Source organism: Quercus lobata, chromosome 8 (genome assembly GCF_001633185.2).
Source record: "Quercus lobata isolate SW786 chromosome 8, ValleyOak3.0 Primary Assembly, whole genome shotgun sequence".
In the NCBI taxonomy this organism is placed as follows: domain Eukaryota; kingdom Viridiplantae; phylum Streptophyta; class Magnoliopsida; order Fagales; family Fagaceae; genus Quercus; species Quercus lobata.
This window is the reverse complement of record NC_044911.1, coordinates 28608655-28680743: the sequence shown is the minus strand read 5'-3', so window position 1 is coordinate 28680743 and position 72089 is coordinate 28608655. Positions and strand designations below refer to the sequence as shown.

General features: G+C 34.4%; 3 protein-coding genes across 3 annotated transcripts; all 3 read right to left on the bottom strand.

Annotated features, from left to right (window-relative positions):
• Positions 1-19062: 19062 nt before the first annotated feature.
• On the bottom strand, positions 19063-23415 carry LOC115955710 (OBERON-like protein). Its single transcript, XM_031073971.1, has 3 exons — positions 23156-23415; positions 20936-22091; positions 19063-20084 (listed from the first exon to the last, which is right to left on the bottom strand). Exons 2-3 carry the CDS (start codon positions 22071-22073, stop codon positions 19468-19470), a joined length of 1755 nt encoding a protein of 584 aa, XP_030929831.1. The 5' UTR covers positions 22074-22091; positions 23156-23415; the 3' UTR covers positions 19063-19467.
• Positions 23416-35323: 11908 nt separating this feature from the next.
• Positions 35324-35788, bottom strand: LOC115956696. Its single transcript, XM_031075004.1, has one exon. The coding sequence runs from the start codon at positions 35786-35788 to the stop codon at positions 35324-35326; it is 465 nt and encodes a 154-aa protein (XP_030930864.1).
• Positions 35789-57571: 21783 nt separating this feature from the next.
• On the bottom strand, positions 57572-64070 carry LOC115956048 (heat shock protein 90-6, mitochondrial). Its single transcript, XM_031074505.1, is given in 19 exon segments — positions 57572-57939; positions 58165-58254; positions 58363-58468; positions 58554-58728; positions 59088-59190; positions 59282-59536; positions 59757-59794; positions 59797-59833; positions 59925-60017; positions 60116-60382; positions 60570-60629; positions 60772-60885; positions 60977-61120; positions 61212-61295; positions 61394-61487; positions 61575-61700; positions 62744-62817; positions 62899-63081; positions 63718-64070. Coding segments are annotated over 19 exon segments (2325 nt in total). The 5' UTR covers positions 63829-64070; the 3' UTR covers positions 57572-57768.
• Between the last annotated feature and the right edge of the window lie 8019 nt (positions 64071-72089).

Here is a 72089-nt window from a genome sequence, read left to right as displayed (position 1 = left end):
AATTTCTCAATATGAAAAGTTTTCAAGGTCACTTGAAAATTGAAATGGAACTTAATTAACCTTACGCATAATTTGTGGCCTTTTCCCCTTCCTTTTTTTAAAAAAAAAAAAAAAATTATTTAAAATTTTCTTTTGGGGGTACGTAGGGATTAAAGGTTGCTAAAAGGCTATATATGAATAAATTTTTGGCTGCACTCTAGTCTAGTGCACTATATATACGAGTGCAACATGATTTTTTTGCTGCATGAGGATTTGATGGTGAGGCTACACTCATCTAGGAGAGGCCACTAATTATGTGATCATAGATATATCATTGCATTCTATTCTCTTGAATTATTGATTGCTTTGTGAAAAGTAAACTTGTTATATAATATTGAGATGGCATGGGAAGATTTTAATGTGATTGACCCTCCTCTCTTGAACTTGAAGACAAAAGAAAAAAAAAAATTAGAACTTCAATTAGATCAATAGCCACAATTCAAACATTTTTTAATTTAAACAACATATTGGTTGCTCCAAACATATTAATCTATCTCAGCGTTGGTTTACCCAAAAAAAAAAAAATATATATATATATATATATATATATATATATATATTCTCTATGTTTCTGTGGCCACCTTTTCTTGTCAACTTCTTGTTGCTCCAATTAATTGTTTTATGGGGATTCGATCAGTAGTTGTTACTTTGCTGTCTTTGACAGTTGACTAGGTAAAGAATGTTGACAATAAAACCAAAGTAGAACATAATTTAACCAATATTTGAACTTATTTAATTTCTGAAATCATATGCTAATTGGTTTATTTGAATTATGATGATGATGCACGTTTAATAATTTAGTTACCTACATGCATAATGAATATTATTACTGAGAATTGAAACCAACCAAATCCTTGCCTCATAACTTAATGATCAATTACCCAAGTCTTTTTCAGTGAACAAATAATTAACATATATACATACATCAAGTTGCTTAATGAAATTTAAAATATATATATATTCCAGCTGGCCGGGTAATTAACCAAGGCTGCGCGCGTAATTGATGATTTCCCAACAATACATATATATACTGTATTAACGAATGGTCCTCAACTCTCGAATTATTCCTAAAATAATGATACTCCCATTATTACCGGCCAATCCTACACATCCTGACAAATATTCCGAGCATAATCAGCAATCATTCATTATGAAATCCTGATTCTTACTACAAGTCCTTTTCTATGCACCAATACTCACATTCATCTTATACATCTTAACATGCAATGCTTTTCTTCCCCTAAATCTCCCTCTCACTCTCTCAAATATTTTTGTTGATTTTCCAAGGTTAACACCCAGATCTTACTTTAGTTCAGAAATAGGGTCTTCAAGATCGAATTGTAAAATTTTATGGAATATGAAAAATAGTTTTAAGTTGTGTGTGTGTGTATATATATATATATATATATATATATTTAAGCAATCCTATCCAAAACTTAAGAATTACATTTCAGTACAAATTATTGCCATATAATAATAAATGGGGATGTAACTCAAAAGTGAGAGCCTTCATTTTGGACCTAGAAGCTAGGATAATTAAAACTAAAAGCATGAATCAATATTAAATTATTCTACAAATTAAAAGTAGAAAAAAAATTGATATTTTAAATTCTTCTTATTATTATTTTTTTGGTAAAGAAAAAACTTATCAATCTCAACAAATCGCAAATAAAAATTTCAGATTCTTGTTCAATTGAAATCTAATTAGATTTTAATTGGATTCTCAATTTTGTGCCATGTGTTCAATTCAATTTTAATTCTGTGCCAAGTAGGTTATATATATATATATAGGGGTGTCAATGTTCGCCCAACCCGCAAACACGACACAAACCCAACACGAGTTTTTTCGGGTTAAGGTTGGACCTTAATGGGTTTGGGTCATAAACGGGTTGACCCGAAAGCGACACGATAAGAAAAGTGTCATAAGCAAGTCAACCCGCGTAACTCGCAATAGACACGTTTGACACGCCAATTTATTTGTGTCAACCCAAAATGACCCATTTAACACAACTCGTTTAACTCATATAGCAAATAAATATTTATTTTATTTTAGATTTGTCAAATACCTTTTATATCCAATATATATTTTAAATTTAAAAAGAAAAGTGAGTAATTATAAAAATTTACAAGGGATATAATTGGAAATTGAAACTTTACAGACCCTAGAACTACTAATACTTTTTTTTTTTTTTTTGGGCATAGAACTTGCACAAATGAAATTGGATGAGCTTGTGGAAGATGTTATGAATTTGGACATTAACAAAGAATCTATGGATGGTAATTGTGGTCATTGTCAGGATTAGTCTACTGTTTGCTCAAATTCTTTCAATATTGATACTTAGCATTTGGCGAGTTCCAAGGATATTATATTTTTGTTGAGCTATGTTATTTTATTTTTGTTAAACTTTGTTATTTTGAATTTGGGTTGAAGTGTATGCACTTCTTTTGGAGTGTAAAAAACCTATTTCTAGATGAATGTTATATTTTTGTTGAATTATATTATTTTGAATGTGAGTTGAAGACTTGAAGTGTATGCACTGCTTTTTGGGATGTAAAAAAAATTTATTTCTAGATGGATGTTATATTTAATATTATGCAGGTTGAAATAAGTTATGTTACATTCGTGTCAACCCAACACGACTTGTTTATTAAGTGTGTCAAATGGGTTGGGTCAGGTCAACCCGCTTTATTAACAGGTCGGGTTAGGGTTGAAAGATCATGACACGATTATTAAATGGGTCGGGTTAGGGTTGAGCCATTTAGTTGAATACCCCTACCTCGACACGACATGAACCCAACACGCTAACCTAAATTGACACCCCTATATATATATATATATATATATAAGTAAAGTTGAGAGAAATTCTAATTAGAATTCAATTAGAGTCTAATTTTATACTATGTGTCCCATCTAATAATCTAAGTTGTACCAAGTGAATTAATTCAGTATAAAAAATTGTATTTCAATTAGAGTTTAATTTTGTGCCACGTGTCCTATGTAATCTAAGTTTTTTTTTTGTTTTTGTTTTTTTTTTTTAAATTTTTGTGCCCAATGAGTTAATTTAGTGTAGAAAACGAGGAATCTAATATATATATATATATATATATAAAGGGATAATTACAGTAAACCCACATTTGGTATGACTCGTTTTCACTTTGCCTACTCGTGGTTCAAAACTTTACACTTTGCCCACCTGAACTTTAGTCCGTTACCCATCTGTTACCCACCTCACCCTCAGAAAAACATATTTTTAGGGAAAAACAAACATAACCAAAAAAAAAAAAAAGTTAAGGTTTTTGATTGCTTAAGAACTTCTATGAGAACATATGCCCAGAAAAATCAAACCTGACCACAGGTGAAGTGTTAAGTTTAAACAAATATTTAGTTAATGGCAAAGGGGTTGAATGATACAAGTCAAGTGTTAACTAATATGCCCAAAAAAATCAAACCTAACCACAGGTAAAGTGTTAACTAAAATTTACCTGTGGTTCAAAACAAACATATGCCCATAATTTCCATATTAGTCTCTCTCTCTCTGATGATGGAGTTAAGGAGGACATCAGCCACCACAGCGATGGGTTTCACTTTCCTTCGTTCTTGCTTCATGGGTTTCATTTTTTTGTGGTTTTGGTTGTGGGTTCATTTGATTTTTGTGGTTTTGGTTGTGGGTTCATCTGATTTCCTTCATTCTCACATCCGTCTCGGTCTCAGCCTCCATCTCGGCGGTTTGGAGCAGATCTAGGAAGAGGGCCGGCAGTGGTTTAGAGAGAATGGAGCTCGATCTCGGTCTCCGTCTCGGCCAAAATGGAGCTCGATCTCGGATTGACCACTATCTTTGCTTCATGGGTTTTCTTTTTTTCTTTTCTTTTTTTGCTTTTGGGTTGTGGGTTTGATAATGATCTAATTATGGTGGGGTTATGGGTTGTGGCTTGTGGTGGTTGTGGATTTTGGGCAAGGTGGTGGTGGTGCTGAGTTGTGGATTCTGATAGTGGTGGTGGTGGAGTGGGTGGCAACACTTCGTGGGTTTCAATTTTTATTTTTTTATTTTTTGCTTTTTGGTTGTGGGTTTTATTTGATTTTGGCTTGGTGGTTTGAAAAATGAGAGGGATTTTTGGTTTGGATTTAGAGGATTTAATTGGTTTTGGATGTGTAACTGAAAATTTTGAACTATATTTACAAATGTTGTGTTCTTGTGTTCGTGAGGAAAAGATTCAATGGTTCGTGTTTTTGATCCGTGTTATGTCTAATTTTTAATAAAAGGGTGTTTTTCTAACATCTGAGGGTGAGGTGGGATGGATAATGGATTGAAGTTCAGGTAGGCAAAGTATAAAATTTTGAATCACGGGTAGGCAAAGTGAAAACAGGTCATACCACAGGTGGATTTACTATAATTATCCAAAAAAAAAAAAAAAACATAATCACATATCTAACTCTATATATAAAATTAAAGGAAGAGAGGGATCAAATAATTTTATATTTATGAGCCTTTTTTTCTATATAACTAAAAACAATTCAAATTTAAAAGTAGTTTATGTAATATATATACCATGACTATGTACGGTCTATTACTAACTAGGTTATATATATATATGCTTTTTAAAACCAAATTTTAGAGAAAATTCAATTAGAATAGAAATTGGATTTTGTTTTTTGTAGCTTTCCATACAAATTAAATTGTTTAGATTTTTTCTATTATGTTTTCTCTGAATTAATGAGCATATTTTTTATATTGTTTTTATTCAAATATTTTGTATGCGAAGATATTAATCATAACAAACTGTAATTGAGCTGAACAATCTTATGCACCTATCTCCATTCAATTTAGGAGATACTATTTGACCATTTTGTGTGTGTGTGTGTGTGTGTGTGTGTGTGTGTGTGTTATATTTAGTAGAATTTCACAGACAATAATTGTGAATTGATATTGTATATGTAGTATCCAATAGTAATTTTCAAAATTATATATGTAATAGCAATGTAATGAGAAACTTGCGTAACCAATATCATGAAAATGGCAAGGAAAAATTATTTTAGTACTTTCAAATGTCATGGTCAAACTATATCCTATATGTTTAATAGCCAATAACACCACTACAATTCATCATTCTCGTGCGTATGCACGAGTTACATACTAGTTGAGTGTAAAAATCGAAGAGTCTAAATCTAATTAAATTCTAACTTGGATTTCAATTGGAGTCTAATTTTCCGCCACATGTCCATCTAAGTTTTTAATTTTTGTTGAAAGTGAATTATTAGGTGTGAAAACTATAGAGTCTAAAACCAATTAAATCCTAATATTTTAGAAACCATTATATATTTTAGAAATGTATAGTTTAAAAAAAGTGTAAGTTAATATCATGTATAATTTGAATCTCTTCTAGAAAAAAGTAAATTTCAACCATATAATTGTAATTGTTTTTAATTGTACCCATGCATATGCATGAGCTACACATTAGTAATAACAATAGGTTTATTGGGAATTCTAATCCTATCACCTTTTTACTTGAATCCAAATAGATAAATACTAATATAACATTATAATATTATGAAGGTAGAAGGGTATTTTGTACCAATGTTATCAATCCTGTTTCAGTATCCACTTATGTTTGTTTATTGAAACCAAATATTTTGGTATCAATGAATTCTCCCCTACTGTTTTTAGATTATCGCACACACCCATATATATATATATATATATATATATATAACAAAAATACATATTTAACACTCATCATTAATAAAAAAATCAAAATCAAATCAAAACAACATAGTTTTTTTTTTTGTTTTTTTATTATTTTATTATTTTTATTTTTTTTTAAGATGAGCAAACTTGAATTTGATTGGAATGACAAATTGTAATTGACTGGAATGATATAAAATGGATTAGAATTTAGCCCAAGGTAGAATGAGAGGAGCAAACTTGAATTTGATTGGAATGACAAATTGTAATTGACTGGAATGATATAAAATGGATTAGAATTTAGCCCAAGGTAGAATGAGAGGATTTCTTGTTTTGGTTTGCTTACTAGTACGATATTTTTTGGCCGTTTTGGTTGGAAGAGAATAGAATCCACTACAATGTTTCATACAATTTAAAATGTTAGTCAATTACCTACGTGTTGAAAACCAAAACTGTTGGGGATATTACGCAAAGTAATAATAGAAGAATAAGGTTAACACAAAAGAGAAAAAGAAAATAGATAACTTGGAAGCACTATATCGTTTTCCTTAGACAATATTTTCCCCTCACACTTTTGTTACTAAAGGGTTATTGCAAATTTGTTCCCAGAATACAACCAAGATGTTGTTGGGGATATTACACAAAGTAATAATAGAAGAATAAGGTTAACACAAAAGAGAAAAAGAAAATAGATAACTTGGAGGTTCTTTAGACAATATTTGCCCCACACACTTTTGTTACTAAAAGGTTATTGCAAATTTGTCCCCAGGATACAACCAAGATGTTGGGTTCTACAGATAGCAATTCTGGAGAATAATCACAAGATTTTTTGTGTTTTTTATGTTTCTTTCCAACTTTTGATTTTGTGAAATTAGTTTTCAAGAGAACATAAGTCTCTATTTATACTCATAGGATTATGTTTCATGAAAAGGCATATATGGAAATTTAATTATTTATTTAAGTGAACATAAGCCTATTTTATGAAAAAGCACATATGGAGAGTTAGTTATTTTTTCATAATACAGTTATCAAATATTAACCTTTTTGAATAGTCACTAGAAAATTCTAGAAAATTCCAGAAAATTCAGATTTCAAATTTTCACTTAGAAAATTCCAGAACTTGAATTTTCACTTTATGAAACCATATTTTCCAAACTCAACCATCATTATTACAATCTATCATTGTATATAATATATACAACAATCCCCCACTAGGTTGTAATAATATATGTCTTACTTGATAGATATCCTATCATGCATAATGGAAGGTGTCTTTCAACTTAAACCTCCATTTAGGGTAATTGCTCAAGAAATCAACAGAGTTAATGGTGGCTTGGTGCTTAAACCAAAACTCTTATGTGTTGAAATCAAAAACAACACACACATGAGAACATCTACAACACATTTAGAAATCCATTGTTGTTAGCACTATTATGGCCTTGTGCTCTTCCCGGTTTAGTAAATATGTACAAGAGAAAACCCTTTTACTCTTGCTAGAAGCGGCACCACTCCTATGTCCACAAAGGTGAAGTTCCTTCTTATGTCCCTGTTACACAGACATTTGTGATTTATGAACTTCATTAAGAATTTAAAACTCATCCTCAATTTTATCGTAACAGTTTGCACCAATCCATCCTGAATGAGACACAAATTTAGTGCTTTTACTAACCACGTATCGATAGCTTTTTGTTATCCTTTAAACCTCTTAGATATAATTAGTTTGAGGTTGGGTTCTCACTATTGGTGATTCTCTTAAAAGAAGGGTTTTAGTCTCATTCCAATGGATGTTATCCTTACCAAGTCTCGAGACACACTTCGGTAAAGGACCAATTTTATATATAGAATTACGTAGACAATAGACTAGTCTAACCACACTTGACTTGCCTTACATATTCTTGTCTTAGACTTTTAAATCTAAGTTCATATTGTATACAACTCATGTATACTATACGCATTATGGTTTCATAATTACAGTACAAGGAATGACTTACTGTGGTTGTAGCCACGACACTTTATTAAAACTTTAGCCATTTGTTTCCTTGTCCGTTACCATTGTAATCAATGCTCTTAATTTAATTCTATAGTAGAGTAAGAAATACACCTTATTTCTTTAATGCTTACACACAGCACCCTCACATGTTGTGATTATCTAACTAGACATAGATATTATCACTCACATCAATAATATGATAAACCTTGAATATTCTATATAATAGATATTCATCACAATTAAGTACTTTCTAGTGATCAACCTCAAGTTTTAGAAACTTTGAAAATCTACATACTGTGAAGGCAATGTCTAGTTTAGTTCCATACATGATACGCAATATGTACTTAATACACTTGCAAACTTGAGTTATGCATTCGGCCTTCCAGTAATCTCTTTATTTAATATTGGAATCAAAGTGTCTTTGCCTCTTTAAAGATGTTAAAGTCTAAGAAGCAAGTTCTCAACACTAATCTCAACACAATGAGATAACACAATTCCTAAAAGAATGAAAAATCACTAATCTCAACACAATGAGATTACTCAAATCTCAACAAAATAATATAACATAAATCTCAAAATGAGATTAATATAGTGCACATCTCCACTATATTTCTTTACTCGATTCTCATTCATAAAAAACTTTCATTTAATTAAGTAAGGAAATAGAAACCCACAAGTCTTTCAAGCAAACTTCCTTACCAAGATCACTTTTTAAGAAAGTCACTCTACATTTATATGATACATACTCAAATTATATGTGAAGACACAATCCAATATTTCATTATTGACCCTTGAATGTTCAATTAATAAACTCACTTGTATTCTCTTTATTTCACAAAGAGGTACTTTCAAAAGAGGATCACAAAATGTATTTGTTTAAACTCGAGACATCTACCACACATGGTAGAATTTAATCCCAATGAATTTAGCATCCCTCGATTTTAATTCTCAATATCTTTATCAAGCATATCTTTGATGCATATTAGTATTCTTATGAGTCCATGACTCGTTTAAGGTTTATACCCCCACACTTTCTTGGATATCATAATTCCACAATTTGAGTTTCTAAACCCCACAATTTGGGTTCTCAACCATTCCAAAATTCACATATATACACACACACACTATAATTACATATATCAAAATGTAATAATAGAATATAGAGAATTTCTTTAAAATTATATGAATGATTTTAAAGATATCAAACTAATAACACAAATAGTTGCTAGTGTATAGATATCAAAATTCTATCTTTTCCCATTTGTTTCAAACCTTTTACTATTAACCTTAGACCAAAAGATTTTATATATTATTTTAATACCCACTCACAACCAATTGGTTTTAAAGCTAGATGTAGATCCATTAAGACCCAATTATTATTAAATAATATCGAGTCTATCTCATTATTAATAGCTTTTACAATAGAAAGCTACATCTTTTTAAAAGCACAAAACTTTCTCAAACTTTAGGATCAGTTCCCTCAAAGAATAGCATGGGTATTTAATTAGGACTACATTTTTATTACCTTTAACAAAGTAAACAAGGGCTTCACATGAAATAAAATTTGGATTAAAATCTTTTTTATTTCTTACACTTTGACTCCACCTTTGTTCACTTGGTGAACCACGTTTGAATCTTTAATATCACTTAATGTGATATTTAAGATTGGAGTCATTTACTCATGTTTAAGTAGGTATCAGGGTATCCTTGAAATTGTCTTTGAATTTAAACTCAATAAATTCAATATCCTTTGATTTTACTCTTATATTAGACATTAAGTCTAATAAACTACATACTCTTGAATTTACTCAAAACTTACATATACACTTTATATAGCTCTTTGACTAATTAGTCCTCTTTGGTCTATCATTTACAAAAGTTTAAACACCTCACAGTTTAAAATGATAAGCATATAGTCACTTTCTCATTTCATAACACATATGAAATATTTTTGAGATGAAACTCTATTATGCACATAGCATACACTAAGCAAAACTTCTTCCCATTGATCAAATAGGAACTTAGCTGATTGTACTCAAGTTTATGGTATTCACCATATCAAATAGAGTTCTCTCTTTTGACCAGACAATTTTATTAGGGTGTATAAGGAACTGCACTTTGGTGTATTATGACATGTTCCTCATAGAAAATAATATACATTTAGAAATATTCATAATTTCTTGTTAATACACAATTCAATTCAAATCATCATGCTTATATAAATTATATCATGCTTTGACATAAATTTCAAGAATTTGAAATTTAAGAGTCTCAATTTAGCATGCCACAAATAAAGAATCAACAATATAAGCATAACCCAAACATATTGATAAATAACACTCAGATAGTAGCATATCCATTGGTTACTAATATCTCATTCTTGGACAAGACCATTCTTAAATAACAAATTGGCTTTTCTTGATATTAGATACATGAAAATATAGCATTGGTCAAGAGAATTTCTTGTCTAAACTCAATTTCACTTCAACAATGCACTTTCCATGAACTTTTGCCTTACTGTGGACGTCCACAAGCTATTCTAGTTCTATGGAAGACTCCTCATAAGTCTTGAATTGTGCCTTGTAGTTGCACATATGCAACATTGCACCTGAATTAAAACACCAATCAGAAGAATTTGTAATTATAGTCATATGAAATATAGTGATCTTTATTACATACATCACTCATCATAGCAATAATGTCCTTAATGATAATTGCTTCATTGGTATTTCCATCTCCATCCTTCTTATTCTTTAAAAACTTACATTCTCAAATGTAATGGTCTTTCTTTCCACAAAAGAAACATGACATTCTACTTGTCATTGTTGGGATCCTTATAGTTGTTATTCTAAAACAATTCACACTCTTATTCACATTCAAGTGTTTATTGTTCTTACTAGAACTTCCAATTTTAACATTGTTCACATTCACTTTAGAATTGGTGTTAAATACACCTCTAACCGGACTTTCCTCTTCAATTCAGTGATGTGGTCTGAATTGATCTAAAATGAGATCTTCTAACATGTTTCTTAATGTCTTCACATAGTTTAGAAAATCACTTAGGAAAATATTCATATACTTTACCACTTTAAGAGTTTAAATTCCCATCCTTTAGATTTTCTACTTCACCTAATAACATTTAAACATGTTAAAATTCCATTCTTATATCCCAATTCAATAAATTCGCAACACATGCAAATATTCTAACAAAGAAACTCATCAATCAATTTGAAATTCAAATTGCCCATGAACAAGAAATTCGTACCTTCAATGTTCAAACTATGAACATGGCTTTTAATGCATTCACAATGTGAAAGAATCAACACCTTATCTTGCTAACAAAGAAACTTGTTTCTTTAAGACTTATTCCATTGAATCTTCTTTATGATCAATTCATCATTTGAAGAACTCTTCAAATCCAAGCCAATTGCTCTTTCTACTGTGTAAAATTGGTTCCATCAAAGCAATCCAATTTCACCAAACCATGGTTCAACATCTTCAAAGTTGTACCATCATTTACTCACTGTCTTGTAGTCAAATATTGTCTAAGATTGTTGGGGATATTGCACAAAATAATAATAGAAGAATAAGGTTAACACAAAAGAGAAAAAGAAAATAGATAACTTGGAGGCACTATATCGTTTTCCTTAGATAATATTTGCCCCCCACACTTTTTTTGCTAAAGGGTTATTGCAAATTTGTCCCCAGGATACAACTAAGATGTTAGGTTCTACAGATAGTAATTCTGGAGAATAACCACAAGATTTTTTGTGTTTCTCTCAAACTTTTGATTTTGTGAAGTTAGTTTTTCAAGAGAACAAAAGCCTCTATTTATACCCATAAGGTTATGTTTCATGAAAGGCACATATAGAGAGTGATTTATTTAAGTGAACATAAGCCTATTTCATGAAAAGGCACATATGAAGAGTTAGTTATTTTTTCATAATACGGTTATCAAAGATTGAAACCTCTTCAACCTTTTTGAATAGTCACCAGAAAATTCTAGAAAATTTCAGAAAATTCAAATTCCAAATTTTCACTTAGAAAATTCCAGAACTTGAATTTTCACTCTATGAAACCATATTCTCCAAACTCAATCATCATTATTACAACCTATCCTTGTATATACCTATATATACAACAAAAACTTTGTAATTGATGAAGTTATTTTCTTGAATTCCTAACCCAAATTTTATGTTAATTAGTTATTAGATAGAACATACTTTTGTTTTTGGCTTATATTTTATTGTTTTTGGGTTTACTTAATTTTTTCTTCTTCTTCTTCTTCTTCTTCTGAGAACGAAGGGTTTACTTAAGTTCATTTGGCATTTTGGCATACATTTTTGGAAAACTTAAAGTTTATGTGGCTTGTGGGTTTTTGTTATTTGGTCCAATTTTTTAATCCATAAAATCATTAATTACTCCTAATTTTTATCGATTTTATAATCCAAATTACAATCGCATTTCAATCCTATAAACCTACTATTATTTATGTGATTTGAATTTAAGTTAGGATTATTTATTTATTTTTTAAAATGGGGATACAAACTAGATCCAAATTTTAAGAAACTTGGAAATTTCTTGATTTCCAGTTCTTAGGGTTGGCTCTAGCAATAAGTTATTTAAGCAATTGACTAAGGTCCCAAAGTGAAAGAAGGCCTTATAATTTTGCCCAGATCGTCTCTACAGATAGGGAAGTGGTCCCCTAAAGCCTCCCAAATTTTAACCACTGTTTTTCTTCTGTTGTAATAGCATTAAGTCCATTTGGATATAATTTATTTTGCTAAAACTGAAAACTGAAAACACTGTAGCAAAATAATTTTTAAATGTGTGAATAGTGCCATGGGACCCATTTTTAATGAAAAAGTGATTGAAAAGTGAAGTTTGTGGGTCTCGTGAACAGTGCATAGGACCACTGATGTGCTGAAAAGTCAAAAATTTCGGCTACTGTTCATGCACAGTGCATGAACAATAGTCGTTTCAGCTAAATTTTGTCTCTGAAATGCGTGGGAAAAAAAAAAAAAAGGAGCAAAACGCAAACGCCATATAAGTCCTATTCAAACAAATACTAACTAAGCCAAAATATTAGTCAATAAATAAAATAATCAAATGAAAAAAATATATTATGTCCAAAATATTTTTCACAATACTCTCATAACAAATTTGAAGTGGCAGGTTGTTACTGATTGTTACTATTGGGTAAAAAAGTAATTTTAGTGGTGTGTTTAAATTAGAAGGGTAAATTACAAAGTTGGTCTCTATCATTTACACCATATTTCAATTTAGTTTCTAACCTTTCAATTGTATCAATTTAGTCCTTAATCTTTTAGTATTGTGTTCATTTAGTTCCCACTATTATCTCTTAAATGGAAATTGATAACACGACAAATACTCAAATAAAAAATTATTTTTTGACAATGACACTTGTATTGCCACGTCAATTAAAAAAAAAAAAACCAAATTAAATATGAATTATTTCCCTAAAATCCAAAATTTCTGACTTTCTCCATCTCTTCTCCCCCCCTCTTTCTTGTTAGTCTCCACTCATCTCTATCTCAGACTGCTACTGAGCTTTATCTTTTTCCATTTTTCATTTGCTACGGCAAAGAAGACGAATTAGAGCCCCAACAAACCCTGCACCTATACATAGTTGGTTCTTTATATAGCGCTGGTAAATCTCGAGAAAAAGTTTTGCATCATTAACAAAGAAAACGAATGTGAATGATCTTATGTCAGCCTCCAAAAAGAGATCAAGTAATATACACTATACAATACATTCAAAAAATACACTATTTGCATTAAAGGAGAAAATTTTCATAAAACAACTCTACTTTCCCCTCCTAGCATATGTTAGCGTATCTTGATCCTGAGGAATTGAGATTGGCTACATAAATCCTTTTTCGTCTTCCAACCATACCAACAATCATATAATCATGCTTTTTGGGTGGTGACTAATGAGAGAGGGGAAGAACGAAGAAGAGATGAAGATGAGTTATTATGGATTTTGGATTTTAGAAAAATACGTGTTCCAGATTTAATTTGGGCTTTTTATATAAAAAAACTAATGTGGTGGTATAGTATTTGTTGATGTGGAAAAAAAAAATTATTTGGGCAATTGAACATATCAACAATTTACATCCAAAAGATAACGGTAGAGACTAAATTGACATAACACTGAAAGGTTATAAACTAAATTGAAATATCGTGTAAAGGATAGGGACCAACTTTGTAATTTGCCCAAATTAGAGTTAATAACAATTTTAACACCTAGAATTTGTTCTGAATGTAATATGTAAGGACTCAATTTGTAACGATCCCAAACTGGTATTGGGTTCGTATGTTAAAAGCTCAAATAATAAAATCTGTAGAGAGTGGGCTGAAAGGCTAGGCCTTGATCACCGGACAGTGGTTAGTCATGGTGTTCATGATAATCGCACAAGGGTAAACCATGCTTGCCCAAGAAGTCTTTCTCTTCGGCACGGACTAGGAAGCTCTAGTTCTTGGCCTTTTTTCCCAGCCCCTTTTCTGGATTGCTTCCTTCTCCTTTTATACTAGCCTTTACCCTTTCCCTAACGTCCACGTGTAGGCTCAGTTTTCTGGGGCTGATACTTGTCCTATCAGCCCATACCCAAAGTGGTTGGGGGTGGTTGTAAAAGTTGAAAAACATTGCTCTGTCAGGCACAGAGTACTTAATTGCAGTAATGGCAGTCTTTCCCTTGTCCTTTGTCGCCACACTGTTCAGGGGTCCTTTCCCCATCAATGCAGAGGTGTTTAGCTTTTTCATGAACTGTTCCTATACCGTACTTGCCCTTTCTTCCAGGAGTGCTTTGGGATGCGGAGGACAGAATTGTCCTCGGCTATATCTCTAAGCCATTTGGACTTTCGTTGTATGTTCTCAGCAATATCCCTCCTCGGCTCGGGTCTTGGGCCCTAACATAAAGTGGGCTGAAGTCACAAGTTCTTTGGCCCCACATAATACTTTTAAAAAAATAAAGCAATACACAAAAAATTTCATAACAGTTGAGTACTTGAGTTGACAAACTTTTACTAGTTCTCATTTAGGTCCACCACTAACATAATTTTTTTACTTATTACTATCAATTTGCTATATTAAAATGTGTGAAAAATTTTGCCAATTTTTTTTTTTTTAATAAATCTATAGCCTTTCTAAAAAAAAATCCACGTGGTTCATGTTAATTAGTAATTTTGCATTTAAAACAAAATTATAGAGTTTAAGTAATATTTATATTAATTTTTTAATAAAAAATAGTCATATTTAAATATATATATATATATATATATATATAAAGATCTTAATTCAATTTTCATCTTAAACCCTCAAATGCATTAAGCCGCCCTCGGATTTTGGTCATCCTATAATTTTGGTCATATATTACAAAGTAAGTCTAGTGTCACAAACTTTTTCATAACTTTTCTACGTGGCGACTCATGAGTGGTGAAATCATGGATCCACATGGACCCACTATTTTATTTCCACCACTTACAGCTCACCACATAGCAAAGTTATGGCAAAGTTTGTGGCACTAAACTTACTCTATATTATAGTACCATATTTTTTATAACAACCAAATTTAATGCATATATCATATTTATTGATTTTCTTTTATTTGGTTTGAAAAATGAAATTGAGATATGGTGCAATAACTTAGCTATTACACCATGCAATACCACTTTTGATGGCAAAGATTAATAGTTCAAGAAGTTACTTTTAATATCACCGGATCAAAACTTTTAAGGTTTAACATTTTTACTACTTTACTTTCTCGAACTTTTTTTCTCATATATTTCACTTGATCCGAATCTTGAAAGCTGTGGTGCATGTGTAGCTAAAAATAGAATAAAATCAAACTTCCTCCATCTCAAAATATTAGTCATCTATTCTATTTTGGGATGTTCCCAAAATTAAGTCTGTTTTGAAAATGTCAAAAAAAAAAAAAAAAATTCTAACTTACCCTTTATTTTATTTAAAAAATCGATATCATTCTTTGTTGAGAAATATTTCATTTACAATATTTTCACAACACCTTCACAACAAATCTTAAGTGGTAGGTTGTTATGGTGGGAAAAAAAGGAATTTAATTTGTAAATTCAAAATAAAATCAATAACAACTTACTACCTATGATTTATTGTAAAAATTGTTGTGGAGGTAGCACTTCTTTTTTAGAGTACATATTAATGAGTAAAGGAAAAGACCTCGTTTGACAAACTAAATTTATAAAAAGACTAGATTTTGTTCCAAAATCCATGTATTGCTTGATTTAAATAATTAAGAGAGAGAGAGAGAGAGAGAGAGAGAGAGAGAGAGAGAGAGAGAGAGAGAGAGCATGTACATTACTTACAAAAGTTTACTAATAGTACTCGTTAAAAGGAGTTTTTTTAAATTGTAATTGATAAAATCTTACTCATGGCCATGGAGGCTAACAACTTTTCCATAATAAATTTTGGTAAAAATCTCAAAATTCAAAACTCTACTTCCTAGTGCAATCTAAACAAGTATTGAGTTATGATAAGGTCAGGGCAGACCCTTCCACTAGGTCAGTTAGGCCATTGCCAAGACACCCAAGTGAAAGGGGACCTCAAAATTTGTTATTAGTAATAAACAAAATATAATACAAATTTAGATAAAAATATCACAAATGAGCAAGAAATACACCAAAAATAGTAAGAAGATAATGATATGATATGATTGCAAGATAACAATGAAAATAACCATAATGATGTTTGATTTTGCAATACAAAATTTCTTGATTATGAACTTCAAAATAGCTATATTATCATATTTAAGACCAACAATATTCCCAAAAAAAGATTAAGTGGATTAACTATATTATTGAAAAAAAGATATTAGAAGAACTTGAATACAAAAATTTAATCAGTCAATTTACATCTTAAAAAAAAATTATGAAAAAGAGATTTTAATTAAAATATATTATAATATAAAAATATTAAATAAATATTAATTTAATAAATACATAAATATAAAAAATGCCACAAATTTAATGGTTGCCTTAGAGCGTTAATCATCAAAATTTTGTACTGTTTGGAAGATGAACAGTGACTTTTACTTTTATCTACCCACTTTTTCAAATACATTTTTCAACAGACTCTCTATCTCATTTAAATATTATTTTTTATTCATTATTTATTGTTTTTAATAATTACACATCTTCTAATATTTTTTTATTTAACATCTAATTATTATAATAGAAAAAAAGAATTTGAAGAATGAACAATAATTCATCAGACTTAATAAATTACTGTTTATTAGCAAAAAAAAAAAAACCGATTTTAGAAAGGCTATTGGAACACAATTTTCATCCTTTTTCTAGTTTCACTCTCCATATTTTAACTATACATACCCTGTTGGAGATGTTCTTAAGAATCTAATCAAGATAGAAAACATGGAGGACGACGTGGCTGCACACCTAACCCTCTCCTCCTATTATATTCTCCTTTATTACAACGAAACACCGCCCATAAAAAAGCTACTTTTGTGTCAGTGACTATAGACTTTTTGATAGCAACTAGCAAGCTTGGTTTCTGTATATCACTTCATCATGATGTGACTAGATAATACTATTTCATTATTATGTTTATTCATAGGATTATTTAAAAAAAAAATTAAATACAATTCCGAATTCAAATCTCAAAGATTGCCTTTTCTTCAGTCTGGGACCTTTGGGTGTGTGTGTGAGAGATTTATTTAAATTTTATTAGTTCGCTTTGCTTGTTTTTGGAGAAAGTTTCTACGCATTCGCTCTTATGATAGTTCATTATCATTAGATCAATATATTAATTAGTTTTTGTTATAAGTAGAGATTGAACTTCAAAACTTTCATCCACCTATCAAAGACTTTACTAATTTTTACCTGTTAATATGGTTTCATATGCATTGCTAAATTTTGATGAGTTATTATTTGATAATGTGCACGTCACTTCACATTTTGCAAGTACTCAACTAAAAAATTACTCGCCCGTTCAAATTCCTAAGGTAATATAGATGAAAAAATCATAAGAATGTTACCAATTTTACCATATAAAACAAAGTGATTTGTCAATTTTTATTTACAAAAAAAAAAAAAATTTGAGGTACAGGGTCCTTTTCAAGTGTAGATGCAATACATGAGTCGATCAACTAAGGAGTCAAGCACGAAGGTTGATCCCTTCACGATATGCTTGTGTTGCAGTCAAATGTAATCAAATCATTCAACATTAATAGCAGATATCTCGTAGTCTTCTATATGTGTGTGACTGTCATGGTCCCATTCAATTTTGGATTTATTCTGCAAGACAATCACAGGCTAACAATGAAACAAGCAGTCAAAGATACCCCCCCATCGTATTTGGCCTTAGTACCACTGCCAGAAATGCGAACAACCAAACACTTAAGTCCAGTTTCTCAACCAAAAAAAAACACTTTTAAGTCCAAGATTCTCAAAAGAAAAAGACACTTAAATCCAACTCCACTATCTTAAAGACTTTTCAGGTGTCATTTGATGATAATATTATGACATCTTTTGTCATCTTGTACCACCTTCCACTGAAACCTCATTTCATTCCTATCCCTATTTGATCACTCTTGGTCGCCGAGTGCAATAAGAGAAAATATGTCTTAAATATGAAAGAACTAGAAGGGCTATTGCTCATGCATAGACTTCCTGCCAACAATCTAAATTGCCAACTGTGAGTTTCACTATAAACTTGGTTGAAGATGGCTTACCCAAAATAGGAATGATAATAATGTTCCTAAAATGTGCATCACACGTGACAGAGACATATTATCTCCAACCAAGTTTGTATTCAAACTTTGTTAATTTATTAACAAATGATGATGAATTATCTGAAGCTTCAGTTAGCCCAGATTATCTCCAAAAAGTCATTCAATCTTGAGAGCACTATTACTGAATCATCCATTACATTTCCAAATGGAATTCAGATTCCTTCAAGCCTGCTGGACAGGGTGACCAGCATAATAAAAAGCAGAAGATTAAAACCTGTTTATGAACAATGAAAGAAATGGCACACCATTTGTTTGCTAACCTGTTTAATTAGATGTCACATAATCAGCACTGCTATCACATCTGACAACCTCTTTTTTTTTTTTTTTTTTTTCCCCCATTCCATGCTCCGGGGACAAAAAACAGGCAAGATCACCTGCCTGCATCTATCAACCTAGAAAAGAGCCCTCGACACTATGCCTCAAAAGTCAGCTTTTTACCTAGTAATTTCATTTACTTTAAAATAAAAACTCATGGAAGTCATTTTAGTCCAAGTCATGATCTGTAACACGTTATAAAAATGTCATAAATTCATCATCAAACAGAGGTCGATAGTTTCAATATCCGACCCTTGAGGCCAAAAAACTATAACTTAAATAAATAAAAATGTCACAAAACACATGAAAAAATTAAGCAGCCCATTATGCATAGTTGCATACATCTAGAGTTCTCCCTCTTTTTCCCAAGTCGGATATCTAAAAACTAGTTCAGCCAGCAGATATATATAGCAGCCATCATTTGGTCACCAAAGCATATCTATGTAAATACAACGATGGAAGAATCAACTTTCAGTTTCAAATATCTCTTACTAACACGCTTCACCTTAGACAGACACCGATAAAAATGTTCAAAGATCAAATGAAACCAAACAGCAATTCAACTGCACTTGTTCAGAAAGGTCAACTTTACTACTAATCATATTGTAACATTAACAAGTGATACACTAGGAACCATTCCTCAGGGATTCGTCCTGAAAGGGTGGTGTTCATTTGACTGGGAGTCTGCCTTAGGAGGAACATTGTATAGCAGATCATGGATTTTAGAATACATCAGCATCTGTGAAGGGTCAGACCCACCACTGCTCTGTGATGCACGAGAACTCTCCTGCAGCTTAATCTTCTCAAACAGATACTGCTTCTCAGCCTCAGCCTCATTTAACCGTTGTTTCAGGTAACTGCTAGCATATTCTTCTTCTGATTTGTCTGACTTGGCCAGAGCAATCCTTTGAAGCCTATCAGCCTCTCGTTTTGCCTCGTTGGCCTTAAGTTGGAACATATCAGCTTCTGCCTGTTTAAGCCTCACAATTCTCTCCAGCTCGTCTACCTGCAGCTTCTTTTTTTGCATTTCCAGCTTTAGTTCTGTTACTTCCCTTGCCTTGTCCTCAATCTCACGGTCACAAGCATCAAGAGACATGCGGGCCTTTTTGTACATCCTCATCTTCTCATCAGCCACCATTTCCATCTTCCTTATGGCCTCATGCACCACTTCGGCAATTCGATTGCATGCTTCCTGTGGGGCTATCAGCCTTCCACCTTCCCCATTTTCCAAGCTCTTTGGAGAGTCAACCTCTAGCTCTTCATAAAGACATATGCATATCAGAACCACCCCCCAAAAGAAAATTTGAATAAAATGAAAACATCCCCCAAAATAAATAAGAAAAGAAATCCAGAACAAAAAAAAAAAGGCTTTTAAAACCAGAACAAATGTGCAGAAGAAAACCAAAGACAAGCAGATACGTGCACAGAATTTTTACAAGGCATACTTCCAGTCAGAAATTACACATTGATTCTATTCACATAAGCAGTGGATTTTCCTACAATTTCATATTCTATAGCTTTCAGATCTAGTCTAAACCTATTAAAAAGTTGGCTTTTGACCATCCTGTAGCTTTCAGATCTAGTCTAAACCTATTAAAAAGTTGGATTTTGACCATCCTGAGACCATTTATACTTTCTATTCGTGCTTTAGTTATGCAGAAATCGGATAGAAATCAAGTCCAATAAAAATCCCAAAATGTGCCTTACTGTGTCCCTTTAACAATGAATTCATTGCATGGAAAATTCCCATAATAAAACACAACATAATGGTGTCTAATTTTAACAAAAACCCATTTCAAAATGTCAGCAAAGCCAAAAAACCATTCCATTTGCAGTAATAATTCTAAAGAGTTTGAGATACAAAATAGAGTGAGAAATGTAAGATGTAACTACTATAGTTTTTAGACAATTGGACATAACAAACAAACTATACACAAGGTAGCAGAAATGAAAACCCCTACAGAGAAATGATCCATCAATGGATGAGCACATATTACAGTTTGCATGCAGATTTGGGAGAATAATTTCACCAGGAGATCCAAATAACTCCATTAAATGAACAATCTCATGCCATGGTAAAGATAATTAGAATGCTTAACACTGTGTACCTTGGAAAAACATTAGTATTGCTCTGCAAGCTATTGATGACTCCACCATACGAGACTTCATTTTTTCTTTGAGATCCTCACATTTCCAAAAGAGTTTCCTCCCTCGGGGGTCATCACTTCCATGAAAGATCCTACTAACAAAATCAAGTTCCCTCGTCAGAGCCTCTCGGTCCCAGGCTGGTGCACAGTGCTGGAAAACATCTTTAACCCAACCAAGCAGCTCGGATGTCCGATTGCAGGCTCGGCACCTGAAAACCATTTCAGGTGGGCCAGCTCCACTCTTGACAGAAGGTCCCATACAAATGAGTCCATCACGAATAGCACAATCCGTATGAGTCCAATGTGAACACAAATCACACCCAATCCAACGGCAGGTATTTACTTCAAAATCAAACTTGTTACAGATTACACACATGCAAAGATTGCAGAAACCGTTTCTATTGGTGCATATTTCACAGGTACAATCTTCGGCAGGAAGCTGGTTTTGACATGCTATGTTTCTGCATCTCTTGTACACAAAGATCTCAATAAGGGAAGTCTGTGAGAGACTGATACTAGGATGCAAGAATGCCTGAATTCCAGTATTAATAGCAACAAGGATTTCAAGCTGTACTCTGTGAGCTCTAATCAAAGTCTTAGCAGTTAAATCACTTCTATTTTGCACAAGCTTTTGCAGCATCAAAAATTCCTCTCTTTGCTGTGAACCACCATTCCCTTCGAGAATAACTCGGAGTCCATTCTTCATCTCTTCTAGAAATTCATCAGGTAAACGATGCATCTTTTCAGAGATCATATCAACTCTCTCTCTTGTTATGTCCCGAAGTGATATCTTATCTGCACTAGAAACACGGCGAATAACTGATTGTTCAGGGCAATCATTCTCCGCTTTCCCATTCTCCATCATCTTCTTGGTCACAATGGCATCAGCAGTAGGCCAAGTTTCTCGAGAACTGGCACTCTCAGTAGGTGACTCACGAATTTGATCAGAATTTGATCTGGGTTCCTCAGGGGAGAGGCGAGGATCTGACGAAACGAGGGACAGAGAGGTTTGTATTCCTCCAGGTCGCGGTTGCTGACGTGGAGGTAGCATTTTCGATGAAGACTGGTGGTGGATGTTAGAACCAGATGATGTTCCCATCAATCAATTTCGCTTATCCTGTATGTATCCATCAGAAAATGAGCATCCACATAATATCATTAACCAACATCTACAAAAAATGGCCAAAATAAAGAGCAAACTTAATGAAAAACCAAAGAAAAGTTTTCAAAACAGAATATCCCATCCATTTAAACAGTCAAATAGAAAAGGCACAGCATAGTGCATGCATCAGAGAAACAATTCTGACCATAAAAAAGAAACAACCCACTATGCATACATCCACAAAAAGACACCAACCCTAAACATACAATTTTTCTTTGGTGAAGAGGGCATATAACTATTGTCCATAACAAAAGTAGGAAAATTACACAAAGATGGAAAGCCCAATGGCTAAGAGAAACAACTAATTCTCAATCTTCCACTGTTTTCCCAATATATTATAGCTTCAGATAAATTAAATTATTTTTTATTGATATTTTCAGTGCACTCTTTTTAAGCTAAATCCAAACCTCTAAAATTGATTCTTGTACCAGAGAAAATATCCATCCCTATTTCAATAAATTACACATATTATTTTCAACAAAAACGCATAGTTCAATAAAATCATGCTATGGATCGGTGAGTAAAATAACAAAGTAGCACAGCACACAAATTCAAATAATAAATATAGCTCACAATCACAGATCTACAAGCAACTATATATAGCTCACAAAAAAAAAAAAAAAAGTTTTTTAAATTTTAAAATGGAAAAAACAATTTACCAAATTTTTTTTTTAAATTTAATAAAAGAGTAGCAGATCAGAGAGGAAACAGGCACAGTACAACAGATCAGTAGGAGAACAAGTATTAGCCCTCTGTTTGGTAACTGAGAAATCGCAGGAAAAGTAATAATAAACTCCAAATACAGTAGAAACAAAATTAGAGAGAAAAATAAAACCTACTGATATCATCTTAAACATGTGTAGAAAGTAGAGCTTTAAATTACATCGATTATTTTTAAGAAAGAAAAAAAAGAAGAAGAAAAGTCAAAATTTAATAATTTTCTGAGCAACCAAACAAAAACCAGCACATAAACATAAACGTGAAATCAAAGAGAAAGAGAGAAAATAGTCAGCACTCACCAGGATAGGAGGATAAGAGGAAGTTGGGAGCTGAAATTGAAGAATGAAATGAAGCAATTGTTGTTGTTGAAGCTTCAAAAGCTGCTTATATTAAATTAAATTAAATTAATAGGGTTGTCTTGTTTGTCTGTCTGTCACCAGAAGCAGAAAAAAAAAAAAAAAAACTGGATTTGGGTTTTTTATTTTGTTCCGATTTTGCCCTTTGTTTTTTGATACAAAAAGAAAAAGGAAGAAAGTCTACTAACGTAATCGTATGGGTCAAAATGGTGAGCTTTTGAGTTTGCGTTTTTCATGTTGTTGTTTTTGTTTTTCTTCAACGTTTCAACGCTAGCAACTGGTGACCGGCTCGGCCTGGGGTTGACTGGCTTAGCGCGTTCCCTTTTCTTGCTGCTGGACCGTTGCTCTCGGCTCCGTATCTTTCACTTCCTGTATTGCCTCCTGGCTTATCTATCCTCACTTTTTTTCCTTTTTCCTTTTTTCCCTCAACTCTTTTCCTTTCCCTTTCTTACCATTATCACCACAAATTAATTACTTTTTAAAAATATATACTATATTTTATACCTTCTATTTTGATATATAGCCTATAATAGGTAATAAATTAAATTCTTTACTTTTAAAAGTAGTAAATTTAACACTGTTGTTCAAAAGTAAATAAATTTAATATTGAGAATTTAAAATGTAGCAAATCAAACCTCAACCCATTTAAAAAAAAATAAAAAGGACATTGTGTTGGTGTTGGGTTTAATCTTAATTTATTATGACTTCTACTTCATTATGATTGCTCATTATCATAAAAAAATAGAAAGTCATTTACACACACATGATAAGATTTGAAACTTATGACTTCTACTTTATTATGATTGCTCATTATCATAAAACCTAAACAACAAGGAGCTTCTTTTAAGTGTAAGTGGAATTTATATAATAATATTGAAAGACTTAAAAAAAAAAAAAAAAAAAAACTCATGAAAGAATTATATATAAGTTTTTTGAAATTTTAATTTTTTTTTCACATAATCCTTCTTGTGGGGCTAGAGAATTCATGGCCCAGGCCCACTCTACATTAGGACCCAAGACCTAAGCCGAGGAGAACTATTGCCGAGGACGACCTCATGTTCAGCACCTCAAAAAATGCCTGAAGAAAGGGGCAAACTCGGTATAGGGGCAGGACAAAAGAGAAAGCTGCCAACATCGTAATACAGAACCCTGTATCTGACAAACCCATACTCTAAACCGTGCTATTTAACTTTTCCCACGACCCCTAACCACTCTCGGTATGGGTTGACAGGACAGGTCTACACCCCAGAAAGCAAGACTTACACGTGGACCCTAAAGGGGGGAAGGAACCCTAGTATAAAAGGGAAAGAAAGCGAAGGGGAAAAGGGATCCCAAGAGGAGGAAAACTCCTGGAAAGGGAGAAAAAAGGAGGGGTACAATGCTTCTCGGATGCTGTCCGAGGACTTAGATCCCACAACCCTCACTAAGGGAAGACTAAGCTAATCAAGCCAAGTCCACCCATATAAGAGCCTCCATAGAAACCCCGATTACACCGCTCACCTGTGCCCAAGGTCCTGCCTTTCAAGCCCACTCTCTACAAATCATATTGTTAGGGCCCTTTACATACGAGCCCAACGTCATTCTTGGGTCGTTAGAAATTGTGTCCTTACAATTGGTGCCGTCTGTGGGAAAGGCTTGCGCGTTGGCACAGGTGGCGGTGGAGTTGAGCCTCTGTCGAGCAAAGGTCTGTGAAGGTTCCTACATTTCCAGCAACATGCTGTTGTTACTCTGACATAGGTTTCCGCTAGGGGCTACGCCTCGCAGTGCCAATGGCACGAGCAATTCTAGGGGCTTCTAACATCAAGCTAACTCCCCCCTCCCCCCACCTTGGTCGAGGGGCTAACCTTCGGAAAATAAATAAATAAATGAACGAATACAAGTTTTGGACAGAACCAAGGCCTTGTATGTTCCTCGGACTCAAGCCTCTGGGGAAACCAACAACTTAGAAGAAAAACTACAAGTTTTGGACAGAACCAAGGTCTTGTATGGTTCTCGGACTCAAGCCTCTGGGGAAACCAACAACTTAGAAGAAAAACTACAAGTTTTGGACAGAACCAAGGCCTTGTATGGTCCTCGGACTCAAGCCTCTAGGGAAACCAACAACTTAGAAGAAAAACTACAAGTTTTGGACAGAACCAAGGTCTTGTATGGTTCTCGGACTCAAGCCTCTGGGGAAACCAACAACTTAGAAGAAAAACTACAAGTTTTGGACAGAACCAAGGCCTTGTATGGTCCTCGGACCCAAGCCTCTGGGGAAACCAACAACTTAGAAGAAAAATTACAAGTTTTGGACAGAATCAAGGCCTTGTATGGTCTTCGGACTCAAGCCTCTGGGGAAACCAACAACTTAGAAGAAAACTACAAGTTTTGGACAGAACCAAGGCCTTGTATGGTCCTCAGACTCAAGCCTCTGGGGAAACCAACAACTTAGAAGAAAAACTACAAGTTTTGGACAGAACCAAGACCTTGTATGGTCCTCGGACTCAAGCCTCTGGGGAAACCAACAACTTAGAAGAAAAACTACAAGTTTTGGACAGAACCAAGGCCTTGTATGGTCCTCGGACTCAAGCCTCTGGGGAAACCGACTACTTAGAAGAAACAATACGGGGTTTGGACACAAACTGGACGTTATATGGCCTTTAGAATCTACTCTGGAGAAGAGTTACTCATTGATAGTTAGGTTAATCCCTAGATTGAATGGAATCCCCAGTCTACCCTCGGATCCTCAATACCAAGGAAACTGATGCGACAGTTATAGGGTCAGATGTTATCAAAAACACAGTCAAAGCCCTCACTGCTCGGCGACCCTCTCGGATGAATTATTTAGAGTTTATCGTTCTTGAACGGTCGCCTCGCATGCATTACGAAGCACTCAGCCATTATCTCGGTTAGTTTCATGAGTTTAATCTACTGGGAATTGTCATTATTATACTTGATAATGTCGATAAGTTCAAATTAGTAGGATTCTGTTTCAAGGTTTTTCCTGCTCCAAGCATCATTAAAAGAAAATACACATGTAATATCCCATTCACAAAGCAGTTGTTGCAGAAAAGAAAAGTATTTAAGAGGAAGCAAATCCATTTCTTATTAAGACAAAGAAATAGTACAGCGTACAATGAAAGAGCTTAAATAAGCTCATACTGAAACTAGCTACATAAGCGGAAAGAAAAATACAAGGGAGTGAAGAAAAAGCCGAAGAAGAGGTGCAGAGAAGAGGGGTGCTGCCGTTCCAAAATGTTGTCTAAGGAAACCATTCCTCAATACTTTTACATGCCTATAACTCAGGCAGCAAAAGAGCCCAACTTAGGGCTTGCACCGTTGAAGAAAAGGTGCAGAGAGCCCAACTTGAGGCTAGCACCGTTGAAGAAAAGGTGCAGGGAGCCGGAAGTTGATGAGCCTCCACGTAACCACGCCTGCGAAAGAGCAGACAGCGCTGATGGCGGAAAACCTTACTTCTGATGCACCAAGAATCTGATGCGACCAATACCTGCTTCGGATTTTGACTAAAAGAGGGAGGAATACCATTTCCCCCTTATCAAAACGGAAGGTTATCTTGAATCTATGCCTCCCCTGTCCAGACCACACCACCTTGAGTCTTGGAAAGACTCGGCGCCTCTGTGGCGGGTGCAGTTCCTTTACCCCTGCCCGTGTCTCAAACATATTTACACTAAGGGTGGATAGCACTGGGAATGGAGACTGTGATTATAGCTGGAGGGTTATGATTTTGAAGAGAGTCGAAGGGTTTGTATGTAAGGAGAGTAACCTCCTATCCTACTTATACAAAGGGTAAGGTGGAGGCATTTAATTGGTGCAGCTTTCTAAGGAATGCTACGGACAAGGCAGATTTGGCTTAATTTCCAACCCCATCTGCAACCTTAAGATCTGAAGATCCTCGTAAAGGCGCGCCTCGAGTACTGAAACATCAAAGGACTCTGCGTGAGTGAAAAATAAAGGAATGCCTCTTAATTTGGCACGTCTCCCATGTAAATGGAAAAACACAAATATTAGCAGAGTACAGAATTTGAGCGAGCCATGATGTGGGCCCAACATCACCAAAACTAGACATGGCAAAACGGGCGGGTCGGGTCGGGTTCGGGTCAGGTCAATCGGGTCACGGGTCAAACGGGTCACGAGTCAAAAACGGGTCATTTTAAGCGGGTTGAAATCGGGTTCGGGTCAATCGGGTTGCGGGTCAGGTCGGGTTGGGTCGGGTTGACCCGTATTTTTCACATGAAATTTTTTATTTTTTATTTTTTTAATTTTTTAATTTTTTTTATAAAGAAAACAATATATATTTGTCATTTGGATAGTTATGCAACATATTACTTGATGTAAAATGCATTATTTTGAATTCACTACTTATATCAAGAATAAACTCAGTTAAACTTATTAATATTTATTCAATAATTTTAAAATTATACAAATCCTAACATTGCTATCTAAAACAAAACAACACGAAGATAAGTAAAACAAATATACAAGTTTTATTTTTACACAATATCAACATTCCAAAAAAAAAATTACAAATGATTTATTGGGTAACTCATTTGATAAAGAATAAAAACATATAAGAAAGTTACAATTTTAAAAATTAATTTTATAATCTATTATCAATTGTGGTTGACACTCTATTTCAATTTGAGATATACATTAAAGTTTGATTGCTTACTTATTTATACCTAGTCTCTTTTATGAAGATCATATCATTGTTAAACAGCACACACTCTAGGAAATATCATAATTTATTTTGAAAAACCGTTTATTTTGAACATAAATTGTTAAAAAATAGACCTAAGCATTCATAATTTATGCTAATTTGATACTTTGGCTTTACTATTTTCACACTTGTGAATGTGTCTCACACATATCTACAATTTTAAATCTGTTTTTAACCTTACTGTAACCAGATTATCTTAGCATGTATTTTGCTATTTGATATCTAAAAATCTTTACTCATTACAGAATGCTCAACCATTTATTTTTCAATTAATTTGCAAGCAGTTATGTAAATGTATCAATTGTTTCCTTAAAACTCACAATAAACAATTAAACCAATATTGTCTTAATTTCACTATTTTTTTTACCCAAAAAAAAAAAGATTTAAAAAAATGGTTCGGGTTCAGGTCGGGTCGCGGGTCGGGTCGGGTTGACCTGCACAAAACACAGGTCGGGTCACGGGTCAACCCGTTTTTGCTTCGGGTCAAAAAATCGGGTTCGGGTCGGGTATTTTTCGGGTTGGGTCGGGTCGGAAAATTTTGACCCCTTTTGCCATGTCTAACCAAAACCCTCCTCCCCAACTAAAAAGTCGGGCAGCAGGATTTTGAGGGACTATTGTGGGACTAGAGAATTCATGGCCCAGGCCCACTCTACATTAGGACCCAAGACCTAAGCCGAGGAGAACTATTGCCGAGGACGACCTCATGTTCAGCACCTCAAAAAATGCTTGAAGAAAGGGGCAAACTCGGTATAGGGGCAGGACAAAAGAGAAAGCTGCCAACATCGTAATATAGAACCCTGTATCTGACAAGCCCATACTCTAAACCGTGCTATTTAACTTTTCCCACGACCCCTAACCACTCTCGGTATGGGTTGACAGGACAGGTCTGCACCCCAGAAAGCAAGACTTACACGTGGACCCTAAAGGGGGGAAGGAACCCTAGTATAAAAGGGAAAGAAAGCGAAGGGGAAAAGGGATCCCAGGAGGAGGAAAACTCCTGGAAAGGGAGAAAAAAGGAGGGGTACAATGCTCCTCGGACGCTGTCCGAGGACTTAGATCCCATAACCCTCACTAAGGGAAGACTAAGCTAATCAAGCCAAGTCCACCCATATAAGAGCCTCCATAGAAACCCCGATTACACCGCTCACCTGTGCCTAAGGTCCTGCCTTTCAAGCCCACTCTCTGCAAATCATATTATTAGGGCCCTTTACATACGAGCCCAACGTCATTCTTGGGTCGTTAGAAATCGTGTTCTTACACTTCTCATATATACTTTTTTATTAAGTTTTTAAAAATATAATTAGTGGTAAATTATGTTAGTTTAAACTAATTACTAATTAGGGTTAATATTTTATACACAAGTTCTAATTAAATTAAGTATGTTTTTCCCCTAAAAATTCTATAATTTCACCTTATATATATTAATACTAATAAATTAAATATGTATTGTAGGGACCAAAAAATTTAACAGCCCAGGCTCATTAAGAACAATGGATTTGTACAGTTCAACTATGGCCAAATCAATAAATTTGTAAGAGAGGGAATCAAACAACAAAAGAGGGCCTTGCCCGAGGATGGAAATAAGGAAGAAAGGCTTAATATTATAGAGTATGTAAGCAAATGTCTAAATACAAGACTGCCTGAGGAGGCCAATGATACACAGAAAAATACATTGTTCACTCTCTTCTCTCAATGTTCTTATTGTTATTTTTTTCTTTATAATATTTGTGTCTCCGCCCTCCTTTTCTCTGAGAACCATCTTTTTCTTATATACTCCCTTCACTTCACATCCTGATCCCCCATTTTTACCTACCAAATTTCTCCTAGTACACCTGTCCTTTTAAACATTTGAGGGAGGTGGTAGAAAGAGTTATTTAGCTGTGAATTACACTGTTCAGGTCACTTTCTCACCAATGTAGCTAATAAAGCTATTGCTCACCATTTAATGCAGAGTCAACATGCTACTTCTTGCTGGAAACTTCCCCTACTCCTCATGATTCTCTTTCCTCAGCCAATCCTTCCCACCTAAAGCTCCTAAAAACCTTTTGCCTCTTTTCCTCTTATCCTCGGGTAATCACCCTCTTCAGACATGTAATGCCCCAATATCAACTCTATAGTTCAACAACCCTTTCCTCGGTCCTCGAGCCCTCACATGTATCATATATGAATATTTTTATGTCAAATTACTCATTGATTGCACAGATTAGTAAGTAGTGAAAATCTATTTCTATATAGAATAAAAGTTGGATCTTAAAAGTTGTGGTTGCGGCAAAATGACTATGTTTACTTTATGCAAAGTGACTATATTCTTCTCTTTACGCCAAATGGCTACACTCTCCTTGTATCTCATGACTTCTTTTCTTTCTTTCTTTTTTGTTGAATAAATACTTTATTTACTACAAAATAAAGGGCTACGATCTAGATTGGGCCTGGGGCCATCTCGATTGAAAGCCTAAATTATCAAAGGTGATAGATTAGAGATGTGTACTGGCCTATTCCAATTCAAAAGGCAGCCCATTTGGCTAAGAGATGAGCTGATACATTACCTTCTCTAATTTTTTTTTTTTTTTTAAAAAAAAAAAAACATTATCAAAAGCTTTAACAAAAATACAAAATGTCCTCCACCATAGGCTTAATAATAATTGACTCTTGATTTCTCTAGAGCTCAATTACATTCCATGCATCTCTTTCAATGACAACATTCTTGCAACCTGTTGTTGTTGCTCTCTAAATGGCCACCAAGGCTGATTTTACCTCACCAAGTAAGGGGCTGCATGGGCTTAGTTGCTTTGCCTACGCTGCTACAAGCTTGCCTCCCTAGTCTCTTCCCACTATTGCCACATAGGTTTTATCATCTCTTTTTGCAGTATCAAAATTTAGTTTAGTCCAATTTGATGGAGGTGGAATCCAAGTTGCATCCTTAAAAGATTTTCCACTATGAATCTTCCAAACTTGCTTATGTTCTTTAAAGGATTTATTCACTTGTCTTGCAAGCTCAACCAGGTTTATTTTGATTTCTTCCACTCAAGTCTTGTTAATCTAGGCCCATAGTAGATTTTGGGTTGACAATCATCTTAATCCAATCTACAATGGATATGGAATCTAAGGTGTTCAGCCTCAAAGGTCATGGGGCCAAAAGCCAAACTTGAGTTACCTAGTCACATTGCAAAAATATGTGCTCCAATATTTCTAGAGCCTTGCTACATAAGTGGCAATCAATTGATGGGAGGGTGCTTTTGTTTAGTAAAGAAGTTGTAGGGGGAATTCCCTAAGCCAATTTCCACATTTAGGTTCTTGAGCCTAGCATGTATTTTCATCTTCCATAACTCCTAATCCCTACTTTGCATTAGATGGTGATATGTTAAGGTGGAAATTCTAATGGCGTTATATGCCAATTTCACTGAAAATTATCCAAAAGGATTCAAGCACCAAAGAACTTGATAATTGTCAAATTACTGAGTAAGGTGAATGTTGAGAATTTTTTTCACTGTAGTTGGCTCAAAAAGGTATGAAAGTAAACCTTTATTCCATAGTCTGGAGCCCTAATCAATTAGGTCAACCACTAATTGAGCTTTGTAGGTAGCCCCACTTCTAACTTTAGGGATTAAATTTTGAGTGCTTACAAAATTTAATCCCTCAACTTTTGAGTGCACGCATCTTTTCAAATCAACCTCATTTTATTTATATTATAGATTTAGTTTTGTGTTATTCTTTAACTTGATGCAAAGATGTTGTCTCATGTCTACCATTAGCCAACAACCATGGAGGATATCCAAACTCTTTGGATTGGTGATTTGCAATACTAGATCAGCTAGTCATATCTCCATCTACTTTGTTTAAATCAGTGAGACCCTCTCTTGATCAGTACAAGTAAAATGTTGACTTAATAGAGAAAGTATGAATTTGTTACAAACTCATGGGTAGAACTCACCCTTGAAAATCATCTTGCAAGGGGAGGGTGTCCAAAGCTTATACTTAATCGACATAGGACACTAGGATCATAACATACCTCCATGTTCTAAAGGTAAATTCGATTCTTTACAACTTTGCCAGAAATAGCCTAGTCCTAATATTGGGTTATACTATGCCAAAATTTCTTTGGAACGTGAATTTGAAATCTGCTACTTGATTAGCATGTTTTTGAAGTGTTTTCCAACTCTAAAACTGTATTTGGACGAATTTAAGAGTTATTTTCATGATAATCCTCATTCCAAAATGATAATTAGGATTTTTAAAATAATTATTTTGAATATAATTATCCTAAAAGTCTAATTATCTACAGTATTTAAATATTATCAGCTTATTTGTTTTAATCCCATGCAACAAATCCCACTTTAAGAAAAATATTCTACCAATCACATAAATTCATTTAATTAATTTTAATCATTAACCAATCAAAATTAATTTCATTTAATCACACGTGATCGGCTTCACCCCATACAATGCATGCAAACCGTAAAAACTTGATCTCGTGATATCTTTCATTCCAACGGTCCAATTTGCAAATCGGACATACCGTCGCGACCTTTAGAATCTCAAGATCATTTTTATGATATACAATAAATGAATTAATGCATGTAAGGCAACTATGATTTTTTGGGTATATGAATGGTCATTCTATCCATCTTCCAAGATTAAATTATGGATGCAAAATCGAGTGTCTATAGTGCACTCTTAGCGTAATGGTTACTTCATAAGGGTCAGAGTTTAAGTCTTCAAGAGGGAGTTTCATACACATATACACTTAAATTAGGCTAAAGTAGAATTTTATTTTGGATAAACATATACACTTAGATTAAACAATAGTAAAATTATATCTTAGACCAAAAATAAACTTTGAAGTGTCCTTTTTTATTTTTCAATGAAACAGTGGTTGGTTTAAAGTATTCAACACTTCCCATATGAGGTAAGAAAAGAAGAGAAAAAGAAAGAAAGAAAGAAAGTTAGAAATTAACGAGGAAAGGAGAAAATGAATGGTCTATTTGCCAAAGAAGGGGAGAGAGATAGAAGAAACGAAAAAATGATGTGACAAGGGGATGGAGGGGAAAAAAATGGGAAATTTTTAATTTACATTGTACTAGCAATATAAAATTTATATTGATAGTACAATATAATATATAAGGACAAAGTTTGACTACAATTTTTTATATATTTATTTTATTTTAGAAGATGTTTGGCTATAAACTTAGTTGTATCTTAAGGCTAAAACTTTACTTAATATCATTTTATTGGATGTGAATTTTGACAAATCTATCATTAGTTTATATTTTATTCTTATAACTTTTATACTTGCAAAATTTTCAGAAAATTAAAGATCAATAGTAATGTTATCAATTAATTGTTTAAATTGTAAGTTTTTGTAGTCTAAAATTATGTACAAAAAATATGTTTATGGATCATATAGTAAATAACATCCGGTTGACACAAAATTTGACATGTGTGTTAAGAGTATATATAATATGCAATCCAGCGATTAGATTTTCAAAATATATTGAAGTTTGTAGCCAAACTTTTTCCAACATATAATTACTAAAAGAAAAAAAAAATCATTATTTCCCAAACGGCGAAAATACACTTTTGGTCCATACATTTTGGGCCGATTTCCATTTTGGTCTCTAATTTGATTTTGCTACTATTCCAGTCCCTAAAAATAGTAAATCAATTCTATTTTGGTCCTTGCTATCAACTCACTAACAGAAAATTCCTATGTGACAGACGGAGTACCCTGCTTGCTGACACGGTGCTGACATTGCCATTAAAATATTATTAAAAGAAATTCTTTGGCATTTTCTAAATGCCTTTAAATTAATAAAAAATTAAAACAAAAAAGCTAGATCAGAAAATTCAAAAAAAAAATTAATCTAATTAAATTAATTTTCATTTTACTTTTTTTTTTGTAAGAACATTTCTTCTTTCCCCAGAACATGAACCTTATGTTCTTCCCTAGCAAACAAACTAGCAAACTCAAAAATTTTCTTTGGAAACAAACACACCAAAAAACCCAAAAAATTCAGCTCAAAAACAAAATCATAAATCTCAAGGCCACTATTTTCTCAAATCCCAGTAAAATCATCAAATCCCAAAGCCCTAAAGTACCAATCAATCCAAAAATGCAACACAACCAACCTAAACAAAAAAATCTCAAACCCAGAAAAACTAATCTCAAGCAAATTGAACAAGCAAACCTTCCCCAACGATCCACCCAAATGATCCACCTCAACGATTCACCCCAATGATCCACCCCAGCAAACCTTGCAAACCTTCCTCAACGATCCACCCCAACGATCCACCTTAATGATCCACCCTAGCAAACCCACCCCATTGATCAATCACCAAACCCATCGAACCAATCACCAAACCCACCAATCAATCAACAAACCCACGCCAACAAAGTTATCAAACCAACCATCCACCCCCATCCACCACCGGACCGACCACTGCTTCACAACCACTACCATCGATCTTAGCCCATCTCTTTCTCTAAACCCAGATCCCAAAGAGAAGACGAAAGAGAGAGATAGAGATTTTGATGAGAGATAGAGAGCTTTAGACGAGAGCTTTTGTTTGTTTAGAGAGAGAATTTTACCCAACCAATCTTTGATGATTTTTGGTGAGCAGAGAGAGAGAGCTTCAATCTTTAAAACTCAAAAAGGTAAATTTTTGTTTTGTTTTTAATTAAAATTACAATTGAAGAATCTGGCCTTTTTAAATAAAAAAAGAAAAGTAAAAAGAGAAATTAATTTAATTAGATTAATGTTTATTTTTAATTTTTTTTTTTGAATTTTCTGATATGGCTTTTTTGTTTTAATTTTTTATTAATTTAAGTCTGACATGGCATTTAAAAAATACCAAATAATTTTTTAATAATATTTTAATGGCCACGTCAGTGCCATGTCAACAAGTACGACACTTCGTTTGCCATGAGTTTTCTGTCAGTGGGTTTACAGCAAAGACCAAAATAGAATTGATTTTCTATTTTTAAGGACTGAAATAGTAGCTAAATCAAATTAGGGACCAAAATAAGAATTGACCCAAAATGTAGGGACCAAAAATGTATTTTCGCCTTTCCCAAATATAAATACCAACCAAAATCTAAAAGGAGCCAAAATGATCGGAAAACACTGGAACAAACTAGAGTTTAAATTGATATGAAATGGGTGAGTTTAGTCATTAGAGCACTAGCATTGGGGGGTGTAAACACCCCCTAGTTGCTATTTTACAACCCAACAAGCCAAACCTCATCTACAACCGGGTGTGGGTTTCTATTTATTTTTGCAACCTGTGAAAAATTGGTTCTTACATATAGAACCAACTGTTCATAGGTTGGAAAAAAAAATCTTTTTTTTTTTTTTTTTTTTGGGTTAACCAGGTACTTGTATAAACAACAAAAGCAATTACAAAATGGCCACAGAGGCCAAAATATTGGCAACATGCCTATAATAAAACAACCCATTCCTATAAGCTTCAAGCAATATATTTAAATCATCAGAGGGAGAGGTATCAAACACAACAAAATTCTCCATCAAGGGACAACCCCTCTTAGCCAAAAGGTCGGCACATTTATTCGCCTCTCTAAACACATGCCCCACCCGAACCTGCTTGAACTTGGCCATGAGACACCTGCAATCACACAGTAAAGTAGTAAAACTTTTGTTAGGACAGTTTGTACTTTTGAGCATCTCCACAATCACCTTGGCATCAAGCTCTATTTCTAGTTGGCTTATTCCTAATTGAATGGCCAAATTCAGGTTGTCACGCAATGCCCACCACTCAGCCATGACACTAGTAGTGTGTCCAATTGATCTCAAAAGCCCCTTAACCCAATCTCCATGGTACTGGGTTTCCACATGACGCTGCATCTGTGTTAAGCTTATGCCAATCACCTAATGGCTTAGTCCATCTGACAGGGATAGCAAATCTGGAAGAGACTTGGTGGCTTTTACTCACACAGAAAAAAATACTCCCTTGCTTGAACAATACAATCTTTATCCAACCTGGAATTCGGAATGGTGTTTTCAAACACCACTTTATTCCTATTCTTCCATAAACACCAAACCACAAAAACAAACAAAGTGCTCCAAGGAATAGATGTGTTGTGCCTAATTGTGCTTAAACAATTTATTTTAAGCCAAGTCTCAAAGTCTTCATTGAAGGAGTTTATGTGTGAGGTAGGAACACCCAACCTATACCATAGGTCACGAGCAACTTCAGAATCTCGAAGAAGATGAACAATGGTTTCCTCATGCTGAATACACAATGGACAAGTCTTACCACAATTAATACCCCTAGCTGCTAGCACACTTTTAACAGGAATACCACCATGAACACATAGCCAAAGAAAGCTTATAATCTTTGGAAGAAGCCACTGCCCTTGAAATTGATTTTTAGTTGCGCTATCTTCATTGGCTAGCTAGTAGGCCGAGTTTGTGGAGAAATCTCCATCTTTGGAGTACTTCCACATGATAGAATCAGTCCTATTTCCAAACAACTGAATTGGAATAGCTTTAACCTTGTTTTTTTATTGAATTCGGCAACTCAAAGGAAAGGAGATCCCATCTCCTTTCGTGACCATGGCATAAGTCAGCCACTGTTAACCCTTGATCTCCTTGCCTTAAGGGTCTTTCAATCATGCCTCGGAGGGAATCACCATTAATCCAATTATCCAACCAAGCCCTGACCCCGTGGCCTTTACCTATTCCCTAACAAATCCCTTTCATGAAAATGGGAAACCCCAAGCTGATAGCTTTCCAATTAGGTGATGAAGGCAGATTTTCCGGGTTCCTCGACCTCATTCTCGAAGAGGAGCAATACTTTTTAAGTAACACCTTAGCCCACGGAGCATTTTGTTCATGGTAATCCTCCAATTCAATTTTGAGAGCAAAGATATATTTTTTGCCCTTGCTGCTTGTATCCCTAAACCCCCTTCTTCTTTGGACCTCACAATTTTGCTCTAACCCACCATGTGCATCCTCTTTTTTTCACTCGTGGAGCCCCATAGAAAATCCTGATTAACTTTATATACGGGACTTTTCCGAGCTAATTTTTGCTCGGACTTTGCACAAAATTTCTCAAGAACTTCCAATATTGCTTCAAAGGCAGCAAGGTCAACTTTGCAAAATAAAATGATATCATCCGCGAAAAGAAGGTGGGAAAGCCCAAGTTTTCCTTAGAGGCCTTCAAAGGGGTCCAAGATCCATCCACACATTTTTGCTCAATAAGGTGGCCTAAATACTCCATGCATAATATAAAAATGTATGGGGATAAGGGGTCTCCCTGTCTAATGCACCTCGTTGGCTCGAAAGGCTCTAAGGCACCCCCCTTCACCAAGATGGCTGTTTTAGGAGATGTAATGCAGCTCATTATGATCCTAAGGATTTTTAGGGGAAACTGAAAAGCTTGCAAAGCTCTATGGATGAAGCTCCATTCTAATCTATCATAGGCTTTTTCTAAATCCAGCTTTATAGCCATAAAGCCTGCTCTTCCCTTTTTTTTATCCAAGGCATGGAAAAGTTCTTGAGCAATAAGAACATTATCCATACCTCTTCGGCCAGGCACAAAGGCGGTCTACACAGGTGAGATCAAGTTACTAAGATAAGGTCTGATACGTGCCACAATGATCTTTGAAACCACTTTGTAAATTGAGTTATATAAGCTGATGGGCCTGTAATTACTCAAAGATTCCGGGTTTTGACATTTAGGAATCAATGAAATCAGTGTCTCATTTAGATAACTCGGCACCACTCCATGTTCAAAAATTCTTTTAATTTCCTCACAAACAAAGCTTCTAACCTCTAACCAAAAATGTTGGTAGAACCCCGCATGAAGGCCATCGGGTCCTGGAGCCTTAAAAGGCTTAAGACACCAAAGTTTAGATCTGATCTCCTCAACAGTGACTTCGCAATCTATCTTGGCTCTATCCTCCAATGTTAGAAAACAACAAGAGAAAGTAGAGACATCCGAGGTCCTAGCTGAAAGAGTCAACTTCGTGGTATACAAGCTTTTAAACCCATTCCTGATATACTCCTTTACCTTATTTTCCTCCATAAGCCAATTCCCTACAGTGTCCTTGATACATCTTATTTTATTTCTATGACGCCTCATGATTGTGGAGACATGAAAAAAGGACGTGTTTCGATCCCCAAAAGTGGCTTTATTAAGTTTGGACTTAAGAGCCCAAAATTCCTCTACTTGCATGAGAATTAGAGAATACTCTGACACAAGTTGATTTTCTAGGTCCATCAGATAATCACAAGGGTTATCAGCAAGGGCTTTCTGCACACCATTCAGTCTTGCCAACACTCTCCCCTTTTTTTTTCTTTTTTTTTTGCAAAGAGATTCCCAAAAACTTCCACATTCCATTTTTTTGCTTTATCTATAAAATCTGAAGTTGCTATTTGTAATGCTCTAACCTTAGCCCAGGCTTGCTGCACTACTCTTGGGAAATCCGGATGAAGTAGCCACATCATTTGGAATCGGAAAGGCTTGTTTAGATGATTGACACTAGACTTACATAATTTGATAAGCACTAGGCAATGATCTGAGAAAGTTCTAGGTAAATGTGTTACTATAGCTTCTGGATAAAGGATCCTCCACATTGGGTTGGCAAAACACCTGTCAATTCTTTCCAAAATAAGGCTTGAGATGGGCCTACGGTTCGTCCACGTCTATTTAGGCCCTGCAAAACCCAAGTCTATCATATTACACTCATCTAAGCACCCCTTGGACTCAAGAGTTCTATTTAGGTTTACTTGATTTCCCCCAAACTTATCCTCTCCACACAGAACTTTATTAAAATCCCCAACATAAGCCAAGGTAAATTATGGAGGTGAGCCACAATTTTTAAATTATCCCATAAAATTCTTCTTTCAGCTAACCGAGGACTAGCATAAATTGTAGACATAAGCCAGATTAGATTAGAAGAACACACCTTAATAGAAGCATGAATCTCCTGCTCAGTGGTTAAAAGGGGAGAAACATCCACATCCTCCGTTTTCCAGAGTATCTATAGTCCCCCGGCGTAGTCGATTGTATCCGTGGTATTGTATCCGTCAAATGGCAAGCCTTCAATTATTTTTTCGGCTCTGCCTCCATTGACCCCCATCTTCGTCACAACCAAAATAGAAGGGCGCTAATTAATAGTCATTTCAAATATTCTTCTTTTGAAATCAACATTAAGAGCTCCTCTACAATTCCATAATAATATATTCATTTTGACAAAATGGTTTAGAGGTACCTCGATTTCAGGTGGATTAGCATTCATTATCGCTGACTCCACCATACTCCATCCCATCCTCCTCAAAAGGCTTTTGGAAGCTGCCCACTCTAGCTTCCATATTATCATGTACTTCAGAATACCCATAATCTCCTCCTTGCTGCAAAGTAGCACGTCGCACCTCTACATTGGGGCCATGAGTTGGATCAGTTTCAAAGTTGGGTGGTTCCCCATGTGAGCTATAGCCATCCCCCGAGACGATCATAGCTTAAACAAAGTGAAGATACACCTTTGTACATTACACGTTACACCAGCCTACCCACTCGGATAGAAGTGATAAGAGGTTTCTCCAAGTTTATCTGAACACATAATCTCGCATAACCACCTCTAGTTTCTAAAGTTGTATAGGAGTCTATGCAGAGTACCGGTCCTTTCATGCTACCTATCTCTTTTATAACTGAGGCATTATAAAATTCTATTGGCAGCTCAAGAAGTCTTACCCAAACAGCAACTGAAGAAAGCTTTGCTTCAGAGGCTTTGAAGTCTGGTTCCCACGGCATAATAGCTAGGAAATGCTCCCCAATGAACCACGGAGCCTCACGGAGCACATGATCATAATCCTCGTTACAATTGAATCTGATTAGGAAGAAATCACGACCCAAATTCACACAGTCCATCTTTGCCTTTGGTTTCCATAATGTATTGATTTTGAAAGTGAGATAGTTGAATCCGACTAATCTACTATACACTTTCATTATCAATGCCTTGGACCACGGCGCCCTAATGCGAGCCTTTGTTTCCTTAGATAATTTCACCTCAGCCATACACTCCAGCAAAGGTTCAAGTTCAGTATCAGACTCATACTCTTCCTCCCAATCCTTGTCAAATCTGAAAGCTTGTTCATAAGCTCTAGGAATATCTCCCACAAGGCTATCCCACTAGCTAATGAGTTTCCTTGGCTGTGTGAAGCTTCTAGCTTCATTGCTTTCTTTAACCTTCTTTACACTGCGGTGTATTTCGTCCTCTTCTTCATTGCTTCGTTAAGTTGGCGTAGAGAGTTCAACATCCATCACTCTGTTTTCTTATCCAAAATCTCCTCTTTCTCTCTCACTTTAATCACGCTATAGACTTCTCTCTCTCCCCCAAAACTCCTCTTTCTCTGACTCTTCATTTTTTTTCCTGTCTTCTCTGTGTGTGTGTGGTCAGTCCCTTCTTCTCTCTATCAACTTTGTTCTTTTTTTTTCTTACTGTAGTTGCTGTGTTTTAAAGGATGGTTGGATTGGTTTGGAGTTTGGGTGGCAGTGGGTTGGCTGGATCGGGCGGCGCAGTGGTGGTGCAAACTGGAGATTGACGTCGATTGCGTGGACGATTGGCGTGGACGACATGGTGGTGGCGAGATCGGATTGGGTTTGGGTTTTGCTTTGATTTTTTTTGTTGTGGTGATGATCAACTCCAATTTTCTCTTTTTCTCCACTCCAATTCTCTTAGATTGGGTTTGGGTTTAGGTTTTGGTTTTGCTTTGATTTTTTTGTTATAGGTACTTAGTGTATCTACAGGTTCATGGTGGTGGCGACGGAAGGTTGTTGTGGTGGTGGTGGAGATGGGTTCACTAAGGGTTGGTTGATTTTTAGGTTTTGGCATTTGGCGTTTGGTGTTTGATGGTGGCAGAGATGGGTTCACTTTAGGTTTGGGTGTTTGTTGATTTTCAATTTAGGTGTTTGGTGGTTTTGGGTTTTGTATTGGGTTTGAATTGATCGGCGGTGGTGGTGGGTGGAGTTTTTTTTTTTGAGAGAAAGTTTCAACATATGGCGTCCGCTTCTGATAATAACTCTTTATCATCAGACCAAGACACCAATCAGTTTTTGATGTAGGCGGGGATTGAACCCCAGATCTCTTATACAACCATCAGAGACTTTACCAGTTGAGCTAACTAAAACCCACTGGGTGGAGTTATTAAGTTGCTCTACGGTGGCAATGGGTGGCTGAGATCGAAATTAGTGATAGTTGGTTTGTTATATTATTTTATGGTTTAATTATATTATTTTAATCTGTTGTATGTAAAAATAAAAACTAGGATGTAGGGTGTAGGAATTATACTTAAAAAGTAATAATTCAAGAGAAACAAATGTAATACATCTATCAATTAACAATTATATCATGTGGGGTGTGGGGGGCAAGGGCTGGGGTTCAAGTCTCTAGGAGGGAGTTTCACACATATATACACTTAGATTAAACTAGAATAGAAATTCTATCTTGTATTAAAAAAAAATCAACAATAAGATTTGAGAAATTTATATACTAAGTTATATTATTCAAGGACCTCATAAACAATTACAATGCTCTCCCCAGCTGGTCAGGATTAATAAAAGATTTCTTTCCTCTTCTCACACCCCTTGCAAGTGTGGCCATGACAATATTTATAATATTAAAAAAGGACATGACCAGCCATAAAATCTTTTCTATTGTAATAACAATCCATGTAACAGATATGTTACATTCACTAATAAACAACTTCATTAATTAGATTCATTAATGAATAAGTTCATTAACATGTCATTACTTTTGTAACTCCATACTAACGCATGAATTCATCTATCGTTCATATCCAGAATCACTATTGTGAGGAGTGGAACAGTCACCTCCTGGGCCTAAAGCCCAAGAAGCAATTGGGCCATGGGAAAGAATTGGGCCTGGCCTATGTTTTGAAAGGAAAGCTTAGCGGATAATGAACCACAAAAGGAGAATAGCTGGATTATCCCAAGTATCACGGAAAAAATGAGTGACACAAAAGATTAGTTCCCGTGGAGATGGTAAGGTGCCACCTTACCCGAGGTATGGTGCATGGGTGATCTATGTGTGATTACCAGGAGATTCCTGGAACCACGGGAAGGTTCTAGAACATGCAAGAAGGTTGAAGATCTTTACCTCCGCATCAGTGATGAGGTTCTTACCTCACCTTTGCCACATTAAATGCAAGTGAGACAGCCTGAACAGTACCAACAACCCCCAAAAGTCAGAGTTCGGATAAGAGAAGGGAGGAATCCGATAGAGTTGAGAAAAATATCCTTAAGGCTCTGGTAGGCAACAAGATAGTTGTAGTGATAAGAGCAAGGATTGAAACTATAGAAGGGGGAGGAGAGATAAAGGAATAGGGATATGAAAAAAGGAAAGAAAAAGAAGAAAAATCAACCAAAGAGAGGGAGAGAGAAAAGATAACACCACGGTAACATGAGAGTTATCTATTGTAATATCTAACTTGAAGTTGTAATACATGAGTTTAGAGAAATCAATTGCTTGAGTTTCCCATTGTGGATGTTTTTTCCCTTGTTGTTTTCTTTTACTTATGCTGTTTAAATAGTTCGAGTAAGAATCCGTGCAGAACTCCTTGGATTGCTTGAGTTTCCCATTGTGGAGGTTTTTTTCCCTTGTTGTTTTCTTTTACTTATGCTGTTTAAATAGTCCGAGTAAGAAACCGTGCAGAACTCCTTGGGGAACAAATTCTACGTCCCTGCAACTATAATGACAACACCTCTCATAGGAGGCCAAATTACTGGCAATCACACAATAGATTCATTAAGGCCAACACTCAACGTGCATAAGTCTCATCATGGAAGGACTTTCGAGATTATTATGTACTAACCATCGAAATACTAGCACTTATTGTCTTCCATAGTCTGAGCAATTTTACCTGCACCTCCTTTCCATCACGGTCCAACAATGTACCTATTAGAATAGGCTACATCATGATGGATATGGTCAAGTCAAGGACTATAATGAAATGATTCATAATCTTAGTCTACAATATCAAGCAGACATATTTCAATATTCTAATATTTTACATCATAAAAATATTGTAAAATTTCACAAGAAATTTTGAATAACTAATTATTGATAATAGAGACATCATAAAATATCATGTTGGGCCACATTATTCTAACAGTCTCCCACTTGGCCTAACATGACCTTATTCTAAATTCTTGTGCTTTCAATAACACAAAAGACAAGCCTTTGGAAAAAGGGTCAACCAAATTTTGTTTTCCTGACAATTTCAAAAAAAAAATGATTGAAAATTATGATAGGGAAACCTCCCACTTAAACAGTCAATCGTAAAATATTTTTCATATTGATATATTTTTCTTGGGAGAAACTAAAATTTTTATTCATCTAGTCTCGTTTAATTTTAATGCCCAAAATATATGATGCTTCATTGAGGTCCTTTTCAAAATTTGAATAGCCATTGTTTGACTACAACAAGCATCTCAATATCAATTGCCACCGAAAGAATATATCCACATATGGTGTAGAAATATCAAGAATAGTAGAAACTTTCTTCACAAATATGTAAGATTCTTTTAACCCATATCATTTTCTGACGTGCATACTCAATTCTCATCTCATTTTGGAATAAAACCCTTGGGTTTTTCTATATAAACATCTTCTTTAAGATCACCGTTTAAAGATGAAGTCTTTATATCAATCCGATAAAGTTCAAAATCAAAGAATACAAAAAAAAAAAAAAAAAAAAAAAAAAAAAAGCATGAATCTTACTCTATATTCTTGAGTATAAGCTTTGGCCACTAATCCAGCTTTGAACCTTTCCAATTTTCCTAAAACATCCCTCTTTTTTTTAAAATTGATTTGCATCCAACAACTTTCACCCCTTTGTGTCTTTTTATTAGTATCTAGGACACCATTTTTTTTTTTTTTTTAAAGATTAGTGTCTTCTAATAGTTTTCACTATTATAAAGATGATAATATTAAACATATAAAATCCCACAGAAATTCAAGTACTTTCTTTCAAAGGCGTTGGATCTATAGCTTTTACCATTATCAACTCTATATCTCTTCGTTCTTCCAAAATTATCTTTTGAAAATCATCGACACCCTCAATTTCAAAATGATCCTCCAAGAATTTTAGATTTCCAAAATAACTTGACTTTTAAGATCATATAAACCTATATCCTCTAGACCTTTGTGAGTAACCTGCCATAACACTCTTTTTTATTTCATATAACAGTTTATCCTTATTAGAATAAGAAATGAAACATAAGCAATACATCCTTTTATGAAATAAGCTAGCTCTTACCAATTAACAACTCATGATGTGTTTTCCCTGATGCTTTAGTGAGACTTCTATTTAGGATATGCATAGCAACTAGAATAAATTCACCCTCCCATTCGGCTCCATCCACATCTGCTCCCTCCTCTTCTACGAGCGATGTGTCACTCGAGGACATCATGGTGTAGTTTTAGTGCATGGATGCTCTCCTTGATACACTCTCTATAGAGTTGTATCAGGTGAACGTTTGTGTTGGCCGTATAGCACGACGGTAGGCGGTCATGGGTGGCTTTGCTCCTGAGGCTTCTCCTCCACCTTTTTCAGTGGCTTCTAATTCTGAGGATGAGGGTGATGACAATGGTGATGACGATGATGATGATGACGATGATGATGATGATGATGATGATGATGATGCTAGCTCTACCGATGAGATGTATACTTGACACTCTTACCCTTTGTCACTCGTGACAAAAATATGGAGTAGTTTTGGATATGAGAGTAGTCATTTTTAGGGGGAGAGTTAGTATAAGACATTTTTGTTGGGGGGAGTGTTGATATCTGAGGGATGTAGTGAGGATTACATGTATCTTTTTCTTTTCTCTATATTAGATACATTTATTCTTGTACATGGGTCTTGTGACCATTATTGACATACATTGTACTTATCTTCTTTATATGTTGATGTATGTTTCTTTTACCTACCCTTACATGTGTTGTTTCTTTTCTTTCTTTATGCACATGCTTCTTATTACTTGTATGCAATCTATTATTTTTGTTTCACACAAAGATGCCTTGATGAGTTTTGTTTAAAGTGTTTTAGAAATACAGGTAGTCTTCTTGCCATAAACTCTCTTCTTGCAAAGTTTATTAAAGTTTGTGTTATGATAGATTTTATTGTATTCAACAAGAGAATATGAGTTGAGTGATTTATGACTTCTCTCATATCTTATTTGTTTGTTGTGATTTTATCACGGATTGCCAAAGGGGGAGATTGTTAGGACATATGTGATTCACTTGTTAGGAATATATGTCACTATTTTATGTAATTGGCTAATTTTTTGACAAAACACACTTTACTTGTATTTGGGTATATTTTGGATGTGTTTAATACTTCAAGAAATTGTGTTTTAAAATCAAGTGTTGTATCCATGCAAGTCTGTCCAAGATTCAAGTCTGAAAAGTGCCTGTCATTAAAGCTCGACAACTAGCCATCTATCGAGCTTGAAGAGCTGTTCCAACCCCGTGGCTCGACAGCTTCTTGACAGATAGGCATCTGTCGAGGTTTATGAAAAATAGAATTTTAGTTCTATTTTGATTCTAATCCGTGATTATGTGTTTGAATTTTCTTTTCTCACAACCCTAGACATATAAAAGGATTATTTTAAGAGCCGTCAAAGTAGACACAAGTTGCACAAGTGTTGAAAAAGTTTGTTCAAGCAATTTGTGACTGGAGACACAGTTTGGCCCTAGTTCATCATTCTTGTGAAGAAATTGCTGTGTTTGTGCATCGTAGGGTTTTGTGACCAAGCATCTTAGGGTTTTGTGACCAAGCATCTTTTTTATCTTCATCATTGGGATGAACTGAAGAACTTTGCAGCCAACAACCTTTTCTAGTTGATGATTGAAGTCGCGTACTGGGATCTGCGTAATTGGTTAGTCGCGTATTGGAAGCTGTGCATCAAAAGGAGAAATTGTCACTGCAGAACAAGTCTAATTGGGTATTGGGGTAAGGGTTTAACTGTAGGTTGGTATAAGGTATTGAGATTCCTTTACTTGTGTAAGGTTGAATTTAATGAACCATCTTGTTGGCTTTATTCCGTACCAAATTTGCTTGTAATTCAGCATTTAGAAACCCTGTATTTAGGTGGGAATCATGTAAGGGTAGTGTGTGGGAGAGTGTGAAGAAAAGTTCAAGATTGTGCACTCAGTAAGGGACTCGCGGCTTGCTCGCGACTTGTAAGTCGCCAAAGGATGCACACGAGTGAAGCATGCAAAGGAGCTAAATAGTCACGCCAGCTGGAGCACTACAGGACAAAAAGTCCATTCTGGCCATTTAGTTAACTCGTGGCTTGGACTCGTGACTCAGTCAAGTCGCAAGGCCAAGTTTCCAATCCACTCTGTTTGGGAAAAACTGACTCTTCGCATTCCATTCACACATCAGTATGAATACCTCTTATACCCACAAAATGTGGAGAGTTTCAAGAGAGAATTTTGAGAGAGAAACCCTAAAGGAAAACAAGATTGACTCATCCACAATCTTTATCCTTTGATTCTTCATATTCCTCTACTCTCACTCTCTCCATTATTAAATCCTTGAGAGGTACATTAGCCAAAACCTTTTCTCACCATACCCATATCTGTGAGGAGGCTATTTGGTGCTTAAGAAGCAATTAGGAAGGGACTAATTGATATTGGTTGATGCTATGAGTTACAACGGAATCTAGTAAGCTAAAGAAGACAAAGGTTTAGCGTAACCTCATTGGAGTAAAAAGCTTGGAGGGTTTAGGTACACTGGATAGATTAGACTTGGAGGGTCTTCTACTGTTCATGTATCCCAACTTCATTCTTTAGTGGATTATTGACCGTTTGGAGGGCAGCGGAGAGGTTTTACGCCGAAGGCTTCGGTTTCCTCTTCGATAACACGTCGCTGTGTTGTCCTTGTGTTTGCATCTTTCTTCCCTTAATCTTTGCCATTTAATTTCTACTGTGATTGTGATTTTATTTGGTTTAGATTGTTTTATCAATTCTGTTTTTAGCTTATGTTCATGTTTCGCACATATATTGTTTGATAATAAGCTTGAATTGGTAATTTGTGAATTGGGGGTCTAAACGTTCAAGGTGTTTTATACACTAATTGAACATTAAACTTGTAACTGCTTGTTGTGATAATAGTGGAATTTCGGAAGTGGTGACCTTAAAATCACTTGGTGGGATTTTTGCCGTGTTGGTTTTCCCCATTTGTAAACAAATTACCGTGTCAATTTATTTTCCGTTGTACTTAGTTTAATTGGTGATTTGTTTGTGTTACCACGCGTTTGCATGTTAATTTGATTAATTAATAAACTTGGCTAATTAATCAATTAATTCATCACAAGGGGCCAATACGTTTTTGGCCTATCAGTGATTATCTGAAGGGGTGTCATCATGTTTGAGCTTCAAACTAATGAAAGCTATATTAACTTATAATTTCAGATATAGAGAAATCTAACACCTACTACAAAACTTAAAATTAAATAAAAAAGATAAATGATACTTATCTAATACTATTAGCAATGCTATGTTGCATTTGTTGCAACCATTTATCAATAACTATTTATTATATTCCTAACATATTACACAACAATATCACATATGATAACAGGGAAATATTTAACCACATATATATATATAAAGATAAAGACAAGTCATCATAAATATAAGCATAGCCTACACGCTTGTGACTCTAGGAATTATACTTAAAAAGTAATAATTCAAGAGAAACAAATATAGTACATCTATTAATTAACAATTATATCATGTGCATATGTAATAAAAATCAACAATAAGACGTGAGAAATTTACATACTAAATTATATTATTCAAGGACTTCACAAGCAATTAGAATGCTCTCCCCAGCTAGTCAGGATTAATAAGAGCTTTCTTTCCTCTTCTCACACCCATTACAAGTGTGGCATTGACAATATTTATAATATTTAGAAAGGACATGACCAGCCATAAAATCTTTTATATCGTAATAACAATTTATATAACAGATATGTTACATTCATAAATAAATAACTTCATTAATTAGATTTATTAATTAATAAGTTCATGAACGTGTCATTACTTTTGTAACTCTATACTAACGCATGGATTATAATGACAACACCTCTTATAGAAGGCCAAGTTATTGGCAATGATACAATAGATTTATCAAGGCCAACACTCAACGTGCGTGAATCTCATTATGGAAGGACTTCTAAGATTATTATACACTAACCATCGAAAGACTAGCCCTTATTATCTTCCATAGTTTGAGCAATTTTAACTTGCACCTCATTTCCATCATAGTCCAACAATGTACCTATCAGAATAGGCTACATCATGATGGATATGGTCAAGTCAAGGACTATAATGAAATGATTCATAATAGTCTACAATATCAAGTAGACATATTTCAATATTCTATTATTTTACATCATAAAAATATTGCAAAATTTCACAAGAAATTTTGAATAATTAATTATTGATAATAGAGACATTATAAAATATCATGTTGGATCACATTATTTTAATATATGGTGTATTGTAAAGTGAGTTGGTATAATAAATAAAACAGGTTTTTAGATGGAAAAATAGAACTTTTATACAATCCCCATTGCTAATGCTCAGTGTACTAGTTTTATGACCTTTTTTTCTTTTTTTTTTGGGAGAAGATGTTAGTTTTATGACTAGTAAAGAAAATTCTACCATAGGGTAAAAATGACTAAACACTATGTTTAAATAAAATATTTAACAATTTATCACTATTTATAAAATATTTAATAATTTACTATTTTGAAACTCGAATTTTACATATAGTACGAGTTTCAAAAAATTGGAGTTCTTTGAAAATGTATGACATCCATTAATGTAGCATTTTTTAATTAGAAAATCCACGTGCAACTGAAGTCCATGAAACTCTAGTCCCTTTAATGTAAATCTCGGGTTCATAAAAAGCAAGAATAAGGAAAGTGCACCATAATTCAAAGATCTACCACCAACTCCCTGAACTCCTCTCTCTCTCTCCGTTACTCTCGTGTCAATCAGAGGAGTAGTTAGCTGTCAGCTCAGTCTTTGACTTGTTTAGTCTAATGATCACATGTCTTCAAAGACCACACTTGCCACCGAGGGGTGGTGTGGTTTCAACTGAGGCTTGGGTAAAGACAATGAAATGGAGGGAATTGGTAATTTTTCCAAGGCAGAGAGGAAGGTTTGGAAGGTAAATGGAGGGCTTGCAGGGTTTGTGCGGAAATGGAGGAGTTTAAGTCAAGTTGTGGTTTGGGGGGCTGGGCATCTTGTGCCTACTGACCAGTCATTGAGTTCACAAGCAATGATAGAAGACTGGGTTTTGGAAAGGGGCTTATTTGGCCATCAACAAGAGGAGGATTTGTAATTAAATTTCTGGGATGCACTGTAAAATTTGTTCCTCTTATTCTGTTGTTGTGGTATCAATTAGTAACTCAAATCATGGGCAAGCTTAAAATGGGATGTTAAAAACGTTGTAATTTGCATCATTGAATAAATGCCCTGCTTTGATTTTTCGGATTTTATAATTTTTTTTTTTTAGCTGGGTAATTGTTTATTCGGGGGATCGAACCCCCGAGCTTAAGGTTACTTGAAGAATCGGGTACCACTTGGGCAACTATGCCCGGTGGTTTCGGATTTTATAATTGATGCTTACATAACAATGGGTGGAACTTCACTTTTCTACCGATTATTTTTCCTTTAGTTTTTCGAGTGCCACATCAAATGACACAGAAAAAGTCACAACTTGTCCATGTAGCGAATTGTGGTTGGTGAAAGAGTGGTGGTGGGACACCTTTCCACCCATCACAACTTGCCACATGGGTGAGTTGTGACTTTTTTTGTGCCACTTTATGTGGCATAAGACTTTTCATTTTTCCCCCTATTTAATGACTGTTTGGATCCATGTTACGTTTGCATTTTTTTTTGATTCACGTGCAATAGCTTTTAGGAGATAATGCACTGTTCACTACTATTTTGTATACTATTCATCAGAAAAAAAATATTAAAAATGGATCACACGGCATTATTTACATATTTAAAAATTATTTTACTTCAATGTTCTCAGTTTTCAATTTTTAATTTTAATAAAAATAAGTTGTATTTAAACGGACTCTTAGTCTCTTGGTTGGTGAGATCTGACTCTGCAAGAGAGTAGGAGAGCCATCAAAAAGAGAAGGGGAAAGGAGAGCCATCAAAAAAAGAAAAAAAAAAAAAAAGAGAGGTACATGTATGGAATTTGAGTGCATGTATGCATAGGAATTTGAGCTTTATCTCCTACCCGTTTAAAATTTTAAAGAACCCCAACTTTAAGAGTTCAAGTTTTATATTAACACGTGAACTTTTAAATTATAAAATGTCAGATTAGCTTTTAATATTGTATTACATTTTTTTGGAACCTAATTTTCACAAACTTGAATTTTATATAAGACTCAAGTTTCAAAACAATAGTAGATTAATAAATATTTCGCAAATAGTGATAGAACACAAATTATTTTGATCAAATATGGCATTTGGCCATTTTTGCTCCCTTTATGGTATTAGGTGAACATAGTTTTAAATTTTGAATTCTAGACCATAGGTTGACAATGACAAATTGCAAGAGAACGAAATGTAGTTTAAATTTTTGAATTTTAGATCATAGGTTGACAATGAGAAATTGCAAGTGAACAAAATATAGTTTGGATCTTTGAATCAAGCAAAGGAAGTCCTTTTATTGGAAAATTTTAGGGACCAAAATAAATAAAAATAAAAATTTTTATCTTTAAATTATTGAAAAGTTTGTCTTTTGTCCCTAAATTATTAGAAAAAGTTCTTTTTTTAATCAGAATTTTTTGTCTCTAAACTATTAAAAAAAAAAAACTCTTTATAAAGTTTAAGAATGAAAAATAAGAATTTTTTAATGTTTAGGGACGAAAACAAACTTTTGATAAAGTTTAGAGGCCAAAATAGTATTTTACCTTAAATTCAACAATTTAATTTCATTGACCAACAAATTACATGGTTGAATTTAATTTTTTGGGTAAATTGCAAATTACACCCTTAAAGTTTGGCAGTGTGCAGATTTACAACATGAAGTTTCAGAATTTGGATTTTACTCTCTGAAGTTTGAGAATGTTTGGATTTTACACCCTGGTATTTTAGATTTTCGATTTTACCCCCTAAATTTTAGGGGTGTTTGGATTTTAGACTCGTAAAGTTTGGGGGTTTTTGGAGTTTATACCCTAAAGTTTCAGAATTTGGGGGTGTAAAATTCAAAGACCCAAACTTTAGCGGATAAAATCCAAATTCTGAAATGTCAGAGTGTAAAATCCAAAATTTGAAACTTTAAGGTATAAAATCCAAATACTTCCAAACTTTAGGAGTGTAATTTGCAATTTACCCTAATTCTTTTTTTAAAAGAGTAATTATGTAGTGTCCTGGGAGCACAATAAATATGTATTCCCTCTCTCACATTGTCCTACTATTTAAATTTATAGTAAAATCTACTATTCATGTGAGAGGAGGGAGCATAAATTTATTGTGCTCCCATAGCACTGCATAGTTACAAAAAAAAAAAAACTATTTTTATTTCATTAATCAATATAACCATATAATTAAATTTAACTAATCACTAACTCATGCGATACTTGAGATATATTAATGGTTATATATATTTATTTTGTTCAAATGTACAATTACTTGAAAACGAATGACTATTAGTTAATCAAACAACCACAATGGTTCAATTCTATATATACAGTAAATCTAGCATAAAATTTTAAAAGGTCCACAAAAATCATAGGCATTATTCGTCAAATAGTGAATAAAATTTTCTTTATAGTGAATAATATTATATAAAAGGTCCATGAAAATATTTTAATATATTAAAATTATTTATATAACAATCGAAAGATTATTATATAAAATTTGAGACTGTACTTTTGCTTTATTAAAAACTATTTTAACTATAATATATATTATTTAAAAAATACTACGGTATACAAAATTTTAGTATTACAATATTTATATCATTCTTAATGTGAAGGAAATAAAAAGACATGATAGTAAAAGTTTTTTGATGATGAGATACAAATATGGGAAAAATAAAACTTTTTAAGAAAATTTCATTGAATAACATATTAGTAGTGAGTTCCAATAAGAACATAAAATAATATGTAATTATTTTTTAGGAGTTTGCACTTGCATAAAACGGAAATAAAACATTTTATTCGAAACATGAAAGGAAATGGTTGTTATAGGGACACGTTTTGGAGCCCAAACCCAAAATATAAAGGGATATTGGCCCAGTGAATCCAGTATAATAAATTTGTAAAAAGTGGGTTAGAGAATTAGGACTTAATGAGCTGAACAACGGCTAGAATGAGTTTGAAAGATAATCAAACAAAAACAAGAAGGATTGATCTAGATAAATTCACTCTCGGCACAGTCCGAGGAGGTAAGTTCCAATATAAATCAGTTGAATAGATTACTAATACAATTTTGATTGCTACCGTCCTTTTTCTCTCTATTTTTCCATTCTTTTTCCATGGAAGGTCTCTTACATTATATAGTTCCCTTTTGATCATCTTGACCTTACACTTGTTGATCATTTAAGCCATTACTTGAGTGCCTGTCCCATCGGACACCCCCTCAGGCCTTCTGTGAGCTGAGGTAGTAAAGGCAGCATTGTTCAAGGGTCTTCTCCACATTAATGCAGTCAGAAAGTTAGCTGCAGAGTATTAAATGCAGTGGTAGCAACTTTTCCTTAGATATTTCTGAGCTCCCATTCTTCCAGTATGTTCATAAGGCACGTCCCTCTCAGTGGCATTTCTTGGAAGGTCACTTTGAGTGATAAAACATACATTCGATCTGTGCTTCGTTTATCCGAGGAGACAATCCTCCTCGAACCACCTTTCCCAACCTTTTCGCTTGCACGTTACTCATGAGACTTTGAACTTAACACCCTCACATTTGCTTATTCGTCCTCGGATCAATCAATGTCCTCGGCCAAAACACAAGGCCCAATATACACAATTTTGGGCCCTTATCCCTACAGTTGTATATAAGTTAAAGATGAATATAGAAAATTCTAACCCAAATATTGGATAAAAAATGTTGATAGAACTATTATAAACTTTCATATACACCGTAAATTCCGCAATCATGCAAATACGAATAAAAATTTGGATCACAATTAAACAAGTTATACGAAATAACAAAATTGAATATCACCCAATAATTGATTCTCCAAACTAAAAAAACCCATTAATAAAAACACCAAAAGAGAAAATATTCACATTAACATCAAAATAATAACAATGATTTTTAAACAATAAAAATATGTAAATCAATCTTTCTCCACAAATATCATTTAGTCTTGAATTCTACATACAAAGAGTAATCTGTAAAACGAAAAGTATTAAAACAAATAAGAGAAAAATGTTAGAGATTGGTAGAAAAATATGAGAGAGAGAGAGAGAGAGAGAGAGAGAGAGAGAGAGAGAGAGAGAGAGAGAGAGAGAGAGAGAGAGAGAGAGAGCCCTAATAGTGGAGGGAAAAAAAAAAAAACAAAACAAAACAAAAATGCAATGGTGAAACAAATTTCTCGTCAAATTTCCTAATAAATTTGTTCATTATAAGAGTGACAAAGAAATAAAATATTTACATCTAAAAATATGGAGGGGAAGAGAAAAAGAAACGTATTCACCAATTAAGAGAGAATGAGCCCTAATAGTGGAGGGAAAAAAAAAAAAAAAAAAAACAAAAATGCAATGGTGAAACAAATTTCTCGTCAAATTTCCTAATAAATTTGTTCATTATAAGAGTGACAAAGAAATAAAATATTTACATCTAAAAATATGGAGGGGAAGAGAAAAAGAAACGTATTCACCAATTAAGAGAGAATGAGGAAGGTGAAAGGTTAGGAAGAAGATGAAATATTATACATGTAGATAATTGAAGTAAATATAATTGTAATTGCTAAAATAATGATGTGATATAAAAACAAAAACACTTCCTATCAAAATCCAAAGAATAAAAAAAAAAAAAAAAAACCCTTTTGTCATGAAAAAAAAAAAAAATCAGAAGCTTAAAGTTAGGAGAATGTTGTATAGATTTTATTGTTATATGCAAACAATTTTAATTTTATGTGACGAAAAAGTGGAAGAAGATAAGTTAACTTTTAGGATTTTGTTATAATTGTAGTATATTTAATTATGGTTCCAAAATATATATTTTTTTTAAATAAAAAAAAAATCTCGAAAGCTAAACATTAGGGACATTTTATATGCATTTTCTTGCTATATATGTATTTCTATTAAAAGCGGGAAAATGACTTTTGGGTTTCCTTCATAATTATGATAGATTTAATTATTGGAATAAATTGATTGTAATAAAATAACTTCTGGGTTTCCTTTTCACAAAAAAATTCTAAATGACAGGTTGTTATAGATTGTTATTGATGGGGCAAAAAAGTAATATTAATGATAGATTCAAAATTATAACCAATAATAACTTTTTTTTGATACAAGATAGAAATTCTACTATAATCTATTCTAAGTGTACATGTGTGTGAAACTCTCTCTTTGAGACTTGAACCCAGACCCTTGCCCCCCCCACACCCTACAAGCATTTATACTTGTGGAGTAACCATCGTACCAAAGGCACGCGATGGTTATAACCAATAATAACTAACTATCTATGATTTGTTGTAAAAATGTTGTGGACATAATACTTCTTTTAATTTAATTTTTTTCATTAATCTAATAATATGATTGTGCATTTAGTAGAATATTTATAATATCTATAATTATTACCAATAATAAATGAGCAAGACTTAGGTACAGTACTTAGGTATTATTTCTTAGGTTCTTTTTTTAAGATTCTGCCATGTGGATTTTTTCTCATAGAATGGAAGTATATTTTTTAGTTAAGTAGTCACATGGCTGAATTTTAAGAGGAGAACCTATAGCGAGAACCTAAGGAGAATACCTTTTAAGATTCGTGTGGGTGGGACGTAGGTCGATTCTTGCCCATCCCAAAACGAACAATAATTGATTGGGAGCTAAGACAAATGTTCTCCCACAGAAAAAATTTGTCAAATTTCTAACATAGCTTATGTACAAAATTCTGAAAATAAATATTATATGGGAATTGATATTTTTATGTTTCATTTATTAAGTTCTTGATTAATATTGTTTTGTTTTTCATTCTTTCTTGCAAGCATACTTTAGTTTCATGAATCATTATATTTCTTATAACTCTATTTTGGGTTAATACTTTTTGGGGTTGTATTTTTTGAATTCCCTATCAAAACTCCTCTCTCTTCCTCTTATAACTTTGGTTTAATTTTTGTTTGAGTTAATACTTAATCATTTTGAAAGTGAGAATTTGAATATATATATATATATATATATATAAACACAATCTTGGCTATGTATTTGAATGTGCCTATCAATTATTTGAGTAATATCAAGTATAATTTTGTGATGAGTTTTGATTGTCATGATAATATTCTTTAACAGAATGAGACATTTGAATAATATATTTGAAACTTTAAAAACTTTAGTTGTAAAGAAAAAAAATTAGGAAACATATCAAATTGGTCCTGTTCGGTCCATATGGTCTACTTCCATCCACTTCAGTCCAATTCAGTCTACTTTGTTCACTTTGGTCCAAGTTCGTCCACTTCAGTCCATTCCAGTTCAATTCAATCCACGTTGGTCTATTCTGTTCATTTGGTGCACATTTGTCCAATTCAGTCTATTTGGTCCAATTTGATTCATTCCATCCACTTTGGTCTATTTGTTCTAATTTGATCCATTTCAGTTCACTTTGGTCTAATTTGGTGTACGTACATAAGAATGAAAAAAAAGACAAGTTTTGGTTGAGAGTACTATCAATTATTTGAGTAATATCAATTGTAATTATAGGATAAGTTTTGGTTATTATAATAACCTCTTTAAGAGAATGAGAATTTAAATAATAACTTTAAAACTTAAAAATTTTAGTTGTACCAAAAGAAATTAGAAAAATATAATGCATAATAACAATAGTTAGAAGAATATGGACCATTTAAAAAAAGAATAATAATATCAATAAAAAAACATTAAAAAAATTTAGCAAGAAAAAACATTAAAAAAAATTATATATTTATAAAAATAGAGTGATGAAAATTACTTTTTGAAAATTTTTAATTTTTAGGAAGAACTAGGGCTGTCCACGGGTCGGTCCGGGTCAGGTTTGTGCCCAACTCGAAACTGACCCGACCAGATCAGGTGGGCAAACTTTCAACCCGCCGCCGACCGTCGGAGAAGTCGGTTCGGACGGGTTGGAACATCAACGAGCAGCGGTCGGGTTCGGTCGGAGTCGAGATCTGGAAAATAAAGAAAATCCGGCTAGAAAATGATGAAAATTGGCCAAATCCTTTGCGTTTTCGCTGAAAATAGCCAAGATCTCGACTAGATCCGACGAAATCTTGGCGGATCTAGCCAAGAACTCAACTAGATCTAGCGAAATCTCGCCGGATCTAGTCAAGATCTAGCCAAAATACATCTCAAAACTCGCCGGAATTATCAAATAACGCCGGAATCTAGGTTTTGCTCGCGCAGAATCTGGGTTTTGCTTGCCAGAATCTGGGTTTCTCATCGGATTATGGGGTTTCGCTAGTTGGTTCGGGTTTTTCGGATTTTGGGGGGGAAACCCGCCAACCAACCTGCCGGTTACGGGTTTTGGAGGCGGAGACCCGCCGCCGACCGTCACCAGCGTTGGATTGGCCGGTACTCGGGTCGGATCGGACGGTTTTTGCGGGTGGGTCGAGTACCGATTTTCTGTGGACAGCCCTAGGAAGAACAAATTATCTAAAATAAAATTTAGTAAATAAATTATATATATTCAATATAAATTTGTTATGAGTTTTGATTATCATGATAATCTCCTTTAAGAGAATAAAGAATTTGAGTAATTTATTTGAAACTTAAAAAGTTTAGCCGTACAAAAAAAAGAAAAAAAGAAAAGAAAAAAAAAATGCTATAACATAATATCAAAGAATATGGACCACCTTATATAGGAATAATATTAACCAGACACACCCAAAATGCTAGAATGATATATTGGTAGAGATAGAAAGATGTTTTTTTTAAAATTATTTAATTATTAAAGAGAACAAAATTATATTCAACAAATTTTAGAGAGCTAATTAATGAATAATACATTATAGGGTTATGCTAACAGGCACCTTTAGGGCAATGGTTAACAATTCATTTTAGGAAAATTTTGACACCACTTTTATAGGAAATGAAAAGAACTATCAATAAAATATATATATATATATATATTTTTTTTTTTTTCTATAAAAACTTTCTTTAATAATTATCTATTCCCATGGATTAAGTGAGTCCATGACTAGTTTTTATGACAGTTGAGAAGCCTTTTACAAAATTCTATCCCAGTTGCCATTAAAAACTATATGCTTTTAGGTTTAACAATTATGATATGATGAATGCCACTGAAATTCAATAATTTGATTTGCAACCAGTTTAATTAGTCTAAACGTTGACCCAAAAAAAAAAAAAAAAAATTCAAGGGCCCTTGTCCTTAAACAATTGGGCAGGACATTTCAACCGATTATGAAATCACAACATAGAGAGTAAAACTTTGATGATTGCTAAACTGTTCTCAATAAATCCAATCAATTCTACATTACACCCAAAATTCTCCCTAACATTTCTAAACTAAGACCTCAAAATTAAGGCAGTGCCAACAGCATGGCGTATACATGTGAAATACGAAAATAAAATAAAAATATTACAATATTTGGATCTTCATTTTTGGCTACCCGCTTCAACAGGTTCAACCACCTCAGCTTCAACTGTTTCTGTGTTGTTGGAGATGGCTCCTGGATGCTGAACCTCAATAGGGGTTGACCATTTGCCAGAAAGAGCTATATCCATCATCTCATATATCTTCCCGCCAAGCTGTGCTGGATTTTCAGGCTGCATCAAAAAGAGCTTTAAGTTAATTTAAATAGAATATAGCATACATCATAACAAGTGCAAAAACCAACAATAGAAGTTGACAACTAGATTTTCTTCTAAGGTGGGACTATATTTGTTGGGGCACACATGCATGCCCCACACCTAGATACTGGCACAGCCAATTAAACTGAAGAAAATACTATAGCTTCTTAAAACCACTAGAGAAAAGAAAGGAATACTCACAGTATAACCACTAGAAACCAAGGCTGCATCATACAAAAGATCAATGGCTTTCTGAGCATCTTCGTCATTTGGGTTACTCTTGCATGCAGCCTGCAAAATAATGTTGAAAGATATTATTGAAGTTGCGTAAAAAGACATGGTGTGTGTGTGTGCGTGCTCATGTATGCATGTAGCTGGCTTTCTTTTTGTTCACTGTACATTCAAGTTTCTGATGATTGGGTGTTCAGGATTGATCTCAAAGACCCTTCTCCCTCTCATGAAATCCAAGCTAGAGGTATCACCAGCAGCTTGTGCCTTCATTAGCCTGCAAGGAAATCAATGAGACCTAGACCGTGTTAGAAACTTACCAAAAGGATCGTATTTAGAAAAAAAAATGAGAAGAAATTTACCTCTCCATGTTGGCAGACCAACCAAACTTGCCAGATACCAGAACGCAGGGTGAAGAGCTCAGACGATTAGAAATTTGAACACTAGCAACCTTATCACCCAAGTGTTTTTTAATCCAATCACAAGTTTGGCCAAACTCCTGCTTTATCTCCTTATCTTTTTCCTCATTCTTATCACCTGCACAAATTTCAAATCATGTTTCACTAAACTGACCCAAGTGGAAGCCAAAGATTCTACCATTCAGTTATGGAACAATAAATTCTTTCCACATTTCATAAATGGTGGTCATAGAACATTTTATTACTCTATCTTTACTCAAAACCATTCACCAATCCCTGTTATTAATCATCCAGGTTTCTGGTGAACAAGATGGCTGATAAATCATTACAACTTTCATCTCTAAACTAAAGTGTCATTGATACTATAAAAAAGAAAGCTTTTATAAAATATTTTTTTATAAGCATATACGAGAGAAGCAAAGGCCTCCCACACAAGAATAGTATTACGAGAATCACAAAGAGTTTCAACAAACTAACCTAAATCCAAATCTTCCTTGCTAATATCTACAAAATTCTTTTCCTTGTATGCTTTGAGGTTCTGGATGGCAACCTCATCAATAGGGTCAACTAAGAACAGCACCTACAACAACAGAACCGAGAAAAGCATACATAAGCACTAGACGAAAAATATAGTATAGAAGAATTAGATTAATATGGAGGTGGGCACTTACTTCAAGATCCTTCTCAAGAAGTCTCTCCAGGAAGGGTGTGTTCCTAGCACTTGTCACACTGTCAGCAGCCATATAATAGATATCCTTCTGTTCAGGTTTCATGTTTTCAACATACTCGTCCAAGCTGATCAACTCATCCACACTTTGGGAAGAGAGAAATCGAAGCAATGGAGCAATACGCTTGTGATTTTCACGATCTTCAATGCAACCCAATTTCAAGTGCTTGCCAAAGTTTTCCCAAAACCTGTCATAATCCTACAGCAGACAGAGAATGTGTAAATTTTGAAAATAATGGAAAGATATAGTGCTCAACAACTTGCCACAGATGGGTTGGCACAAACTGTACTTGTTCTTACATTGACAAGGCACACACACAGTGAGCAAGAAAGAGAGCAAGAGGAGTAAAAACATTCGGTTACCATTGGAACTTGTTTGTTTACAACATAAAAGGAAACAATACGAGAAGAGGACATACATCTTTGTTCTCGCTCATGGATATACCCAGAATCATTCAAAGGCCTTCCGAACCAAACGCTTCCTCATTATTCGTACCTTTAGTACAGCATCGAAACACAAATTAGCATGATATATCTAAAGAATCTTACAAGCCCTCCAAAAGTTTAAAAAGATAAATGTTTCTTACTATTCGACTCTCTTGAAGAATTTCACGTGAGACATTGAGTGGCAGGTCATTCGAGTCCACAACACCTTTGACAAAGCTTAAATATCGTGGGAACTATTAAAGCAAAAATGAAAACAATTAGCATCACAAACACTTCAAAATTTTGAGGAAACTGGATTCCTCTCTTGTCCAAACTTTAGCCATTATTATACCAGTTCTCCATCAAAGTCATCTGAAATGAACACCCGTTTCACGTAAAGCCTTATATTTTTGGTCTTGGGATTGACTATGTCATCCTTTCCCATGGGAGCAAATATAAACAGCTTAATTAGTTGGTGTACAGTATATGTATGAAATTTTTTTCAAGCACATTAAAGATGCAAATAAAGAAATCTTAAGCTCACCCATATTGGTTGGGTCTCATTAGTGAGCTCCCAGTCCCAGTACTTCTCAACAACAGTCTTTGTTTTTTTCTTCTTCTGTCACAATATAAAAGTCATGTCCCAGTACTTCTCAACAACAGTCTTTGTTTTTTTCTTCTTCTGTCACAATATAAAAGTCATGGATCAGTTGCACTTAAGATACCGGTATTAATTTCAGATACATGCATAATAAATTAGAGGCTTGCTTTACATAGTAGTACAGAAAAAAAAAGGAGCTACCTACCTCAGATTGCTCATCTTGTCCATCCTTTTTGGTTTCAGCTGGATCCTCATCAACCTCAACCTGAATCAGAGCCGGAGGATAATTACACAGAATATGCCAAATTTACTAGTTAAAGTAAAAGTAAGAGGAACCTATAAAATCCCTGAGGGTTCATTCAGTCATTTTACTTATGATACTATGGTACACAAACAGATAGCCATACCTCTTTAGTGAATCCCTTTTCCTGCCAGGTGTATATTGGGAATGAAACAAATTGTGAGTAGTTTTTCACAAGCTTCTGAATCCGTTCTGGATGTGCAAAACCTTTGTCGTCACGCTGAAAGTGGGAATGAGATAGAGCAGGAGGTTAGCTCAGAAATGATAAAGAGATAAAAACTACTCTTTAACAATGAAGTTTCTTAAATGACCTTAAGATGTAGTGTAAGGCGGGTTCCTCTAGGAAGAAGCTTCTCAGGGTCTGTTTCTTCCCGAATGGTATAGGAGCTCGCATTGGCCTCTCCTTCCCACACATATTGTTTATCAGATTTTGGGCTCTTTGTTGAGACAACAACCTTCATATAACAATAAATACATAATTAAAGGTAACAATATAATTAATTCAAATGTTAAAAGTAATTGTTAAATTCTCAGTAGAGTACATACTCTATCACAAACAAGAAATGCTGAATAAAATCCCACACCAAATTGACCAATTAAATTGTTGTCCCCGCCAATATCCTTGCTATCCTGTAAAACAAATCGAATTTCTTTTAGGTAAATACATGACTCTGACCAAAGCACCTGGAATGAGGAAAATTAAGAATGTGTTTAAAAAAGGATTAGACCTTCAATGCTTTCAAGAACTTTGCAGTTCCACTTTGCGCAATAGTTCCAAGGCAGTCAACAAGTTCTTGTTGAGTCATACCAATGCCGGTATCACTGCATATAGAAAAACAGATTTCATACTGCAAAGAAAGGGTAGGAAGTTCATTTAAAAAAATAGTTATTGCTGCTCACGAAGCTTACGTGATAGTAACAATCCCATTTTCCTTATCAGTTTGAATACGAATATCAAGATCAGCAGCTCCCTTCAAAAGATCAGGCTGTGTAACACTGAGAAACCGCAGCTTGTCCAAGGCATCACTTGCATTGCTGTGGACGTAACAAACCGCATTTTGGAGTAATCAGCATGACAGCATCATCTAACTCAAAAGTAACTTTAATTTTCTTGAAAGTTGGTTTTTCTTTTTTTTCCCATACTACAAAGTTCAATGCTGGGGAACAAGCACAAGCACCCACCCATTTTAAATCCAAGCAGTTTTCTATTACAATCACAAGCATAATTCTTGACACAAGAATTATCTCACACACGAAAACCAGAGAAAAATCAATTTCAGGAGTTGAAAAATAAATCTTCAAACTAGACTTCATGTAGCCATTCATTTTTTAAAAAAAAATTATTAGTAATAAGAATTTATTGAGAAAGAAAGAAGTACTCCACGTTCACAATGGTGAAAACAAAGTATCTAAAACAATTACAATCACATCATATAGAGAAACTAATACAGTGCTGGAAATCAGAAATAGAAATACAATGCGTAGAACCCCAAGCCTGAGACCAATCAGACAAAGTCTGGATTAGCAAAGACTTCAAATGATCAAAAGGTCTCTCAACATCCTCAAAAGTGTGGCAGTTTCATTCCTTCCATATTAACCACATCAGACACGCCGGCACCAATTTTGAGGAGTGTTTCCCCAACCAGTTCCACCCACCAAACAAAAGAGAAACAACCCTCTCTGCCATAACCCACTGAATCCCAAACATCTGAAATACTTCACTCCACAATGCATGGGCAAACTCATAACGAAGCAAAAGATGATCCATCGATTGCCCACAACACTGACACATGCAGCACCAATTAACTAGGGAAAAATCCTATTTCACAAGATTATCAATTGAAAGAATCTGACCCCACACCACTGTCCACAATGTAGCCACCAATGTTCATTAAGTATGAAGCACTATGAGAGATGCTGTCTGAAATTTTTAATAATGCTTGCCTCTGCTCTGCCAGTTGCAGTATTTGGACTTGAACCACAATTTACCCACTTATCAAAATAATTTTGGAAAAATATATCTAAGCAAATATCACTCATGCATAAATCTCAGAGAAAAGAGACAGATCAAAACATGCCTGATAAGCTCCCGAAGAAACACCTCTTTGTTGCTGTACAAGCTGTTAACTATGAGGTCCATAAGGCGACTGACCTGAAACCAAGACAGAAACATAAGAAAGTTCGTTTTAAACCATTTAAGCCGCAATATAAAATCTAATCAGCTGTAATGTACCTCTGCTTGATACTCATATCTCTCAGCTGGTGGAGTGGCCGATGCATCAGATGCGGCAGAAGTCGACTCATATCTCTTGCCCAAAAACTTCAGATGCTGTACTTGATTCAAAGATTTGACGGTATGACTTCTCTTGGGAAGTAACACTGAGTACCATCGGCTTCTTGACTCGCTCTCTCCCACCTTTTCATTATCAAAAAATATAAAACATATCATGCCCCCAGAAAATTGGCAACGCAGTACAAATACATGAAGCAATAAACTAAGTCTTGCAAGCAATCGTAATATATACATAAACATTAAGCGGCACAAATTTAATCGAAGCTTCTACTTAATGAAATATGCAAACCATATGTCCTACTTCCAATTCTATTTGGGTCAATGTGCAAAAAATGACAGTCCTCATGCATAAATTGCTTAGCCCGTCATGGAAATGAATGCATTATTGAAGTAGAAACGTACGATATCACCAAGAATTGAGATCAACTACATAATTCGTCAATTGTAGGTAAATTGAAATCAATACAATAAGGTTTCAACTGTGATTATATGAACACAACCACATGGTTCTCTAAGCAAAACATTTATTTCCAAATATACACATAGATAGAAAACGAAAACCCAGATATAAATTTGATAACTTTATGCTAAAAACGAAAACAAAAGCAAGCTTTCATTGACTGACACGACAAACACAAAAAATAAAATGCAGGGAAGCGAAAACCCATGTCTAAATTTCATCAAAATTTAGACATAACCCAAAAGGCAACATTTTTGTTTTCTTCTTTTAAACATGACTAGGGGAGATGGAGAGCGTACGGAGTCGAAGATGGGAACGGAGCAGGAGATCGGAGCCGCGGAGTTACGGTAACGTGCGCCACCACCGGTGCGCAGGATAGCAGAGACGGAGCGGCGAGTGAGCCTGTGCATTGTTTTGGGAAGAAAAAGAACAGAGTCAGAGAAAGAGTGAGCGTGAGTGTAAGAGGGAGAGAAGGGGTGGGGTGTTAGGGTTTTAGTAGGGGTTTCTGAATTTTTGAGAGAGAGACATAGGGGCTTTGGGAAGGTTCTGGAGATTGGGGCATTTTCGTCATTTCCGTATATCCCTGACAAGAAGATTACTGTGTACTACTACTACAACTTGGGTTGGGCCTTCGGTTTTTTTTTTTTTTTTTACCAAGTGGGTCCTCCACTCTTGCTAGCCCCCATAGGCAATATTGCAGCACTTTTAATTTTTTTTTTTAATAGGAATTTGCAGCACTGTATCGTCAAGTATGATTGGAGAGTTCTCAAAAAAAAAAAAAAAAAAAAATCAAAACAAAATAGTATGATTGGATTTTTTTTTTTTTTTTGAAAAAAATTCAGTCTCTTATGTATACATATATATAAATATATATATATATATATATATATATATATATAAATAAGATGATATATATATTTTTTTGTAAGAAACATAGGTACACAAAGATACATCACAACTCCATTCAAAAGTCATGTTAACTTTTAAGGGAGAGTGTGGCAAGTTATATTATATACAATTACTCATTCTTTTTTGGACAAAACTTAGATATAATACCTTAGGTTCCATATTTAAAATTTTGACACCTGTACAATTTAACAAACTATGTAAATGGCGTTAAAACTAAAATATCTTTTTTTTTTTCCTTCCTTCTCCCTTCTTTTTCTCGTACCTGCAAATGTTTTCTCTTCCAAACCCAAAACCTCTCTTCCAAACCACCCATGACCCTTCTCTTCCAAACCCAAAACCCAAATTTCCTTCTTTCTTCATTTTCCTGTACCTGCAAATGGCTTCTCTTCCAAACCCAAAACCTTTCTCTTCCAAACCACCCATAACCCTTCTCTTCCAAACCCAAAACCCAAAAAATGAAAAAAGAAAAAAAAAATCATATCTCTCTCTCTTAGTGTGTGTATGTATGTGTATCTGTTTCCTTTCTTCTTTTCTGATCTATGATTCTTTCTTTTCTGATGTATGACTCTTTCTTCTCTTCTGATCTATGATTCTTTCTTTCTCTCTCTCTCTCTCTCTCTCTCTCTCTCGGTATGTGTATGTATGTGTATTTGTTTCCTTTCTTCTTTTTTGATCTATGATTCTTTCTTTTCTGATCTATGATTCTGTGGAATCTGAACGGATCAGATCCAATCGGATCTAATTGTAGCTTCAAGTTCAGGTGCCATTTTTTGGTTTGAAACCCAGTAGATTTGGCTTTTATTTTTTGATCTTTCCTGTTTGGTTACTGAGAAAATGAGGAAGAAAGGTCCCTTTTTTGGTTTGAAACCCAGTAGAAAATGTGGCAACTGGACTTGAAGAAGGAAAAAAAGGAAGAAGGAAAAAAGAAAAAATTTTAAGCCGTGGGTTAACGCCGTTTACATAGTTTGTTAAATTGTACAGGTGTCAAAATTTTAAATAGGGAACCTAAGGTATTGTACCTAAGTTATGCCTTTTTTTTTTTTGAGAAACAAACACATGCACATGCGTGCACACACACATAAGGGAAAGATAAAGGGGTATTCTCTAGAATATTCTCTAAAATTCTTCTTGGCATCATAGCCTTGCTTCCCTTGCTTCTGCAAATCCAAATTCTTTTTCAACCTCAACTACTATACCTACTAGCTAATTCCATTACACACATCAATCCCTCACTACAGCTACTCTTAAACATGTCATCTATAATGATTGTGAAGCTTGATTACTCTAATTACATCGTTTGGAAGTATTAGATTGAAGTAATTTTGAAGATATACTCTATGATTGATGCCATTGATGAATCTACTATGGCACCAGATCAATTCTTGAAGGATTCCTCTAGTAATGCTACTATTGAGGTTAATCCTGCTTTTATCATTTGGAAGAATCGTGAACATGCATTGTTCACCTTCCTTAATTCTACATTTTCTCCATATGTTCTTGCTCTCATTGTGGGATAGAAGTCTGGTAGAGGTGTATGGAAGGTTTCAGAGAAGCGTTTTGCTTCAGTTTCTAGATCTAGTGTGATGAGTCTTAGAAATGAGTTGAATGTTGTGAAGAAAGGTATAGATTCCATTGATGTGTACTTTCAGAAAATCAAGCAAATTAGGGATAAATTGGCTGCTATATCAGTGATTCTTGATGATGAAGGATTGCTTCATGTTGCTCTTGATGGTCTGCCATCAAAGTATGATTCATATAGTTCTGCTATAAGGACTTGTAGTGCTGTTCTTTCTGTAGAGGAACTTAATACACTTCTCAATGCTGAAGAAAGAGCAAATAAGTCTGGTGTGGTTGATGTACATCCATGGCACTAGTTACTAATTACTAATCTCAAGGTTTTGGTAGAGGAAAAGGGTGAAACAACAGTCAGAGAGGTCGTGAAGGATTTGGAGGTAGAGGCAATTTCACTGTTGGCATTGGTGGTTACAATGCTAGTCCAAATGGAGGCTTTAATAACTGTTTGTCTCAGCCTAATCAGTCTGGCCAATCAAAATCTTCAGGGTTTCAAGGTCAAACTCAACGACCACAATGTCAAATCTGTGGAAAGAATGGACATGTGGCTTTGGATTGGTACCGGGATGGATTTTTATTTTCAAGGTAAGTATGCTCCATCAAAACTTACAGCAATGGTAGCCAATTCCTCTCAAGTTCACATTGCAAATGGTTGGCTCACAGACATTGGCTGTTCTGATCATGTAACACCTGACTTGGCTAATCTTTCACTGCAACAACAACCTACTTCAGGATCTGAAACAATGATTGTTGGTAATGATCAAGAACTATTTGTTACTCATATTGGCAGTGGTGAGTTGTGTACTTCTTCTCATAATTTTAGGCTTGATGGTATATTTAGAGTTCCTGATCTTGCATCCAATTTGTTATCTGTTCATAAGCTTTGTTTTCAAAACAATGCTTTCTGTTATTTTGATTCTTACAGATTCTTTATTTGGGATTTACCTACAGGGAAGATTCAATACTCTTCTAAAATCAAGATACTAAGGTCTAATAATGGTGGAGAATATATCAATTCTTAGTTTAATTCTTTTTGTTTTGACCATGATACACTCCATCAAACTTCTTGTTCACATAACCCTCAACAGAATGGCATTTTAGAGAGAAAACATAAGCATATTGTAGAAATTGGATTGGCCTTGTTATACTAGTCTCACCTACTATTCAATTTCTGGTCTTATGCCTTTTCCACTGCCTTTTTCCTGATTAATAGGTTGCCCTTTTCTATCCTAGGTCTAGCTTCTCCTTGGGAAAAGGTCAATTTTATGCCACCTCCTCTTACTGCCTTTAAGACCTTTGGATGTGCCTGTTATCTGTACCTTAGGCCTTATAATAAGTATAAACTTCAGCCTAGGTCTGTGGAGTGTGTTTCTAGGATATCCTCCTTTGTCCAAGGGAATCTGTGCTTGGACCTTAGTATTAACACTGTTTACACAGCTTGCTATGCACTGTTTAATGAAGATGTGTTTCCTTTTGCAAATAAGTTTGATCTCATCACTTCTCATGTTCCTTTCTCAACTGCTATTCTTGATTCAAAATGGTTTCCAAACACTTCTGCATCTACTTCATCATCTTATTCTACTCTTGCTTCATCTAGCTCTACTTTACTCTTTCTGATTCTTCACTTGATTGTCTTTTTTTGGATCTTCTTCATTCTTCTACTCCTATTTCCTGTGTTCTTGATCCACTTATTCAATCTTCACCTTCTGATTCAACTTCATTGCTGTCTTCTTCCATTCCTAATGTTGATCTTAGTTTATCTTCTTCTTCTTCTTCACATTCCCTTGATATTTCTATTCATGTGAATACACACCCCATGCTCACCAAATTTAAACTTGGTATACACAAGCCTAAAGTTCTTCAAATCACCACTGATTACACATATCAGGAGCCCCCATCCTTTGCTGTGGCTGCAAAATATCCTCAATGGGTTGCTGCTATGGATTCAGAATTTCACTCACTCCTTAGACAATAGACCTGGTCACTTGTTTCTCCACCTGCTGATAAAAATATAGTTACTTGCAAATGGGTGTATAAGCTCAAAAGGAATTGTGATGGCACTATAGTCAGGTATAAAGCTGTTAAGGACAAATTTTTCACATCACATGAAATTTATTTCATTAGCAACTCGCATAACATTAACAAATTATGGATTTTGGAAAAACCTCTTTTGAAGCCCAAAAGAGCCTATATTCACAAAATGACGTTGAAGCCCATGGTCCAAAACCCATGACGATATTATCTCATCAAAGCCCATAGTTCAAGCTTATGGCACAACATCTCATTTTCAGCTCATGAGTCTTATTGGGGGAATTTTGGGAGTCCTGGTTTGGAGGGCCAAGAAGTATGTTTAGTAAAGCTTTAGCGGTTCAAAGTTGATAAAGGAAAACATGTTGCTTGACATGTCCTTCTCCAATTCCCTGAACTCTGACGGGTCAGTGTGCAATAGGTAGTATCTGGTAAGCCTCTCATATCACATAACATTTAAAATGATAAAACTCCCCATGCATTTTACATAAAAATTAATGTTCATATAATATAAGTTTAAAAATGTAATTATATTATTTCATATAAATTATATTATTATTTTCATTTAAATCAATTCTAAGTACATGGCTAAATCTATATTGATATCTCATATCTAGCATTAAATGCTCTCCTTGCTCTCTAAGATTTGGTCAAAACTCAAAGAGACCATAATTACATCTCTAAAACTTCATCAAATATCAACCAACTAGTTTTTAACTTACCAAAATTATATTATAATAAAACCATGGACTAAACATATAATTTTTCAAAAGGGGAAACTTAGCCAAAAAGTACAGTAGAAGCTACAGTAGCTCCAGTAGAAATAGCAATAGTTTCAGTAGAAGCTGCAGTAGCTCTAGAAGCAATTGCAATAGCTCCAGCAGCAGTTTAGGCAATTGACACATGTCCAAAGTGACATCATTAACCCTTTAATGCCTATTCCCAACAGCTTGCTGCATACCCAAAGAAGCAAATATCCTATAAAAGAAATCTTACAATTTTAAGCTAAGATCCTTAGCCTCTGGCTGCAATACCAGAAATAGAAAGATCCCATAAAAGTTATCTTACTATTTTTAGCCAAACCCATGAATTTAATGCAAAATATTTTCTCTAGCAGAAGACCTCACGCAGTTAACATCATCCAGTTGTGTTTGTGTGGCATAGCTATTGCTGTAGAGCTGTCCGCTACAGCAACTACTGATGTACTGCTGTGTCAACTGTTGTACAGCTGTAGCAGCAGCCTTAAAGTTTCAAACTTTCTTCTTTTCGCTAAAAACTAAAAACCCACTAATGAAATCACTTACTTTGTCAAAAACTTTTCCTTATTTGTTGAATTTTCCCTTAAACTAATTCTAATCTAATTACATACTTAGCTCTATATAAAGAGGATCAAGCCACACACTAACACACCCACTATCCATCCCTCTCTCATTCTCTTATTCTGAAACTTCATTCACTTTGCTGCTCATATCTCTAAACATTTCCATACTTCTCTATCTCTCCTACAAAATCTCTCTTCTTAGCTAACACCATTACAACACACCTATTACACAACACCACTATCCATCTTTCTCTCACTCTCTTGTTCTGAAACTTCATCATCTTGCTGCCCATATCTCTAAACGTTTTCATACTTCTCCATCTCTCTTACAAAATCTCTCTTCTTAGATAACAAAACAACACACATATTACAACACTACTACCTATCTCTCCCATACTTTATTATTCTGAAATATCATTATATTGCTGCCCATAAACACATCTCCGTCTCTTTCTCTATTTCTCTTACAATACCTCTTTTCTTAGAAAGCAACATAACCCATGACATAACACAAAAAACCATTCTAGAAGCAACTATAAACTCATGTATTTACTATATTTAACCTTCATATTATCTATCTCATATTTTCATATATTTTACAAATACATTCCTCACAAACTATCCATACATATTTCTCACACATATATTTCTAATATATCTTACAAACATCATATCTCACAAAACATATGTATTTCTTACCTTCCAAGAACATATTACACAAGCACTTCTCATGAAAGACATATGAACATCAAATACTAAGGCCCTTCTCCTAAAAGGCACAAAGATTTCATATTAAAGTCATTCTCATTGAAGACATACATTTCTAATACTTAAAGCTATTATTATAAATGACACAAACTTATAATATTAAAAGCCCTTCTCATGGAAGGCAATATCACTTATATCTTACTAAAAGCTAAAAAAGCATAATCACAGGGAATTTCATTTAAGTGCATGATAATGGGGACAACCTTAATCAACCTTTGCATGCGGCTGGACATATTCTCTTTCCCTCTAGTTGCATCAATTTTTCCCTTTCAATCATGAAGTCATTATGAAAGGACTCACAATATCATACTACACCGCTAGACTCATTTTATTATGCTGCTGAAATGTTATAAGTCCACTGATATTATACGACTGAAGCTGTGCTATGAAGATAAGTCATTATATTTTTATCTCCAAAATTATTCTATTAAGTATATTTTATTTTATTATCATTGTACGACTGTACTCATATTATTATGCCCCTAGAATGTCATCAGCTCACCAATGTTATGCGGTTGGAGCCATAAATCATATATATATATATATATATAAAGTGATGCTATACGGCTAGAGCCAGAAACATAAAAGATAAGTTAATGTTTCTCTATCTTCAAGATTACATTATTAAATATATATTAACTCATTATTATTGCACCACTAGATGCAAGTTACTTTAACATCGTCTCACTATTTAATAAAACATGATCTCACTAATACTTCACTAATGAACATATATAAAATAAATTGATCTACCATCGTTGGACATATTATTCGTACATAAACCACTGATGGACATATATTACTTGGACATGAACCACTATTGGATGTGTAATGTTTGGATATAAACCACAGTTGGATATGTATTATTTGGATATAAACCATTGTCGGACATACATTATTTGGACATAGACCATTGTTGGACATATCTTATTATATTGGACATGAACCATACCATAACTGGATATGGACTATTGGACTCATCCAATTATTGGACATATGACAATTAATTAATCATTCTAATGGACATCACTTAACACACATAATAATAACGTTCAACTCACCATTTAATCAAATCTATTATGCTAAACAAATTATTTATTTATTTCAACTATTATTATAATTCTAAGACTTTGGGCTTTATCTATTTTGTAAGCTTAAAAATGCACCGGAAGCTATTGTTCTATATGGCTCAATGTTGAGTTTCAGATTGAACTCCTTAAAACAAATTCGAGTCTAGTAGAGTCACACCTCCAACGGAAGACACGTAGCTACGTGCAAAAACTACCTTTGACAAAAGCTAGGTTGGTGGCTAGGGGGTTCTTTCAGCAATAGGGTTTGGGCTATGAAGAGACTTTTAGTCCTGTGGTAAAGCCAGCTACTGTCAGGTTACTTTTGTCTTTTGCAGTGACTTATGGTTGGTCCTTGAAGCAGTTAGATGTGAGCAATGCCTTTCTACATGGTGTGCTTAAAGAAGAGGTGTATATGGCTTAACCTCAGGGCTATATTGATTAGTCTTGTGCCAATCATGTTTGCCTTTTGCATAAGGCTTTCTATGGCTTAAAACAAGCTCCCTAAGCTTGGTTTGAAAGGTTTAGTACTTAGTTGTTGCATATTGGCTTTGTAGCTTCTAGAGCAAATGGAAATCTGTTTGTTTACAATCATGATTCATATATTGTGTTCCTATTGCTCTATGTGGATGACCTTATTGTTACAGGGAATCTTCCTTTGTTTATTGCCACAATTATTGGTTCTTTAAGTCAGGATTTTGATCTTAAGGACTTAGGAAGGCTGCATTACTTTTTAGGGCTCCAGATTGACTATACTCTATCAGTCTTGTTTGTACCTTAGACTAAATACAATCTAGATTTGCTTCATCGGTTCTTTATGTTTGATTGTAAGCCCTACAAGACCCCATTTTCACCTGCTGCTCATCTTGTTGCTAATGATAGTTCTCTTTTGGCTGATCCTACATTCTATAGAAGCATGGTAGGGGCTTTGTAGTATCTTACTTTTACTTGACCTGATTTATCATTTGCTGTTCAACAAGCTTACCAGTTCATGAGCTCTCCAATA

Bases quoted from the DNA above. Each gene is read 5' to 3' on its own strand.
- LOC115955710 (XM_031073971.1), bottom strand. From the start codon at position 22,073: ATGGGAACATCATCTGGTTCTAACATCCACCACCAGTCTTCATCGAAA. The intron at 20,085-20,935 runs GTACACAGTGTT...GTCTTTATGAAG, and splicing joins AATACTAATGTTTTTCCAAG to AGCTAGAGGTTGACTCTCCA.
- LOC115956696 (XM_031075004.1), bottom strand. From the start codon at position 35,788: ATGCAGCGTCATGTGGAAACCCAGTACCATGGAGATTGGGTTAAGGGG.